Genomic DNA, 70916 nt, shown 5'->3' on the forward strand with positions numbered 1-70916 from the left:
GGGCATAGGACCCAAGCATCTGCACATAATTCTGATGTGTGTCCAGGTTTGAGAACCACTAGAGTACATCTGCCCGTCGCCGGGTTGGTTGCCGCTGATCAAGCAATTTCAAAAGAAGCACAAGCCCGGTCCCTGCTTCCAAGAAACCTACACTGAGATGGGAGAGATAAAACACAAAGTCGAATTTTATGAACAGCTGCAGTGCCTTGCTGGGTGTTATTGTTTTATTTACACAAAAACTCCAGAAATATGTGTTCTCAGTGGAGGTTGGAATGGGTGAAAAAATCTGCTGGGTCTTGAAAACTAAGTGGTGTTTGGAGAGGCAGTCAGAAATTGGCCAGTTAATCATGGAAAATTAACTTAGAGTCCATTTCCTTCAACTGTGGTGACAAACTGCACTACTAGTAGCGGTACGTGTGACTTTGTCACCAAAAGAATTCATAGATATTTTCATATCATACTTCAGTGGTTGTAGATATTTCAAAATATCTACAAGATATTACAGACATCACCACTTTGAAATTATAAGTTACAGATCTGCCTCTAGATCTTATATGAAGTACAAATATATTTGCTTCTTTTAGCAACACAGCTTTCAAAATATTTTGATAACTATTTCAGTATAACTTCAGTGTCAGTTTCTTTCGAAATTTTACGTATTTTACTGTATGCATTTAAAAACATTCTGAGAAGGGGTCTGTGGCATAAAAACAGGCGAAGACAGCATTAGCAAGGCTTGCTGGCTGTGAGAACAGAGTACACACAGGAGACAGGGAAGCAGGGTGTGGAGCTGGGGATAAAAGTAAACTAAGTTTGGACTGGTTGGGTGAGGGCTTAAAAGCCAAGGAGAGAATCCATAAGGTATGGCGGATTGGTTGTCATTAAGACACGTAATCGTCGGCCTCAGTTCTGACTGAACAGCTGCCCTGGGGCTTCTCAAACTTTAGTACAGATAAGAATCCAAGGAGAGTTTATGAAAATATAGATTCCTGGGCCCCACCTGCAGAGATTCTGATTCAGTAGGTCTCGGGTGGGGGGGGGGGCCCAAGTCTGCATTTCTAATTAGCTCCCAGGTGACTGACCACATACAGCGGTCTGTCCACACAGACTCCACTTTGATTACCTCTGATGTAATTAATGACATACACACAGAAAAATCAAGTTCAGGAACAGCTATGTGTTGTGTAAATACTTTCTGCCATTAGCAGTATGCTGCAAGTACAAAGTGGGAAAGAAAAAAGTCCCATAGCTAAATAAGTATATGAAAAACTTAGAACAATAAAGTCACACTTATGCTAAGAGCCTTCATCCATGCCAATGTGCAGTCACTCTTCAGGAGAAGGGCATGGAAGGCGGCGTGTCCCAAGCTTATGTGACCACAAAGTCCCTTTCTCTTCAGTCGTGCTGGACTCAGGACACATTTTGAGTAAAGCTGGTCTATGGCACCTTTGGAAGAACTTCCCCACGATACCAGAGATTGTTAAAAGCAGTCTGCAGATAAAGAATTTTTGTTCATAAGCCTTTGCCCACGGGTCCTGAGTAGCTCAACAAAAATCAGAAGATTCAATTGAAGACAGTTCCTAGAAGCTCAATTTCCTTATTTCACCTACATTATTGATTTTCCTGAATGCTAAGTTAGAATCATTTGTTCTAGTAAGACCTCAGGGTAGAAGGCCTATCTAACCACCCAGCTACCCTGTGATGAGTCTTGAACAGCTCTCATTCCTGCCTTTTTCCTGACTGCACAGGGCACTTTTTATTAAGCACATGCATGCGTGCTGGGTACATGTAAACACACAATACACCCACGTGTGTACACACACAGGCATCCAATCTTCAATCCATTCATATAATTTTTACTTTCAGGATTGTTCAAGATTGGCCAGCTAACACTTTCCATGAGGATATGATGTATCTTGGGGGTTTCAATGGTTATGTTTATTCTTATTGCTCAATGGGGAAAAATACAGGACATGAGGCTTCAGTCTCCCATGGGGCAATCAAAACAGAGCAAATGCCTGTGTTCATTGACAGTTTATAAAAGGGACAAAGAATGAGAAAATCCACTCAAACATCTGCCGTCAAGGTTTTCGGACAGGCCAGAAGAACAACTGGGTCTCCTCCACAGCACTTGGTCTCTCAATGCTTGGCCTTTCGCTGCATTCCTTTTGAAGTATGCTTCCCGAGTCCTGCCAAGTGCCAGCTTCTGCACAAGACTAGTGCTTTGGATGACATTATCATCCTTTCCTTCAAATAAAAAAATCTTCTACCTCGAGACCTAAAAATACTCCTTAGCCTTGGAGCTCAGCCTTGTTTTCATCAACGCCTGTCCACTGGACCAGCTGCTCAACTGGGACAAGCCAAGAGCAAACAAAAAGCAGCAGTTTTGAGGAAGCTGAATCACTTTAGGTTCTCCTCGAAATGTCCAGTTCACAGAAAGAGCAGGAATCTTTCCTCCACTGACCATGAGGATTCTGTTCCCACCCCAAACTCACACTCTTTTTTAAATTTTCTTTTTTTTTTTGAGGGGGATGATCTTGGTAGGACAGAGTAAAAATTATTTTGATTGAGCTTTTTTCCTTGCAACTGGTACAAAGGAAAACAAGATTGGGTTAATTGAATACGTTTTCCATTCCTAAAAACTGACTTTAAAAATCTTTTCACAGTCAAATAAAATAAAACTTTCTCAGAGAAACATTGGGTAGATTTTACTTTAAACCATGTGTGAGATGATTTTAGTACTCAATGGTACAGCATTCTAAATTCATGGAGTATTGTTTTGGTTAATAGCCCCATACTTGGGGGACTAAATATCTATTTTATTCAAGTCAAACTCTTGTGTCTAGCCTTCAAGGCCCCTTGCCGTCACATGCTGTGAGTGGGTTTGGGAAGACAGCGTAGGAGCTGAGTAGTAGTCACAGCTGTTTCCAGCTCTGAGAGGCCTCAGTGGGCGAAAGGGCCATCCCTAGTCAAGGGAGAGGGTGAGGAGTTAGGTGTCCTGACAGTATAAGCAAGCATGGTCCAGGGAGGAAGAGAGCAAGGCCAGAGCAAGGGCAGAAGAGGAGCCCAACAGTGAAAGGCGATTGTGGTGAGTATGGATATGGGGGATGGAAAACCAACCACAGTGCAGAACTGAATGAAAAATAAGGAAACGGGATGGCAGGGGGTCAGTGGTCTGGGGACAAAGGCAGAAAGCTCCTGCAGCAGGTGCTCTGGTCAGCCTCGTTTACAGTTTGGGATTAAAAGACATTTCATTCTGAATGGGTCAGTCGCAGAAACAGCTTCGGACAAATCTAGTCTCAGTTTGTCTCCCTCGACGTCTCCCTTACACATCTGTTCGGCTGGCATCAGACAAGTCTTCAGACAAGACTTCCTCAGACAGACTTCAGGCTTCCCCTCTTCCCGCCTCTGTTCTTTCTGTTTCTGTTCTGGCACCCAGAATTTCTTTCTTCCTGGATCTCCACCTGTCAAATCCTACCCACTCCTTCCTGGACCATCTCAGATGTCAATTCTATGAAGCCTTCCCTCATTCCTCTACCAGATCCCATCCCTGCACTAAAGAAATGTGTGTGTACTGTTACAGTCAGTGCAGCAACTTCCAGGTGACTGAGAGAACAGGGTAGCAAAGGGTTGGGGGCAAGGACTATTCCATCCCATCTCCTCTGGGGGTGCACACTTAAAACTGTCTGCATTCCAGAATAACTATTGGTAAATTTATATTAGTATATCCTCTTACCTTCCCCAGAACGTTGTAAGATGTCTGGTGAAGGCTAGCAGTTTACTGACTTACATCCTAATAGTCCACCTAAAGGAGTTAGAGCAGTTCTAGAATGAACAGCAATCAGAGTTACATATATTAGGCATTAAAAGCAATGGAAAGTGGAGCAGGAATCCTTGATCTGAGCTCCACTCTGCTTAGGCAAGCCATTTCATGCACCCTCTGAATCGTGGTTCTTCAAATATAAAATGAGGAGAGTTTATCTGCCCCATCCACATGCCAGAGCTTTGAAAGACAAAAGATAATGCCCATAAGATGTTTACAGGCTGTAAAATGCTATGAACATAGTGGCATTACGAAAATAATGTTCGTTTATTTTTAATCATTTGACTAACATGAATTGATGTCTACTATTTGATAAACAGGAGAATAATTGAGACCAAAACATACTTATTACACCTCTTAATTGCATAATTAAATTAACCTGATACAAGTTGGTAAGTGAATGTTGAGATGTGCAGAAGTGAATACATTTTTCTCTAATTCCACCATTAAGAAATTATCTTGACTTTCATTCTTTTGTTGTTCTTTTTCCAAACTTCTAGAATGTCCACATACCGATATTACTTTTGTCATTAGGAAAACAAACGAACATTGGTTTAGTCTTAAGGGAGTTAGTTATTCTTCTCTGAAATTTCTCCACGAAGGGTCACCAAACTCCCTCATCCACACACAGATTACATGCTCTGTGCTGGTGGAACTGCTGGGTGTCAGGCACCAAATACAGCCCACCTTCTTCTCTGCTAAGCGTTTAATAGGATGCTTTACATACAAGCCTTTGGATTCCTGCGTTTTAGCACAGCACAGTTCCCGCAACTTCCTGAACAATTCTACCCACCAACGCTCACAGACACAAACTTTCCCTCTCCCACACCTATTTTAAATTGGGACTAAGTAATGTATTATTTCAAAACTCAATCCGCAACTACTAAAAAGAGCCATGTAATACATGACAAAACCAAATTATAAACGGCTTTTGAATGACCCTCACCATCTCTCTCAATAACTATGAATTATGAGCACTCCCATAGGCCTCTTGATAGCCATTTTCTTTATAAAGCAAATTCTCAGGAAATTCTATGACTAGACACTTGGAAGTGCAGATTTCTACTGATGGGACTTTACACATGTGGGTTGCTAGTACAAAGGGACCAATCTGAACCAGAAAGCCAACACATTCCTAGAAAACAACCTCAACGTCCATAGTTTTCAACATGCTGACTGGTGGAGTCTAGTCTACACAAGAGAGAGAGAAGTGGCCACTGAACACTTACCTCTTGGATCTCGACTCCTCTGTCTCTTTAATTCTGTGGTTGCAATTCTTTCAATTACATCCGTTCTTTGTTACATTTTTTAGAGGGATCCTCTTTTGACAAATCATCACTTTTTATTTCTAAAGCAATTAAACATGCACCCAGCACAAAAATTCAAAAGGTATGAAAGGTATAGTGTGAAACCTCAGTCTCCCTTCGACACTGCTACCAAACGTTAATTTCTCCTCCCCCAGGAAAGCACCAGTTAACCAGTTTCTTGAGCATTCTTTCTTTGCATTTCTACCACCAACTCTCTAGACTGGACCGTCATTTCTTCACAACTATCTTAATGTAACAGCTTGTCTCTTTCCAGACCAAACTACCCTTCCTCTAGCAGGTAGGATAACTGCAAAAAATGTCTGGGTAAGTCCTGAGCTGGATTTTGATTATACATGAGATATGTGAATGATACAAAAGAGAGGCAGACATTCCATGGTGGCAGTGGGGAGCTTACCTAAGAGCCTGGCATATAGGAATGTTCTGAAAATGTTTACTGGGTAGCTGAAATAATCGGTGAAAGAAGCATGTCTTGTTTCATACATGAATCAGAAAGGAAACTACTTCACTGCAACGGAGAGTTCACAGTAAGAAGTAACAAAAGATGGGGGCATAGAAATCACAATTGTTAATATCTATGGAATTAATAATGGGCGCCAGACACTGCTCTAAGTTTTAAGGCATCGTATTATTTATCCTTCAAACACCTTTATGAGGTATCACTTCATTATCCATTTTATAGATCAGGAAATGGAGTCTACTGGGGAGGTTCAGTAAATACCCAAGGATACCCAGCTTGTGTGTATTCAAGTCAAATCCAGATTGCAATTTGTTGCTGGGAACAAGAATGATCAGGTTAAAGAAACTCGGAACATCGGGAATTTGTAAGCTGGAATGGGGGGGCACTTTCTATATGTTCGCACCATTCTAGGTGTTGATGAAGATCAAACAGATGCCTAAAATATGGCTCCTTCCCTGCAAAGAACTTGTACACTGTACTTTTAAACCTGCAATCACACTGTTTAGAAGGTGACCCAAGCCACTTCATTATGCTTTTTTAGTTTCCCAGCTAAATTATAACCTTCTGAAGACAGTCAGTGGCTGCCATTCCCTTGGGACCTTCTTTAAGTATTCACTCTTGAGTTCCTTCTATTCTCGAGTTGTCACTATTCCCAAGTGTGATACATATCCCAAGGGGTAAGCAACAAAGTCAAAAGCTCCTGACACATTAGAACAGTGGCCAAAATATTGGTGAAATCAAGAAAAATTCCAGAAGAATATGTGTCTTTGACTTGTTTGCGGAACGGAAAAGCAGATTATCCTGGCTGACATATTCCCTAAGCCCTAGTTCGCAGAGAACATCAACCAGGGACAAGTCATGAGCCACATAGCAAAGGGAACAATTAGAAGTATTTCTCAACCAATGGCAATGAGGCTTTGCATTTTCTTCTTTACATTAAAATATATATGTTAGGGCTTCCCTGGTGGCGCAGTGGTTGAGAGTCCGCCTGCCGATGCAGGGGACACGGGTTCGTGCCCCGGTCCGGGAGGATCCCACATGCCGCGGAGCGGCTGGGCCCGTGAGCCATGGCCGCTGGGCCTGCGCGTCCGGAGCCTGTGCTCCGCGACGGGAGAGGCCACAGCAGTGAGAGGCCCCAGCAGTGAGAGGCCCGCGTACCACACACACACACACACACACACAAAAAAAAAATATATATATATATATATATATATATATATATATATATGTTCGACACTTCTGTGAGTAAATACGGTATCTGCCAAAGGAGTTTACAAACCGAGGAAGCAGAATACATAACCATGACATGCCTTAAAAATGGAGGGCATTTTGTAAACAACATAAGACAGGAAATATTTAATAAAGCATAGAGAAAATGCCCACGGGCATCAGGAATAGAACAAGACATATCAAAATATTGGTCTGAGCAGTAAAAATGGCTGCTTAGTATGGGGTAATAGAATCACAGCTCACCTCAAAGCAGAGCTGCCAGCCAGTGAATCTTAGCATCAAAAAGGTTACCGAGGTGCCAGGCAATGTTGATCCCATCAGTCACAGGGTGGCTGATGGGCAGAGAGGCCAGTGCCTTGGGAGGTGCTCTCTAGCTGTGAGAAGTTAGCCAGGGGTTCCTCAGAGGGTAGCCTGGGCTGCGTTAGAGTGTGACATGACAGCGTACTCTACAATCCTCAAAGCAGGCAAGTACAGTGGTGGCATTAAGCGTGTGCTGAGTGGAACCAAGAAGGCATGTACGTCAGAAGCCAGCTGAGAGTGTGATGCCGCCAGCTGTAGGCAAGAGACCCCTGGAGTTTCTGGGAGGGCTGATGTTCCAGGATGCCTGGAACAAGGCGTGCAGCCAGAGCGCAGCCAGCCCGCGCAGGGGTATAGGAAGGCCAAGTGGGTTGTCTTAGTGGAAACAGCTCACAGTGGGAGCTCCAAATTTGGGCCTTTGACTCTATCAGACACTTCTGTGTATTTGTGGTCGATGTGCCCTTCCAGTAGTGACCAACCTAGATGCAGGATGAATCCTCTAACGCGTGGACGTTTTAAAGATTAGGGCTTCATCATCTTTTGAAATATTTGATATAAAACAGGAGTTCAAGTGGATTCAAAATTTATTCTCATTATCCTACAAATTTCAGCATTATATTTGTCAATGAAGGAAAAACTATAAATTTTTAAAATACAATTTCAACAGTTGTAAAAATATATATATATATGGTTTTACATTTTTATAGCCTTCTTGGGCAAAGTTTCTCCACAGTGAATTATTAAGAATGCACATACTCTATGCCCTCTTTAAAAATTTCTGATCAGGAAACGTGTCATTACTTCAAGTACAAAGTCAGATATAAATAAGTTTTGTTCATGGCACCTAGCTGAAATTTCTCCTTAAAAGATTAAAAAAAGAAAATTGGAAGTTTTAGACACATTCAGTATTTAATATATTCCTTAATGCTATGTATATTATATTTATGTTACATAAATAAAGACACGTTCTCACCACGGCCTTTATTTATATACATAACCAAATCACGCCCACGTTTTTCTAGCACGCTACATGAAGGTTATCATTTTTTTTCTCCAGTGTGCTCACATGAAAAATATTGAAAAGTACTCCCGAAAAGCACCTTTAAATATTCAGCCTTTCTTTTTGCAGGCAAGTCAAATGAGTAGGTGGACAGGAAATAGTGTGCTGTGTAAGGACTAGCTTGGGCAAAAGCAGAACAGTGAGAGAGTAAGGGTATCCCCAAAACTACAAGAATATTGGAAGAGAGGGCTTTCTTTTTAAATCGCTCAAGGCACATAGCTTAATTTTGCAGGGCTGGAAGAAAAAGATCGACAGGTAAAAATTAACCCTCACAAAATTAAAATAAATATTTGTCCTTTATTTCTATCATTTAATCTGTTAAGTATGTAAAGTGATACAACACAACCCCAAAAGGCATGCCCAGCAAGGCCAGGAGGAATTTATGAGAGAAGCCAGGTATTCTGGCTGCCCAGCCACTGCCTTTAACCACCAGCGTGAACCTTCCTTTCAGATCATCTTCTCAAATTATCCATAAGAGATTTATCCACATACTCAATAAGAAAAATATTTCTAATTATATCCAACCATTCTTAACATGAATGAGATTTATGTGGGGATACAAGACTGCCAAGACTTTTTTTGCCAAACAATTCCTTTTGACTTAAGAAAGAAGAAGCAGCTGCATTGTTTCCATAGCTATCCATATAAAGGAGCCCTTGGAATGAGGCTGACTCGTCCTGCTTTAAAAAGCTCCAAGGTAAGTGGGAACAGGACCGGCCTTTCAGGAGGAACACTGGCTAGCTACACCGCCCAGTGTCAGCTGCAGCTGCTGGCTGGGGTACTGCTCTTTCTGATACTGCACATTTTACGTCCATTACTTTTGTTGCCTTCTGTTTACAACAGCAAGTAATGCCACAAATGGGATTTTTGTTTTGCTTTGTTTTCTTTTTGGTTAACTAATCAAGTACTTTTTCCTTTTCTCTTATAGAACTGTCTCACTTCCAGGCTGCATCTTCTCACTTGCTAACAAGGTAAGATTTGGACTAACCAGTCCCTGGAGGAGAAGGCGAGAACCTCTAGAACAGATTTGTGTCATTTAGCAACCTTTGAGAAAGTGATTGTCTCAGGAAATATACCTTAACAACTGTATTTCAGGGAAGGTGTGGGAGAAGGAGACGGAGGACTTGCCTTTTAGAGCAATGCACCTAGTCTTAGGACTCAGGCACTGGTGGGACGATATTTTTGCAAGAGAATAGTTGTTAATAGAATATTATTTTGTTTCTGTAGGAAAAAAAATCTGTGCTAAGATTCCCTGGCTAAAAATCTCAAATTTGATAAAAATGTGTCCTGCTTTTAGAATTCATTTAGCAAACATGATATCTAACAAATAAGAAGTACCTAGGAAAATGCTTCTTTTACTTCTTTAAAGACTTTTTAAAAGTTACTTTATCCAGTGCTGAGTGCTGTATGAAACCAAAACACTATGAAATTTTGTCACATAGCTAGTAAAGATGTTAGTCTGCCCCACTACTGCACACTGCATTTCTAAAGAGAGAGACTGGTGGGGAGATGATTAAAATGAGTTTCAAGTAACTTGATCACGTAATGACTGAAGTAGCATCCTCTGCTAAACCTTTCATTCTACTGATGCCACCGGCAACCTGCTGACAACACAGAATGGGGCAGCCGCAGCCTGCCTCTTTCGGAAGGAAATGTGGAATAGCAGAGGGAGACTTTAATGTGGAAGAATGAGGATAATGTCTGCTGTGGCTTTCATCCTGAATTAGTTTAACTGGGTTAAACTGATTAACTGGATTTAATATGCAAAGAAATTATGTTAGAGAAACTCTACTAAGCACCCAGCTAAAAAAAAAAAAAAATAGTAAACAAAATTATAATCCGACCCCCCGCCAAATCCATTGAACTTGAGTACTTCTAGCTGAACATCTCACGGAGAACATAAAGTTCTCTTACACTATATGGCAGGAAATATAATTCTCTTGCATTACAATAAATGACATTTTACATCTAGTAGCCTCAACTATTTCAATTTGCTTTCTCAGTCATTATTTTAACTTTTCTTTTTCAAAGTGTCTTCACTCTATCTCAGGGGTTGTGGATTCAGAAAGGCAATATTATAATCCCTATTCTAAAGATGGAGACACTGAGGCTCAGAAAGATCAAGTGCAACCCAAGATCACAGGCTCCTTAGCAGCATGCGAGGCCACCACCCAGCCCTCTTATTAGAATGTCATTCTTGAAGGATGAAAGAAGAAAAAAGCCACTGTGTGCAATGCTGGGTACCAGTGACCCCTGATGCCTTTGAGTCCTTGTAACGTGTTTGTTTCAACAACTGTAGCATGGAGCACAGTGCACCTGCCTGATGGCATTTTCAACTGGGCCTATGCAATAGCATCAAGATAGAGATTTATGGATATCGATGACAATCCGGAATCTCTGGTATGAAATGTTTCATCTCCTTTAGGACCTCTGAGTTCAGCAGCCATGAGTTCAGACCAGGAAATGGCCGTTTTTGGGGAGGCCGCTCCTTACCTCCGAAAGTCTGAAAAGGAGCGCATTGAGGCCCAGAATAGGCCCTTTGACGCCAAGGTATCTGTCTTTGTGGTCGAGCCCAAGGAATCCTTTGTCAAAGGGACTATCCAGAGCAGAGAAGGCGGGAAAGTGACAGTGAAGACCGAAGGAGGAGCAGTGAGTAGAGTCCCAGGAGCCAACCACATTCTACTGATTATTTTGTGTGGTCACTCAGTTGACAAACAGTTACCCTTCCTGTTTACCAGACTCTGACAGTGAAAGATGACCAAGTCTTCCCCATGAACCCTCCCAAGTTTGACAAGATCGAGGACATGGCCATGATGACCCACCTGCACGAGCCAGGAGTGCTGTACAACCTCAAAGAGCGTTACACAGCCTGGATGATCTACGTGAGTGCCCCCCACCCCCAAAGTGGGCTTTATCACTGGACCCTGTCAGCCCATTATAGTATAAATGGGTTACAAGTAGTGACTCATTGCACTCTCAGTAGTAATGTCACTAGTTAAAAGGCTCACGGTTGCTGCTGTAAGGCTCAACCCAACAGCTGGCACGTAATCCTTTGTCTTCTCATCCAAAGCCGGGCAAGGCCATTGTCCACAAGGACTGGGTTTGCCAAAGAGCCCTTGAACAAACGCTAGAGCAGCTACTGTTTATATCTCAACCACGTGCTTACATCTCCCCTCATCCCCATTCCTGATGCAGAATCATTCAGATGGAAAATATAAACTCATGTATTAACACTTAAAAATAATGTTTCTAAAGACCAGTTTTCACTCCTCCAAAATAACCACAATTTGTATCTCTGTGTTCTGGTCCCTTCTGTGTGGAATGCCTCTTTGATGAAAACTTCCCAACTTCCCCAGGCAAAGCTGGATGTCGTGTCCTGTTGTTTCTGTCTCTGCAATAACACTGACAATGTTTTTCCACCATCAGTCATTTACGTGTCTGTCTCCTACATAGACTGAAAGTTCCTCAAGGAACAACATCTCATTTATGTTTCATTCTTAGGGCCTTGCAGAGGCTTTGCACATAATACAAACTCAGTAGTACTTTCTAATTGAATCTATTATGTTAGGCTGACATTTCTGTATAGGGTTTTTTTGTTTTTTGTTTTCTGGCCGTACCATACAGCTTGCACGATCTTAGTTCCCTGACCAGGGATTAAACCCGCGCCCCCTACAACGGGAGCTCAGAGTCCTAACCACTGGACCGTCAAGGAATTCCTGTCATTTCTGTATAGTTTAGCTGCTGCTACTAGTCAGCTGGACAACACCTACACAAGTGTACCTGGTGTTTAGAGTCAGCATCCATTCTGATTGGTTGGTACTTATCCTAGACCAGTTGTCAAAGATTTTGGAAATCCATCTGTTGTAATCATAATGTATTTACATCATTTTGTGTTCTGTATCTTTATAACTCAGTAGTATGTTACAAATATTTCCCCAGTATTGCTGCATACCTTCATGTGTGCCTTTTTAAATGACTGGATCACAGTATCTTAAGAAGATTTTCCATATTGTTGAGTACTTAGGTACCAAATTTATGTTTTTATGAATTTGAATATCTTAATGCTACAAAGGAAATATATGCCCATTTTCTAAACTACAGTAAAAGATGTCTCATACTACATTTAAAAAACCCCAAAACTTTGGAGCTCCTGCTATGTGAAAATCACTGTGACAAATCCCAAAAGGAATAATGAGAAGTCTAAGCTATAGTCCCTTCCCTCAAGGATTCTGCTGTCTTGTTGAACCTTTCAACTAGTTTTCATGCTGATGCCTTGAAGACATGTAGAGCACTTAATTAAAGTGTTCCTTTTAGTGAAAATTCATTTAATGAGTTAATTGCACAAATCACAGAAAAGGTGTTCGGCTAGTTATTCTTTCTTACTCCCTTGCATAGACCTACTCGGGCCTCTTCTGTGTCACCGTCAACCCCTACAAGTGGCTGCCGGTGTACAACCCTGAGGTGGTGGCTGCCTACCGAGGCAAAAAGCGCCAGGAGGCCCCGCCCCACATCTTCTCCATCTCTGACAACGCCTACCAGTTCATGCTGACTGGTGAGTTGGATGTTTTGTGCATCTTTTTAGAACAGAACCATAGGAGAAAGAGACTCTACCCGTCTCAGCACACTCTTTGAGGTGGTCCCCTAAATGCTATTGCCCTTTGCCCAGAACCAACCTAAACATACTCCAGATTTTAAGGTGTATCTGGTATTAAAACAGTTATACCATACATCTTTTTCCTAGAATATTGTCTCAGCTAGGTCAGTCTAAGGTACAAAGGTACCCTGGGGAAAGGGCTGAAAGATTTCCCCTTCAGAGAGAGTAAAACATCAAAATGAACTTTTCACTTTCCCTAAAAATATGACTAAGGCCATGATTATTTCCAAAGCTACCACCTTTACCATATTTACTCCTTCTCATGCACTAAAAATATCTCTAATGCCTATTTTTCATTACTTCTTGTACCTACAATAAACATGCTACTAACTTGTCATCTAAATCCACCTGAAAACCCCAAAGTCCACTTTCGGTGAGTATTTAGTGGTGGAGTATAAAAAGAGAAAGTCTACAGCTTCTTTGCAGCGCTCTGTTTCAATGCAGTCTGTACACTAACGTGCGGCAGGGGTGGGCACAGGGAGCAGGAGAGAGCGGTGCTGGCAAAGGTGCTAGGCCTAGGGCCGCCAAGTCCATGGGGCTTCCCTGGTGGCGCAGTGGTTGAGAGTCCGCCTGCCGATGCAGGGGACACGGGTTCGTGTCCCGGTCCGGGAAGATCCCACATGCTGCGGAGCGGGTGGGCCCGTGAGCCATGGCCGCTGGGCCTGCACGTCTGGAGCCTGTGCTCCGCAAAGGGAGAGGCCACAGCAGTGAGAGGCCCGCATACCGCAAAAAAAAAAAAATACTAAGTCCATGCCATTTTATGTACTCTCCATTTACAAATATTGGGTTGGCCAAAATGTTCGTTCAGGTTTTTACGTAAGATGTTAGGCAGTATTAACCTTCCTTAATTTCTCTTTTGTAGACCGTGAGAATCAGTCAATCCTGATCACGTAAGTAGATTTGATGCTTTCTTTTCATGACTGCAATAGCTACCAGCTTTGGGACCCCTACTGACTTGGTTTTTATTTGACAGCGGAGAATCTGGGGCTGGGAAGACTGTGAACACGAAGCGTGTCATCCAGTACTTTGCAACAATTGCAGTCACTGGGGAGAAGAGGAAGGAGGAAGGTTCTAGTGGCAAAATGCAGGTGGGTCTGAATGCCACGTCCGGATCCAAGCTGTCAAGTAAGAAACTCCCGAGCCCCACATGTGAGGACTGCTCTTGCCTTTGCAGGGGACTCTGGAAGATCAAATCATCAGTGCCAACCCCCTGCTCGAGGCCTTTGGCAACGCCAAGACCGTGAGGAATGACAACTCCTCTCGCTTTGTAAGTCTCTTGGACACTATTACAGACACTGCTCACTGGTCAAAATTTACGGGATGTTTGTGAATACATTCTCTGAGTCTTTTTCATTCCATTCCAATTTAATTATATTATACCATGGCTCTTTCCTTTTCCTCTGAGCATGTAATAACATGGATCCAAGTCCTGTCTAAAAAGATATATGACCCGGGCTTCCCCAGTGGTGCAGTGGTTGAGAGTCTGCCTGCCGATTCAGGGGACACGGGTTCATGCCCCGGTCCAGGAGGATCCCACATGCCGCAGAGCGGCTGGGCCCGTGAGCCATGGCCGCTGAGCCTGCACGTCCGGAGCCTGTGCTCCGCGACGGGAGAGGCCACAACAGTGAGAAGCCCGCGTACCGCAAAAAAAAAAAAAAAGATGTATGACCCTATATCTGAGTTCATCTTTCACTATTTACAATTATCCACAATTTTTAAAATTTAAAGATAAAATTATTTTACCTAAAAAATAGGAGATACATCTTTTTCTACCTGAAACAAATTGTCTCTGAATTGATTTAATATTAAAATGTTAGCACTTCAAGTGTTTCGAGTTTTTCAAAGATTTGATATGATTCAAAACCAAAGTAGTAATGTTAATTTTTCTTTCAAGGGTAAATTCATTAGAATCCACTTTGGCACTACAGGAAAACTGGCTTCTGCTGATATTGAAACATGTAAGTGCTTGCATATACCTTACAATAATTTCTGTTTCTTATGACCTATAATATTGACTAAAATTTGCATCTCATATGAATTTTTACATTTTTCCTCTTTGTTATTTATTTCCTTCCAGATCTGTTAGAGAAGTCTAGAGTTACTTTCCAGCTTAAGGCTGAAAGGAGCTATCATATTTTTTATCAGATCACATCAAACAAGAAACCAGAACTAATTGGTAAGAAACGTCGTAATTCCTTTCCAAAATTACTACACCCGCACCTAGCAATGCCTGGTCCAACTCAGTATTCCACGATGGAATTTTGTCAACTGTACATATTGTCTTGATTTTGAAAACAGCTTTGTAAATTTGGTAAAAATTTATGTGTGCTCATTATAAAAATTCAAAGGGAAAACTGAAAATAACACCTCCAAATCCTATCACTATGAAAATAATCACTATAAACACTTGGTATCATTCCAGTCATTTTCTGTAGATATATCTTTACAAATAGATACATACATACAGTAACTGGAATCACAGTTACATGCTCTTCCGTAATCTCTTTTTTTCATTGGGCAATAACATATCATGGCTTTTTCCATCCTAGTGCCTTAGAATTTGTCTAGAAATCTGTTATTTTAATGAAGAGGATATTTCTGCTTACCTTTTCTCTGTTCCATGTACTTAGAAATGCTTCTGATTACCACCAACCCATTTGATTTCCCATTCGTCAGTCAAGGGGAGATCAGTGTGCCCAGCATTGACGATCAGGAAGAACTGATGGCCACGGATGTAAGTAGAACACAAGAAAATTAGAATGATTATTTGGGGTCAGAGCAACGGTCCCGCTAGATAAATCCTCAGTTTCTCGTAGAAATCACAAAAGAAGATTCAAAGATGGACGTGGATGTGCCACCTGGAGTCAACTGAAAAGACCGGGATGTGCCCCTGCAACATCTCACTTTCTCATGATAGTCTGTTAAAGAGCTATCCTTTCTGAATTTCCCTAAACCATTTTTTTATAATCTACTTGCATTAAATCCATACCACCTCTCAAAATAATAAGTTTACTATCCTTGTTCTCTATTTTAAGTTTACTTTTTGCATCTTCAGAGGGTATGCACCTGTGATTCCAATGCTCTGTGCTGGCTTCCAGTTGACTAGCTCCCTAGACACCCAATCTAAGGAGTTCCTTGCTCCCATCAGTACTGGTAGTTTTCTCAGTCTGACCAACAAATCAGGAATTATCCAAATGTGAACTACTAATAGTGAGCATATTAACCTGACATAGGTTTACATAATAGTAAACATATTAACCTGATCCAGGTTATGGATCATAACCTGACAGTTATAGTTTACACAATAATATTAACTTGATCCAGGTTATGGATTAAACATATTAACCTGATCCAGGTCATGGATCATAACCTGACAGTTATTCTATTGGTTGTGTTGGCAGAGTGCTATTGATATTTTGGGCTTTACTAATGATGAGAAGATCTCTATCTACAAGCTCACGGGAGCTGTGATGCATTATGGAAATTTGAAATTTAAGCAAAAGCAGCGTGAGGAGCAAGCGGAGCCAGATGGCACTGAAGGTATCAACTGAGTCATCCACCTGACTTCACGTTTGTTTGAAAATCACACTCTTTTTTTAAAAATTTTATTTATTTAATTTATTTTTGGCTGCATTGGGTCTCCATTGCTGCGTGCGGGCTTTCTCTAGTTGCAGTGAGCAGGGGCTTCTCATTGCAGTGGCTTCCCTTGTTGCAGAGCACAGGCTCTAGGCACGCGGGCTTCAGTAGTTGTGGCACGCGGGCTCAGCAGTCGTGGTTCAAGGGCTTAGTTGCTCCGCGGCATGTGGGATCTTCCCGGACCAGGGATTGAACCTGTGTCCCCTGCATTGGCAGGTGGATTCTTAACTACTGCACCACCAGGGAAGCCTGAAAATCACATTCTTAACTTGTTACCCTTGAGCTTTCCTCGGAAGACAAATTCATTTCCAAGAATTGCATTTGAAAGTATATCTATGTAAGATATGTGCGGCATGGGTATTAGACATATGTCACTACAATTTCTGAAGTTCTTTAGGGAATACTACCCATAACCAAGGTCTTGAACTTAGTGAAAAAAATGGGCAAGAATACTCAAAAAGATATTCTGAAAACACTGCACAAAATGCCTGTAGCTTAAAAAAATTTTTTTTTATTTGAGGAAGCGGGTTGCTTTGGGCCATAATAACATCATTCTATCCTTTCTTCCTTTCAGTTGCTGACAAGGCAGCCTACCTCCAGAGTCTGAACTCTGCTGACCTGCTCAAAGCCCTCTGCAACCCCAGGGTCAAGGTCGGCAATGAGTACGTCACCAAAGGCCAGACTGTAGAGCAGGTAGGTACATAATTCAAATTCACAGCCAGGGATGCAAGCATTTTATGGTCCTCTATGAACCTCAAGGGATACACCTTTGTCTTTCAAGGTGTACAATGCAGTGGGCGCCCTGGCCAGATCTGTCTATGAAAAGATGTTCCTGTGGATGGTCACCCGCATCAACCAGCAGCTGGACACCAAGCAGCCCAGGCAGTACTTCATCGGGGTCTTGGACATCGCTGGCTTTGAGATCTTTGATGTGAGTTGGTAGTACGTTGCTAAGGGGTTTTTTACAGTAAAGCAATGGAAACATCAATAAGAAGAAATCTGTAAATATTATAACCTTTTATTACCAATGTCAAAAAGTTATGCTAACATTTAAAAGACAGTGATTGGGCAGCTAATCATTTATTGTAGTGGCAATCCCACTTCTATGAGAAATAAGCTACTTAATGAGGACTCTTTAACTTGCTACATGATCCAAAGGGAGTTGGGAATTAGGTTGTTGTAGTGAGGGGTTTAAAAATCCCACAATGCAAAGTGGAGTTAATATAAAAATATAAAAATAAACCTGTGTAGTGCATAATATGCTCTGAATATATGGTAGGGAAAGCATTCAGAAACACTTAGGCAGATAATAAGAACTGAGAAAAGGTCAGCAATTTAGAGTCAGCATTAATAAATTCAATGCAAGGAACTCTTAATTCTCATCAATGTGATATGGGATAAAAACTCATATTTGATTATAAGACACATTTTTCCTGCTTATAGTTTAAAGAAGTTTATCTTTTTCTAATTATAAATGCAAAACTTAGGCATGGGAGAAATTATGGAAAATGAAGGAAAAGGAGTCCATATTAATTCTACTATTTATATCTAGTTAATGTTAACATTTTGGCTTTTAAAAAATATGAGTGTGTGTTAATATACTGTACATAATATTTGGAATCTTGATTTTTTTCGCTTCACATCAAAGAGTAGGGGTGGCAATTATCGCTCCCTTGCAATGCTGACCATGATGGCTTCCACACAACAGACTCCTCCCAGTCAGCTTCTAATGGGTGTCAAATTAGCTGTTAAATGAGTCAACAGAAAATGCAGAAGATGATGGGAATAAACATGGAACGATTAAGTAGGAACTCAGAAAAACACCTGAGTCAGTTTAAGCAAGTGCAAGAAAGGAGAATTAATAATGATGATGATTTAGGATTCTGTATAAAATGGCAGCAGAGAAAACCAGTAGATTTCACAGCCCCCCAAGGACTTTGATACCCATAATCTAAAGGCCATTCTACATTTTTAAATCAAGAAGCCCTATATCTTAAACTGCTCAATTTGCTAAGAGAAAAGTAAACGCATCCGTACGCATCCGTTTATTTAGTTCAACAGCCTGGAGCAGCTGTGCATCAACTTCACCAACGAGAAGCTGCAGCAGTTCTTCAACCACCACATGTTCGTGCTGGAGCAGGAGGAGTACAAGAAGGAGGGCATCGAGTGGGAGTTCATCGACTTCGGGATGGACCTGGCCGCCTGCATTGAGCTCATCGAGAAGGTCCGTTTTAAGTTTTGGAAGCTATGTTTTGCGAGAACTAAATTATTCACTGCACCTTGTTTAATTCTATAGACAAAGAAAAATGCTTATATAGAATTGTAACTTTGTGTTGTGGTCTGCTTCCAGCCGATGGGCATCTTCTCCATCCTGGAAGAGGAGTGCATGTTCCCCAAGGCCACAGACACCTCCTTCAAGAACAAGCTGTATGAACAGCATCTTGGAAAGTCTGCCAACTTCCAAAAACCCAAGGTGGTTAAAGGCAAGGCCGAGGGCCACTTCTCACTGGTGCACTACGCTGGCATCGTGGACTACAACATTACTGGCTGGCTAGACAAGAACAAGGACCCCCTGAACGAGACGGTGGTTGGGCTGTACCAGAAGTCTGCAATGAAGACTCTAGCTTACCTCTTCTCTGGGGCTCAAAGTGCTGAAGCAGGTAATGATGAAAAAAATCCCAACATGTTCTCCTGATATTACAAAATGTGATGTTAGATTGAGGCTAGTGATATCATAGCCTAGGCTGAGGTATTGCAGGGCCAAATCTATTGTGCCTCCAAGTCCTGAGTAAGTAGGCTGCATTGTGATTATACATTCACTCCAGCACTGATGGAGGCCCTACTGCAAAGAGCCAGAAAGGAACTTTCAACATCTCAACCAATGAAAAGGCTTGGCTTCTATGATTCTCTCCTGCTTTTTCCTCCATATCTGCTGGTTATTGAGTACCACTGAAAAGTGGATGCACACTTAGTTGACACATAAGATTCATTCAGGCTCAAACAGAGAGGTCATCTGTGTTGGAAAAATGTTCCATGTGAGCACAGAAATCAACAAATAGGCAAGAAATAGCCCTGTCAATTCAAAACTATGTTTGAATGACACCTTTTCTTATTTTTTCTCCAGAGGCGGGTGGCGGTGGGTCTGCCAAGAGAGGTGGTAAGAAGAAGGGCTCTTCTTTCCAGACCGTGTCTGCCCTTTTCAGAGTAAGAAAGAAACTGTTTTTGACACTCTTGTTATTTTGGGAATTAGTTTTTAAAAGCACAAAGCCTTCTCTCCACAAGTCATTTAGGAAAGGACTGACCTTAACTAATGGCTTCTGTTCATCTAGCTTTGAAGAGAAGAGCTTTAAATGACTCAGAAATTATCAGGTCATCTTTCATGCTAAGCCAAATAATAAAAAATATTTTATAGGAAATGTTATAAAACGTAATGCTCTGCTATGCATAATCTAGTTGAGTCATGCAAATAAGCAATGGCATGCGCTCAGAGACTAAATCATCAGTAGGACTAACGAAAATCTAACAGCTAGGCCTTAAGGAACCTAATACGGTATCCATGTTCATAATCTAGTCAATTCTCAATTTAACCGGTAGGATTGTTCCCCTTATAGATAATCTTTATGCCCTAGAAGTTGACAGAGTTGGAAAGGGGAAGCTATATTTATGAGAATAAGTCCAAATGTAGTGTAGGCTTGTATTTCCTTCCTGGAGAACCACAGAGTTTAGTAGAAGGGTGACCATTCAGGATGGGGAGGCAATGGCTTTGTCAATGTATGTGGGTGGCCAGGGACAAGGGTAGGAAGGAGGACGGTGCTTGCATACACTGAGAAGAATCACTTGACAGCCTGCTTTATATGTGTAACTCCTGCCAACTCAAGTGGAGAAAGAGGTGTGGAGGAGGAAACTGCACCTCAGGAAAAGTTTACCAAGGTGGTACCTTAAGTTAAAATGGCCCAGAAGGATCGTTCAACTCAGCCATGGACATGGATTTTATAGACATCACCACATGCTCATAACCGTGTCTAAATCTCAGATAACAGGATTTTCCCTGATTTCACAGGAGAATCTGAACAAGCTGATGACCAACCTCAGGAGTACCCATCCTCACTTTGTGCGGTGCATCATCCCCAATGAAACAAAAACGCCTGGTAAGAAGTTCTGGAGTGGAAGCACAAAGCATGACTGCCATACCTCCTTTTAACGAAACTCTGTCGTGAAATAAATATGGGTTTATTTTAGGGGCCATGGAGCATGAGCTTGTCCTGCACCAGCTGCGCTGTAACGGTGTGCTGGAGGGCATCCGCATCTGTAGGAAGGGCTTCCCGAGCAGGATCCTGTATGCAGACTTCAAACAGAGGTCAGACTCTCCTAATTATGGTGTTTCCTGGAGTTTAGTGTAAATATATTTAGTGCAAGCAAAACGGTTTAGTGAAAAATATGCCTTTGTTATTTTTAATTTGCTACAAAAAGAGTAAAAAATTATAAGCCTCAAAACACCTTTAAAACACAGGTATACCACATACTAAGCACTCTAGAGACTTTTCACTGGATCTACCATGCTCCTGGCTTAGCTCATAGATGTCTACATTAACGTCAATAATTATGAGAACAACCATTTTTGAGTGCTTGATATGTTTGGATTATTTCATTTAATCCTTCCAAAACCTCAGTAGAGGGAAGCACTACCAACAGCAAATGCATCCAGCAAGGATAATATGTTACATTGTGTTGCTCACCTACACACTAATGGGAACAAAACTGTAGAATACTTTCCTGAGAACAGGGTCTGATGAGGCAGAAAGGAAAGTTGCAACTGTGCAGGAAGGTAAAATGGAATAAAAATAGACAGTAGATACTAGATTGACCATCTATGTATACAATGTCCTTCCTGCGAAGAAAGAATAATTGTTTTAAAGCTCTGGGTTTTTTTAATGGATCATTTAATGCTTAGCTACTACTAGTCTCACCAATAAACCAAGTTTTAAAAAACTATATTTACTTTACCAGATACAAGGTATTAAATGCAAGTGCAATCCCTGAAGGACAATTCATTGACAGCAAGAAGGCTTCTGAGAAGCTCCTTGGGTCCATCGACGTTGACCACACCCAGTATAAATTTGGTCACACCAAGGTAATAGTCTCTAAGGCCCACCAGACACTATGCCTGTCCCTTTGGAGTTTATGTAAAGTTTCTGATCTGCAACTCTGCCCACACACAGGTCTTTTTCAAAGCTGGCCTTCTGGGGCTCCTAGAGGAGATGCGAGATGACAAGCTGGCCCAGCTGATTACTCGAACCCAGGCCAGGTGCAAAGGGTTCTTGGCAAGAGTGGAGTACCAGAGGATGGTGGAGAGGAGGTATACAAACATATTGCTTGTCTACTCACACCCTTCAGAAGCATATTTGAGGTGGCTTACAGTTAAGGCTCAGATATGATAAGGCCACCAGAGCAAGAAGGGATGAATAAGAGTCTGATGCTGAAGTGGAGATAGATATACATGTACCAGAAAAGTTAAGGTAGGAATCATCACCACAGAATACATCGAATGCTCGGGTAAAAAATAAAAAAGAGAGGGAAGCATAATAAAAAAGAGAGAGATGTACGTCTTATCTAACAAGAGAAAACATACCATTGAGTAAGCAGAGACAAAGTGTTGCCCTAGCATTTGGTTCTAATGTGAATTTACTGGGTAGATCATTAAATAAGATACACTGAACTGCATAGCAGACAGTATTTTCAACAGTGGTTTTACTCAACATGCAGAAGCAACTTCTTCATCTGATCGTTTCTATTAGTGAACTATTATGATTTAAATTATTAAGGGCAAAATTGGTGAAAAATATTTTTTCAGTAAGTTAATACAATTTCACCGAGGTACCTGGCTTTTTAGTGATCTAATGTGATGCAGGGACAGAGTTCTAAGACTACGAGTCAGGTGTCTCAAACTGCAGGACGCATATGAACGGGATCCATAGGGAGAAATGCATTTTATATTGCCACCTGTATATCCATGCATACATGTATGTGTGTGTAAATATATAAATAATTTACATGGAACAGATCTTCTATCACCTGTAGTTCTGCTAATATCTTTTACTGTATTCTATTTCATTAAAAATAATAAGTTTGGTCATGAACCTATATATATATTTATAGAGAGAGATATATGTAGATACATATAGATATATATTGGGGCAATTAATTGCCCATATATGAAGGTAATTAATTTTTAAAAATAATTTAGATTAAAACAAATGTGATGAGATTAGAGTAGAATGCAAAAATCATACAACATTAAAATATAAAACCAGAGATTTTTCAAAGAAATTCTGAGTTTTTAATGAGTCCCTTTATCCCATGCCCCACATCCCCGAGGGGTCTGGTTCCCTCTTCACTGCTCTCAGTGGCATTCACGTAGGAAAGTTTGCAAAGCACTAAAGCAGAGCAGTACTTCTCAGAGGGTGGTCCTTGGACCTACACCATCAGCATCTCTTGCAAACTTGTTAAAAATGCAAATTTTAGGGCTTCCCCGGTGGCGCAGTGATTGAGAGTCCGCCTGCCGATGCAGGGGACACGGGTTCGTGCCCCGGTCCGGGAAGATCCCACATGCCGCGGAGCGGCTGGGCCCGTGAGCCACGGCCACTGAGCTTGCGCGTCGGGAGCCTGTGCTCCGCAACGGGAGAGGCCACAACGGTGGGAGGCCCGCGTACCGCAAAAAAAAAAAAAAAAAAAAAAAAAAAAAAAAAAAATGCAAATTTTAGACCCCACCTCATATCTGCAGAATCTGAATCTCTGGGGAAAGGGTCCAGGAACCAGTATTTGATGAGATGAGATCATCAAGACACTAGATGAGGGACTTCCCTGGTGGCGCAGTGGTTAAGAATCCGCCTGCCAATGCAGGGGACACGGGTTCGATCCCTGGTCTGGGAAGATCCCACATGCCGCGGAGCAACTAAGCCCGTGCACCACAACTACTGAGCCTGCGCTCTAGAGCCCGCGAGCCACAACTACTGAGCCTGCGTGCCACAACTACTGAAGCCCGTGCGCCTAGAGCCTGTGCTCCGCAACAAGAGAAGCCACCACAATGAGAAGACTGCGCACCGCAACGAAGAGTAGCCCCTGCTTGTCACAACTAGAGAAAGCCCACGCGCAGACACGAAGACCCAACACAGCCAAACAAATAAAATAAATTTTAAAAAAAGAGGTTAATGATTCTTATGCACACCAAAGTTTGAGAAGCACCAACGTAGAGAAAGGAATGATTAATGAGTCCTTGACCACCATCCTCAAATATAATTTCTTTCATCTGTGCTTTTGAAAGTAGGTGAGGAACATGGTGGAATGCAGAACCTCCAACTCTCACTGCCAAGATTTCATCTCATTTCATCATCCACACAATATCTAATTTGCATCAATTAAATTTCAGGGAGTCTCTCTTCTGCATCCAGTACAACATCCGAGCCTTCATGAATGTCAAGCACTGGCCCTGGATGAAACTCTTCTTCAAGATCAAGCCCCTGCTGAAGAGTGCGGAGACGGAGAAGGAGATGGCCAACATGAAGGAAGAGTTCGAGAGAACTAAAGAAGAACTCGCCAAGTCAGAGGCAAAAAGGAAGGAACTGGAAGAAAAGATGGTGTCACTGTTGAAAGAAAAAAATGACTTGCAGCTCCAAGTTCAGGCCGTAAGTAGTGGTATCATCCTGTGCACTGCTAATCAGGACGCAAGCGCTATGACTCTAGCCACAACTAGAGGCAGGGAGTTGGGTAGTCAGTGTGAGAGACACTCACTGGAGGGAGAAGGTTAAAGCACTCTGATGGTACTAATGAAGTCCTTATTCCTTCATCACCCAATAAGTGCCCCCAAACCAGAACCAGGGCAATGAGCTAGAACTGACCATTTTCTTCCATTCTGTACAATTTCATCAAACTACAGGGTTTACAACTTCTTTTCCCTATGAAGACAGTCCTTGAAAGTGATTTTAACATGAAGCTAGCCCAAATAAAATATTAAGGAGAGGATAGCATGGAGAGAGTGATTTGTTTTCTCTGAAACTTCCCTGAACTTCTAGATGTCTATATGTCTATGGGTCTTAAATCACAGCTGTATAGCTGACAAATGACAGTATTCTACATCAATTTTTATTGAATTCTTGTTTTTGATTTCCAAAACTGAGATTTGCTCTTTCCAACCCATCTCCACAGTCAGTGCCGTAGCACATCACACCCGGGTTGCTGCATCAGTACCTAACTTGCCCTGCCTACCCCCAGCTCTCTCCCTCCATCCAGCCTGCGGCTACTCCCAGACCAAGTATTTTAGAATTGCTCCCCTTAGCTCTGGAATGGAATTGATAAGACTGTCTTTCATTTGGAGTCTGGTATAATTCACTCATCACAAAATCGTATGTTTTTCCTGCTGATTAAGATTGGTCTCTTCTGTCAAGTTTGGGCAGTGTAATAATTCCTTCTTTTAGATTACAGAAGGGAAAAGAGCTGTTTTTCTGTCCCCACCCCTTTCAAATCTATCCTGAATTCTCTTCTCTTGTCCCTAGATAATCACTTAGACTCTGTCCTACACCACTATACTCACTACCTGGCTATATGCAGCACATTTTATTCTTTTCTGTATTCAGAGACTGATATGGAGTCTCACTGATGAATGTATCTATCAATTTCTCTCTCATTTCCTGTCCACCCCCAACCCTCTTAAGTAGAAACATAGGTTGGTAGGAATTTCTTGATCACTGTATGCCTCAAATAGAATTTAGAGCACCTTAACCAGGATCATCCGCCAAGACTACAAAGGGAAATAATTCAGCGGTGGCTCCATCCAGAATTTCTCCTGCTGGAACCCTTTCTCTCCTCCTGATCCTTCTCCCAATATATTCATTTCTACAAGACCAAATCCTACCCATTCTCAAAGCCCAACTCAAATGCCACTTCATTCATGAAACCGTATCTGATACAACTTCCCTGATCTCTTATGTCACTAATTGGTTTCTGAATTAATGGTAGCTTGTTGGGGTTAAGCTTTCTAATCTACTGTAGAATATACTCTTCTAAAGGAACAAGACAATATCTGATACATTTTGTTTTTCTCACAATGTGAAGTGTCCTGCATCACACACAGCAGGTGGTTCATAAAAGTTTAAGCCAAAGAACCAATAGTGGTGATTTACACTGTTATCATTGTGAAATACTTCATTCTTACTTCCCAATTTTGATTTTGTTGCCAATTCAAGGAAGCTGAAGGCTTGGCTGATGCAGAGGAAAGATGTGACCAGCTGATCAAAACCAAAATCCAGCTCGAGGCCAAAATCAAGGAGGTGACTGAGAGAGCTGAGGATGAGGAAGAGATCAATGCTGAGCTGACGGCCAAGAAGAGGAAACTGGAGGACGAATGTTCGGAACTGAAGAAAGACATAGATGACCTTGAGCTCACACTGGCCAAGGTTGAGAAGGAGAAACATGCCACAGAAAATAAGGTAGGAAACGTATACAAGGAAAGTTTACTTTTTTATTATTATTAGGGAATACAAGCATAAAACTGAAGCCACCGAAATGTAACATGTAATGCAAAGTGTTTTTACTTCCTAAGGTGAAAAACCTCACAGAAGAGATGGCAGGTCTGGATGAAAACATCGCAAAGCTGACCAAGGAGAAGAAGGCCCTCCAGGAGGCCCACCAGCAGACCCTGGATGACCTGCAGGCAGAAGAGGACAAAGTGAACACTCTGACCAAAGCTAAAACCAAGCTAGAGCAGCAAGTGGATGACGTAAGTCTAGGATTATCAAGGAACTTATTTTCTTTGAAAGGAAGCTAAGCAATCCTTTTGACTCAACATTATTTGTATTTAGCTTGAAGGGTCTTTGGAGCAAGAAAAGAAACTTCGCATGGACCTAGAAAGGGCTAAGAGGAAACTTGAAGGTGACCTCAAGTTGGCCCAAGAGTCCATAATGGACATTGAAAATGAAAAACAACAACTTGATGAAAAGCTCAAAAAGTAAGTATGAAAGAATTGATTATGAACTTGCTTCCAATGTTGCACATGAACTCAACTATCATCCTTTGCTACTTTGCAAAAAGGAAAGAGTTCGAAATCAGCAATTTGCAAAGCAAGATTGAAGATGAACAAGCACTTGGCATTCAACTGCAGAAGAAGATCAAAGAGCTGCAAGTAAGTTCACATTTCCATCCGTCTGGCCCAAAGAGGCACAGTTATGACATAAAAAGGCTAAAACTGAGCTCTTCCCCACTGCCAGGCCCGCATCGAGGAGCTGGAGGAGGAGATCGAGGCAGAGCGGGCCTCCCGCGCCAAAGCAGAGAAGCAGCGCTCGGACCTCTCCCGGGAGCTGGAGGAGATCAGCGAGCGGCTGGAAGAGGCCGGCGGGGCCACTTCAGTCCAGATTGAGATGAACAAGAAGCGGGAGGCCGAGTTCCAGAAAATGCGCAGGGACCTGGAGGAGGCCACTCTGCAGCACGAGGCCACGGCGGCCACGCTGAGGAAGAAGCACGCGGACAGTGTGGCCGAGCTGGGGGAGCAGATTGACAACCTGCAGAGGGTCAAGCAGAAGCTGGAGAAGGAGAAGAGCGAGATGAAGATGGAGATTGATGATCTTGCTAGCAATGTAGAAACGATCTCTAAAGCCAAGGTACCGCAGTCTGAGAAATAGTTATTAACAACAATGACCCTTTATGTGCATGTCACAGTTTGCACAGGGCCCTTTACACACAACATGTCATTTGTCCTTTGTAGTAATCCAGGAGGTAAGCAAGAAAGATGTTAGTATCTGTATTATTTCCACTTAATCATATGAAGAAACTAATATTCAAAGAAGTTAATAAGCACATTGGCCCCATGACACTACTAACAAATGACAGCACCAGCAGTGAGCATCGGTTGTGAGTGTTCTCTTGTTCTCCAACTGGAGAACACAGGTCTCCAAAATTCTCAATTATCTAATAAGCAAAGTTTCATGGTACATAAAAACAATCAATTATTTATAAACATGCTTTTAGAAAACGTGCCATTCAATTCTCACAAAATCTTAAATTTAGTATATGATCTTTAAATTTTTTATTATAGGCATACCTCAGAGATACTGTGGGTTTGGTTTCAGAACACCACAATAAAGCAACTATCAAAATAAAGCAAGTCACACAAATGTCTTGGTTTCCCAGTGCATATAAAAGTTATGTTTACACTATTCTGTAGCCTATTAAGTGTGCAGTAGCATTATGTCTAAAAAATATATACATCCCTTAATTTAAAAATACTTTATTGCTAAAAAAGTGCTAACCTTCATCTGAGCCTTCAACGAGTCACAGTAGTAACATCAGAGATCACTGATCACAGATCACTGTAACAAATACAATAATGAAAAAGTTTGAATATTGTGAGAATTACCAAAATGTGATGCAGAGACACGAAGTGGGCAAATGCTATTGGGAAAACGGCGCTGACAGACTTATTGGACACAGGGTTGCCACAAACCTTCAATTTGTAAACAAACAAAAAACAAAAAAAAACACACTACCTGTGAAGAGCAGCAAAATGAGGTATGCCTGGAATACTGAACAAACCTTCACAATTAGCTTTTTAAAAACCCCAATGTATAGTTTCAACTTAGGACAGCAATCATAAAATATATAGAAAAAATTCTAATATATCGTATTACATATAAGAAAATTTATTTTATATGTCAAAATAAATATTTTTCTGTTTTAGAAGAAATTGCAGCCATAGCAAAATATTATTAAAATGTCTTCATTGGCTTCTTCTACTTTTTCTCTCGCAGGGAAATCTAGAGAAGATGTGCCGCACCCTGGAAGACCAAGTGAGCGAGCTGAAATCGAAGGAGGAAGAGCAACAGCGGCTGATCAATGACCTGACAACTCAGAGGGGACGCCTGCAGACAGAATCTGGTAACTCTCTCCTCTATGAGGCCTAAAAGTGGAGATGATGTGGTCAAAAACAACTGATATCGTGATGTGAGAGCCTAATAAAAGCAACTGAGAATATGTGTGATTCACCAAACAGCTCAGGCTCTCATCCTACATGCAAGGTCACCTGGGGACAATGCTGGAGATGAAGACTTCCATAGGACTGGGTCAAGCTCTGCTCCACAAAGGCCTTGAGGATTTGGTCACATGGAGGGGATGCTTGGTATCAGGAGTCACTCCAGCATGGGTCCAGGGCTTCTGTTTTAGACTAAGCTTCTTTTTATCTAGATCAGAGTGAACCAAATTCCTGAATAGGGCAATGGATAACCCAGTCCCTCAAATGTCTTATGAAACAGGGACAATGTAGAATTAGACATTTTAGCTACTGTCTTTGACAGTTATCAACAGGTTTTGCACGATATTATATAACCCTGAAAGAATCAGTTATGGAGAGAACAAAGAGAATTTAAGCTGTATTTATTCATTCAGGTTAATATGTAAGTTTCACCATAAAAATGAGAAATTTGACGTTAGCATGAAGGTGTCAACAGAGAATTGAATCATCTGAGTACTCAACTGGAAGGCGGTGTTGAGAATTTAAACTTATTTCTAATATGGGCTTGCAAAACTTTTTCTTTGCTTTAAAAAGTGGTGCCATTTCTTTTGCTTATCAGGTGAACTTTCACGTCAGCTAGATGAAAAAGAATCTTTGGTGTCTCAGTTATCAAGGGGCAAGCAAGCATTTACTCAACAGACTGAGGAATTAAAGAGGCAACTTGAAGAGGAGATAAAGGTAACTATCGTTGCAAGACTCATTTTTTTCCCCTAACCTGACCCTAACTGGAGTCCATTACACCAACTTTAAAAAGGTTTTGAAACTTAATAATTAAACAATTAAATATACAGTAAAAAGAAGGTGTAACTACCTCCGCAGGCCAAGAGCGCCCTGGCCCACGCCCTGCAGTCCTCCCGCCACGACTGTGACCTGCTGCGGGAACAGTATGAGGAGGAGCAGGAAGCCAAGGCTGAGATGCAGAGGGCGCTGTCCAAGGCCAACAGCGAGGTGGCCCAGTGGAGGACCAAATACGAGACGGACGCCATCCAGCGCACGGAGGAGCTGGAGGAGGCCAAGTATGTGCACAGATAGGAGAGAATGTGCAGAGGACACTGGATGTTGAATCAGAAAGACACAACCTTTGAAGATTCAGTGAATTAGCCCACAAATGTTCATTAATTAGCTCCTACTTGCCAGGCACTATCAGGCCCTGAGAATAAGACATGAATAAAGCAAACACCATCACTACCCTCCTAGCCTCAACTCTAGGCTAGGAAACAAAGGAAACAAAGAATAACAAGTAATTATACAGATAATCAGCCTTATTGCTGGTTGCCAAGCACACCAAGCTCATTGCTGCTTCAGGTATTTGCAGTTGTTGGCCCCTCTGTGTCTGGAATACTCTCCCCCCAGATCTCCCTCTGGCTCACTCTGACTTCTTTTAGATCTTGACTCAAATGTTACCTCCTCGGAGAGGACTTCCCTGAGTATCCAGAATAGTTGGCCATGCCACACTCCATTTTATTTTCCTTCACTGCACTTATATCTGCAATATGTTGTTATGCATTTTCTCACTTGCTTATTGTTTCTCACTTGTTTGGAAGCTTCACGAGGCAGGGACCTTTTCTGTCCTGTTCACTGCTGTGTACTCAGCACCTGGTTCATAAAAGAAGCTCATCAATATCTGTTGAGTGAATGAATGGATATTTTTAATATGAAGTTCCCCATAGTTTTCAGCATGGTAATAGTTCATAATTCTTGGTTTGGTTCACTTCTTTCTACAAACATACATAATCTTCAAGGAAGAAGCTGGCCCAGCGGCTGCAGGCTGCTGAGGAACATGTAGAAGCCGTGAATGCCAAATGCGCTTCCCTTGAGAAGACGAAGCAGCGGTTACAGAATGAGGTCGAGGACCTCATGCTCGATGTGGAGAGGACAAACGCTGCCTGCGCAGCTCTGGACAAAAAGCAAAGGAACTTCGATAAGGTAGTTTCTACAGCAGCCTCTGCTCTCCACCATTGTCCTCTATCCTTTCCAGGAGGTAACCACTCTTGATGGGTGTTTCAGGTCCTGGCAGAATGGAAACAGAAGTATGAGGAAACTCATGTCGAGCTCGAGGCCGCTCAGAAGGAGGCCCGCTTTCTTGGCACTGAGCTGTTCAAGATGAAGAACGCCTACGAGGAGTCCTTGGATCAGCTAGAAACTTTGAAACGAGAGAACAAAAACTTGCAACGTGAGTCCCTTTCACTTTCAATAATTTTCATGCCTTGGAGGAACCTTCCTCTTATGTCCTCTGTCTCATCAAACCTCTACCTGTCTTTTACCCAAACAACAGAGGAGATTTCTGACCTCACTGAGCAGATTGCAGAAGGAGGGAAACATATACATGAACTGGAGAAAATAAAGAAACAAGTGGAACAAGAAAAGTCTGAAATTCAGGCTGCTTTAGAAGAGGCAGAGGTACATGTCAAAAATGTGCATTGTAAACAGATTCAAAAAAAATTAGGACTAGCCACATATATTGAACAGAAAAAGAAATAACACAAAATTAGTGGAAGGAACATGTGCAGAAAAACTTCTGAATGCTTCCGTTCCCTGCTAAAGTCACCCCTTGCTGTCATTAAGGCATCCCTTGAACACGAGGAGGGAAAGATCCTGCGCATCCAGCTGGAGTTGAACCAAGTCAAGTCTGAAGTTGACAGGAAAATTGCTGAAAAGGATGAGGAAATTGACCAGCTGAAGAGGAACCACATTAGAGTCGTGGAGTCCATGCAGAGCACGCTGGATGCTGAGATCCGGAGCAGGAATGATGCCATCAGGCTCAAGAAGAAGATGGAGGGAGACCTCAACGAAATGGAAATCCAGCTGAACCACGCCAACCGCACGGCTGCTGAGGCCCTGAAGAACTACAGGAACACCCAAGCCATCCTCAAGGTAAATGGGCTCAGGAGATGGTCCCAGGGCAGTTGGGGTGACTGCAGCCCTGAGAACAAGGTGTCTCAATGATCGTTCATTCCACAGGATACCCAGCTCCACCTGGATGATGCTCTCCGGGGCCAGGAGGACCTGAAGGAGCAGCTGGCGATCGTGGAGCGCAGAGCCAACCTGCTGCAGGCCGAGATCGAGGAGCTGCGGGCCACCCTGGAGCAGACGGAGAGGAGCAGGAAGATGGCGGAGCAGGAGCTCCTGGACGCCAGCGAGCGCGTCCAGCTCCTGCACACCCAGGTGAGTATAACATAAAAGTAAAAAATACAGTGGACTGAAAATGAAATTCTTGCTCAAATCTTAGTACTATCTAAAAATGTATTCATAATGTTTTATGGAGGTTAAAGTTTAAAATATCTTTGGATTAACAATATTTTTGTTTATATGAACTGTGACATTCAGAGTTGACTGTCTTATAAAAGTATATTGTCAACTCAGATAATTTATGGAACAAGAAGGGATACTAATTAGTTACCTTAATTAATTAGTTTGTGGGTTCATTAGAACATTGGACATTGTAATTTTGCTCTCATGTACTCAGTATTCCTAAATTTGATATTTTAACCAGAACACCAGCCTGATCAACACGAAAAAGAAGCTGGAGACAGACATCTCCCAGATCCAGGGAGAGATGGAGGACATTATCCAAGAAGCTCGCAATGCAGAAGAGAAGGCCAAGAAGGCCATCACTGACGTGAGCAGAGGGCCACACGGGGGTGGTCAAGTTAGAATCTTGATGGGCTGTCTCAGCTCTCTCTACTGGTTTTGTTTTACTGCTAATTAGGCGGCCATGATGGCCGAGGAGCTGAAGAAGGAGCAGGACACCAGCGCCCACCTGGAGCGCATGAAGAAGAACCTGGAGCAGACGGTGAAGGACCTGCAGCACCGCCTGGACGAGGCTGAGCAGCTGGCCCTGAAGGGTGGGAAGAAGCAGATCCAGAAGCTGGAGGCCAGGGTGGGTCTCTCAATATCTATCTATTTCCATTTGTTCCCAATGCCATACTGGATCAAAGTTCTTAAGAGCCTACTCATTCGCAGGTGCGTGAGCTGGAAGGAGAGGTTGAGAGTGAGCAAAAGCGTAGTGCGGAAGCTGTCAAGGGCCTGCGCAAACATGAGAGGAGAGTGAAGGAACTCACGTACCAGGTACAGCAACCGTTTTTATCAGCTAAACACTCCTTGCATATACAGGAAACACTCACATGAGATGATACAACAGTCATGTGCTTTTGAAGTAAGGCCCTGTGGTTTTTATCATCTTTCAGACGGAAGAAGATCGGAAAAATATACTCAGGCTTCAGGACTTGGTAGATAAACTTCAGGCCAAAGTGAAATCTTACAAGAGACAAGCTGAGGAGGCTGTAAGTATCCTTAAGACAGAGGGAAGGGAGAAGTCCTCTCTTAAGAAAAACTAATAAATAAATAATTAGATTTACTATTTACTTCTTATAGTAAATAAGCTGTTTGCTTCATAGAAGACTGTGTACTTCTTAAAAACGTTTGCGTATTTTTAACTCATTGCTTACTATCTGTAATATTAATAGATTGATTTTTAAAGTTAACATTCAACCCACAAAGAAACCTCAAAAAATTTCAAAGCAGAAATAATACAGGCCACATTCTCTAGCCACAGTGTGATAAAGTTGTAAAGTAATGAGAACATATAAACAAAAATTTTCGAGCACTTAAATGTTAAAAAACTAACTTTCCTAAAAAACGTTTGGATTAAATTAAATAAAAACATAATTACTGAATGATTTTTAACTGTAAATAAAATTTCAAGGAAGAAATCTAGAATTTATAAGTCTAGAATGTAACCAAAGCTGTCCTTGAAGGACAATTCATTGCTTTATATGCTTTCATTATGAATCAAGAATTTTAAAAAATGAAGAAAACTGACAGTCCAATAAAGAAATCATAAATAATAATAAAATAACAAAAGTAAGAGGTGTTGATAAAGATAAAGGTAGAAATTAATAGATTAGAGTATTCTATTTTCTAATTTGATAATCTCACTAACATCTAGGGAATTAATAAAATAAATACACTTATAACTAGATTAATCAAGGAAAAAATGAGAGAAAATACAAACTCACAACATTACAAATGAGAAATGGGACAAACCATACAGGTAGAAAAGTTATTTTTAAATGTAAAATATAAATCTGTTAAGACAGTTAAAATCTTAAAGAAATAAGAGAATATAAATTACTAAGTTGGCTGAATAAGTTATTTCAGAAATACTTCTGAAACTAGACTCAGGTCCAGATATGTCTTTCAAAATTTCAAGGAACAGATAATCCCTGATTCCAGAGCATGGGAAAAGATGAAAAGATTTCCAAATCATTTTAAGAAGCTTGCATAACCTGCATACCAAAACCTGTCCAAAAGAGAATAGGGGGGAAGATACTAAAGGCAGTTTTATTCATGAGTATAGTTATAGCAACCCTTACTTTTATTAAGGAGACTGTCGGGACTTCTCTGGCAGTCTACTGGTTAAGACTCTGTGCTCCCAATGCAGGAGGCCTGGGTTCGATCCCTGGTCAGGGAACTAGATCCCACATGCATGCCGCAACTAAGAGTTCACATGCCACAACTCAGGAGCTCGCCTGCTGCAACTAAGACCCGGTGCAACCAAATAAGAATAACTAAATAAATATTAAGGAGACTGTCCATCAGTGATTAAATAGGCTTAATTCCTACAAAGTAAGGATTACTTAATATTAAGGAGTCTGTCAATAGAATCATTACATCCAAAGTAGGAGAAAAAAAGTGATTGTCTTGAAATGTGCCGAAATGCTATATGATAAAATTCCACATTTATTTCAACATAAAGAAGGTATTAAGAAATTCATCCTAATGATAAAGAATATCTAACTCAAGCGAATAGTCATCTTCCAGCAAGCATTAACAAGCATGATTTTATCCTTGCCCTCTGCTCTTATATTTTTCTTACTCTAATTGTAGTACATATTTTTTTTCCACCTTTTGGTTGCAAAAGTAGAGTTGCGATTATTTATGAGACATGAAGCCCCAAATAAATCATAAAGTTAATTTTAATGATAAGCAAAATTCAGAAGGTGGTAAGACAATAAGGTTTCCCACTGGGTATTTTAACTTTTCTGCAGATGGCAAGTCCTTTCTTCCCTTAGGCCTACAGAGTCTAGAAAGATGCCCGGTATGGGTGCCTTACAATTCCATTTTTATTCTCAGGAGGAACAATCCAATACAAATCTATCTAAATTCCGCAAGCTCCAGCATGAACTGGAGGAGGCTGAGGAAAGAGCTGACATTGCTGAGTCCCAGGTCAACAAGCTGCGGGTGAAGAGCCGGGAGGTTCACACGAAAGTCATAAGTGAAGAGTGATCATGTCCTGACGCTATGGAATGACTGGAGAGAAGCACAAAATGTGAAGTCTTTGGTCATTTCTCTCTGTAATTATTGTCTATCCTGCCCTACTGCAAAAGAAATAAAGAGCGTAGGGCACTGTGCAAGCAATATCCTTAGACTGGTCTTTTCTTTTCTCTCTCTCTTCCTGAAGCGATGTCAAAACTTGAATAATGAGGGCTTCCCTGCTGGCGCAGTGGTTGAGAGTCTGTCTGCCGATGCAGGGGACATGGGTTCGTGCCCCGGTCTGGGAAGATCCCACGTGGCGCTGAGCGGCTGGGCCCATGAGCCATGGCCGCTGAGCCTGTGCGTCTGGAGCCTGTGCTCCGCAACGGGAGAGGCCACGACAGTGAGAGGCCCACGTACCGCAAAAAAAAACAAAAAAAAAAAAACTTGAATAATCACAAGACTATCACACAATCACATCTGAGCTGCCACTAAGAAGGAATTATGTACTTGCTTTTATTTTAGGTCTACAGTAATACTTTAAGACCATAAAGTTGTCACTGATCAGGGAAGCCTGTCCTGATGCACAGGAATACGGAAGTTATTTTTATTTCTAACCTTTCCCTAATAGTGGGGTATAGCAGGATCTTAGAAAGCTCCTGCTTCCCCTAACATGAACCTATTTTCCAGGTCTATACAAAGGATGGCACTAGTTACATTTTCACACAGGGGACGCCTCCTGAACTATATCATTAATTCTAGTTGCTTAATAACTAATACAAATTCAATGTAGTATTATTAGCACAGGAAGATTTTCATCATTAATGCATGTAATATATACAATATATTCATAGTATATGCACTGGATAATAGGTACCACATGAAACAGTGAGATGTGACCTTTCTCCATATGAAAGCTACAAAGTGGCTGTAAAGTCTGGAGACAAAGGAACTATTATTCTATATATTATTATCAATAGGCAAGTATGTTTTCAGACTTCATGGCCCCCTGTAATCAGGTAAAGAGCCAAAATAAATGAATAAAAGTATCGATAGGGCTTCCCTGGTGGCGCAGTGGTTGAGAGTCCACCTGCCGATGCAGGGGACACGGGTTCGTGCCCCGGTCCGGGAAGATCCCACATGCCATGGAGCTGCTGGGCCCGTGAGCCATGGCCGCTGAGCCTGCACGTCCGGAGCCTGTGCTCCGCAACAGGAGAGGCCACAACAGTGAGAGGCCCACATACCGCAAAAAAAAAAAAAAAAAAAGTATTGATAAAATATGATCCCCAAATAAATTATTCAAATGTATATTAAACCCACATAATGATACGTATGATATGAATTTGGTGCAAAAACTAGCTATGGTAGCAATCTGAGTTACTCAGAGGAGCTTCCTGAGAGAATCAAGATTTTTTTTTTTAATAAAATTTTATTTTATTTATTTATTTTTGGCTGCGTTGGGTCTTTGTTGCTGCGCGCAGGCTTTCTCTACTTGTAGCGAGTGGGGGCTACTCTTCGTTGCAGTGCATGGGCTTCTCATCGTGGTGGCTTCTCTTGTTGCAAAGCACAGGCTCTAGGCGTGTGGGCTTCAGTAGTTGTGGCGCATGGGCTCAGTAGCTGTGGCTCACAGGCTCTAGAGCACAGTCTCAGTAGTTGTGGTGCACGGGCTGAGTTGCTCCGCGGCATGTGGGATCTTCCTGGACCAGGGCCCGAACCCGTGTCCCCTGCATTGGCAGGCGGATTCTTAACCACTGCGCCACCAGGGAAGCCTGAGAATCAAGATTTTTTAAGCTGGATTTAGTTGCGATGCATAGCCAAAAATATAGCCTTCCTGGACAGCGTAAAGGAAAAACTGAATGGTGACTTCCCTTCTGAATAGAAAGCAAGAGTATATTGGTTTAAATGGTCCTACAAGAGAATGACTTAATTAGATGTGTGGAAGTAGGTTCACAGATAATTTGGATTCACATTGGCCTTAGGAAGGGACTGGAATTGCTCCTCGCTGCACTGGCCCCCTTCACTGCGTTCCCATGTCACCCGTAAATGCTTAAGTTCCTCAGAACTTGGCAGTAATAACCAAAGCCAACATCTATTCTCTACTTATTGGAGAATCTATCCAGAGCAGTCAAAAGGCTGTCTTAAAATTCCCATCAAATCCTAGTGAGAGCATTATTAAAATGTTCTCTCTTTCTGAGAACACTGTGACATTTTGCAGATGCCTGATAAAGAAAGTGTCTAAGAAAATAAAATGATGTTCCTGTGGTCACAAAGCAGGTTAAGAGTTGGCTAGGAAAGCCCCTCTCAGACGCATGTTTTCTGGAAGACCCTTCCTGATAGCTTTAACCTACTGAGGTAGAAGAGTGTTACCAGCAAGCACACTGCACTGCAAATCAGGCAACCAGGGTCTCCACTGCTGTGTGATTTGTGAACTCTCTTCTGTTCTTTGAATCTCAGTTACTTTATTAGTGAACTGAGAAATATGGATTAGATAGTCCCTTACAGCAATAAAATCCTGTGACCATTACAAACAGTGTCTCCAGATATCTGCTTTCAGAAGGCAGCCTCTTTCCATTAAATCAACTGAAATATAAGTACAATAATACATGAATGGTTGCAATACAGGGTATATTAAGCAAATTTTGTCTCAGTCCCAGATAGACAATGCTGACATAAGAGAGCAAGACACAGAGGACAATAAAACAAATATTTTTTTTTAATTAAACATCAGATAGAAAATAACGTGCAGGTATTGTTTATAAGCAAAATGTGAAATATATACCATGGATAACTGATGGAGAAGTCACAGATGCTGCATAATTAGACAGAGAAATACCCTGTTTTCTAGTTTGTTCCTATGTTGAGTTTCACAGAGGAAAAGAGATTTCACAAGCAACTTACATTTAAAAAACAAAAGTGCAAGAAGTAGGACCACCCAGCTTGGCGAAGCCGTGGAATGATCTGACAATGAATCAGAGGCGACTGACTGAAGGAAACAAAGAAGCTGTCTATCTTTAGCTGCTCTTCATGAAGCAAGTTTTAAAATTAAATTTCCAAGCATCCTTGAAAAAGTACAATAAATGGGGGGAAAAAAATCATGGTTTCTTGGGAGAAACTAACAATCTTTTTCTGACTCTCTGGTAAAGAGCAGAAACTTTCCTCCCTAGTATAATATCTGCAGTTGTGTGGGCAGTTGAAAAGACTACACGTGGGCAATTCAGCGAAACACAAGAGCAGCAAGCAGCGAAGTTCAGGGAATACAGGTCACAGCTGGCTTTGAACAACACCTTACATTATTCCAAAGGCAGTCACTTCCAGGTTGCCAACAACTCAAATTATTTATAGTAGATTGATTTATACCACTCAACCCAATGTGAGAAGAAATATTTCTATTTATATCCAAACATCCTTTAATATGAGGGGAATTATACTTGGGAGACCTTCATCGTCAAAAACACGTTTTGCCAAATATGATTTAAGAAAGAGGAGGAAGCTACGTGTTTTCCTGACCCTGGAAAAGTCTGACCCTATATCTGATCCTATAAAAGTACCCCTTGGAATGAGTATGGTTTGTCTTTCCTCATAAAGCTTCGAGGTAAGTGTGTGTGAGGACAGGGCTCTGTCTGAAGGGCCAACAGGGATGCCTGGCTGCCTGCACGCATGCCACACAATCCTGGCCCGCACTGCCCATGGCAGCCCTTCCAGGGAATTACCAACTTACTACGCGGCAATTTTAATTAGATGTTTTGCTGTTCCCAGTCATTTCCTGCTTAATTTCAGAATCCTTCATGCTATTATTGGGAATTGTTAGCATTAATGAGAAGAAATTTGCTCTTTTTCTTACAGTTCTGACCCACTTCAAGGTTGCACCTCTAAGGTAAGATACTGATTTTTCTCATTCCTCGCAGGGAGCAAGAAATCCTGCAGTGGCTTGGAGAGTGGTCGGGGGCTGGGGTAGGGGTGGAGGTTATAAAATAAAAGCATTTCAATTTCAGGGCTGTTCATGCTTCCCTTGAAAAACTCTGAGGGAGGACTTTATAAACTGGTTTCTCATTAATTTATATCTTTTGCAATAAATAAAATGCTTTCTCAGAATCTTTAGGAGTTTTTAGATACAATTTTTTCCATTTCCAGCATTACAGACTGTATTTTTAAATAACTGAATTACAACATGCAATACAACATTTCACAGTGTTACTGTTCATTTACGGAGAAAAATGTATGGGTTGGCCAAAAAGTTTCGTTTCGGGTTTTTTCCATAAACATCTTTTTTTTAATTTATTTATTTTTGGCTGTGTTGGGTCTTCGTTTTCTGTGCGAGGGCTTTCTCTAGTTGCGGCAAGAGGGGGCCACTCTTCATCGTGGTGTGCGGGCCTCTCACTATCGCAGCCTTCTCTTGTTATGGAGCACAGGCTCCAGACGCACAGGCTCAGTAGTTGTGGCTCACAGGCCCAGTTGCTCTGGGCATGTAGGATCTTCCCAGACCAGGGCTCGAAACCTGTGTCCCCTGCACTGGCAGGCAGATTCTCAACCACAGCGCCACCAGGGAAGCCCCCATAACATCTTAATGGAAAAGCCTGAACAAAACTTTTCGGCCCAAATCAATAAATTTCCTATACACAGCTTTTACTCACCGCTGTATATATATAAAAAACCTTGAGATGCTGTCTAAATGGATTAATAGAATGGATTGAATCCTTGCCTTGGAAAAGTGGCTGAAAACTGCATATTGTTTCACACTCTGTAAAATGGACATTTTAAAAAATATAATATGAAAAATGTGAGCATTTTTAGCAAAATAAAGGATTTTACTTATGCTATCCAAATCACTGTAGTTTGAATAGAAAAATGTTGAGAAGATAAGCAAGTGCTTTTGAGTTTTCCTGGAAAAGATATCTTTTAAACAGTATGTAGGTTTCTTAAAAACTAAAAATAGAACTACCATACGACCCAGCAATCCCACTACTGGGCATATACCCTGAGCAAACCATAATTCAAAAGAGTCATGTACCAAAATGTTCATTTGCAGCTCTATTTACAATAGCCAGGACATGGAAGCAACCTAAGTGTCCATCGACAAATGAATGGATAAAGAAGATGTGGTACATATATACAATGGAATATTACTCAGCCATAAAAAGAAACGAAGTTGAGTTATTTGTAGTGAGGTGGATGGACCTAGAGTTTGTCATACAGAGTGAAGTAAGTCAGAAAGAGGAAAACAAATACCGTATGCTAACACACATATATGGAATGTAAAAAAACAAAAATACAATGGTTCTGAAGAACCTAGGGGCAGGACAGGAATAAAGACGCAGATGTAGAGAATGGACTTGAGGACACGGGGAGGGGGAGGGGGAAGGGTAAGCTGGGATGAAGTGAGAGAGTGCAGAAAGCACATTTCTGCTTTCCTTTATTAGGTAGTCCTTGTAAATCCCAAATCTATAATGAAAAGGTTTTCACCAGGTACTAAATAGTTCCTATAACTTTAGCAACATATTTCTGTTGATGTTTTAATTTATAAAGCCAACTTTGGTCCTTCCCCACACCCAACATGTGTTCTAAGAGGTGAGAAGGTGCCGTAGAAGGAAAACACTCCTGTCTGCAAGGTGCTTATAATCCCACTGGAAGACATAACTACAAGTGAAAGAGCTGGAGAAATCCCGCAGTCCTCTTAGCATGGTGTTCTGTATAAGCTGATGACAGGAGGCTTCTTAAGATTAATATGCAAACGAAACAGAGAAAGGAGCTACAATATCACACAGTAGATGAGCCAGAAACAACTGTCTCTTTCCAAATGCAAGAATAAGTATCTATCACCACTGGCACAGAACACAGACTGACATTTCACCTCCAGCCAAGCCAGGGAGTTGACCATACCCAAAAAGATGCTAGTGCTCAACTTGTCAAGGAATAATGTCGTGGGTTTTTTTAACGTGAATCGAATGGCTCAGTTGCTGATTTTCTATAATATCTTTACTTCCTCTGCCAGGCAGTGTCTTTGATTTGGCTGCCATCAATAACCCACAGCCATGAGTTCTGACGCTGAGATGGCCATTTTTGGGGAGGCTGTTCCTTACCTCCGAATGCCTGAAAAGGAGCGCGTGGAGGCCCAAAATAGGCCTTTTGATGCCAAGTCCTCAACCTTCATGGTAGGCTCTAAGGAGTCCTTTGTGAAAGCAACCGTGCAGAGTAGAGAAGGAGGGAAGGTGACAGCCAAGACCGAAGCTGGAGCTGTGGGTAAAACAACTGGAGGGGATTAGACTGGGCCCCACTGCCAGTTAGGGGAGCTGACACTCCTTTGTTGACCTGGCCTCTCTTACTTGACTTGACAGACAGTAACTGTGAAAGACGACCAAGTTTTCCCCATGAACCCTCCCAAGTTTGACAAGATCGAGGACATGGTCATGATGACCCACCTGCACGAGCCAGCAGTGCTGTACAACCTCAAAGAGCGTTACGCAGCCTGGATGATCTACGTGAGTTTGTTCTCACGGCCTCTGCTCATGCAGGTGGTTAATATTTTGAAAAATAGTATGTTATGAAGGTCCCCATGAAATAATTATATTCCTTTTTTTCCTTTACGATGCAGACCTATTGAGGCCTCTTCTGTATCACCGTCAACCCCTACAAGTGGCTGCCGGTGTACAACCCAGAGGTGGTGGCTGCCTACAGAGGCAAAAAACAGGAGGCCCCGCCCCACCTCTTCTCCATTTCTGACAACGCCTATCAGTTCATGCTGACTGGTGAGTGGCCTGACTGTTTTTCATACAAATTATTTCACCACCTATAATCACAACATGGAAAAGTTAAAAAGACCTTTAGAAATACTCAAATCCAGCCCCTTAGTTGCACACAAGAGGTGACTAAAGCACAGAGAGGTACACATTGTCAAGTGGGGATTAAAACTCAGTTCTCCTGATTCTATCTCCACGATTTTACCAGACTATGCTACTACTCCAACCCTAATATGTTTGTTTACATTCTCCTTGCTTAGACAGATATGATTTTATATATTTAAGTAACAAAAAGGTTAAATTAACAGCTGAATAGTATTGTCTGAATAGAATGAAAAATATACGCTCAATCATTTTAGTACCTAAGTTTCTTGTTGATTTTGAATTAGATACTTTAAGAAGTATTGTTACATCTTTAAAGTCATCAGAATCCATTTCAGAGATAATAGCCTCTCTCTGAATGAAAATGGTATTCGGGGACTACTTCATTCAAAAGGAAGTTGTCACTGTCCCCCTTAAAAGGACTTTATTCTGATTGAGGCACTCTCTCTTACCTGATCTTTCTTTGACCCAACAGCATGCTTTTGGGAAGCTGATCAGAATTAGGGCTGCAGTCTGGGACCTTGAGACAGAGATGTGTGTGTGTGTGTGCGTGTGCGTGTTTGTGTGTGTGTAATTGATCCATTTAGAAACTAAATCTCAATCTTGGCCTGATTAACACTATTTTGAACTATGAAATACAGTCCAAATCCTTAGAATATTGTGCATTTTTCAGTTATATGCATTCATTAGCAAAGAGCAGGCCACTGGAACCTATAGATGACAATTAGGGAATGTGTCTATGGAAAGGATTGCTCTGTCTTTTTTTTTTTTTTTTGTGGTACGCGGGCCTCTCACTGCTGTGGCCTCTCCCGTTGCGGAGCACAGGCTCCGGACACACAGGCTCAGCGGCCATGGCTCACGGGCCCAGCTGCTCCACGGCATGTGGGACCCTCCCGGACCGGGGCACGAACCCGTGTCCCCTGCATCGGCAGGCGGACTCCCAACCACTGCGCCACCAGGGAAGCCTGCTCTGTCTTTTAAACCAGAAGGACACACTTCCTGTGGGGCATAAGGAGTTTAAAACACTACACATTTTAATGTTTCTCTTCCCCAACGTAAGAGACATAATAACAACACCACATGTAACTTTACAATAATATACGGAAAAACCCCACTGAGTGTGACACTTACGCTCAATGCCCTCAGTGCTTCCCTATAGAAAGTTTTGTTTGTGTAACTAGTAGATATGCTGACTGTCCACTGTCTTTCTTCTAGATTGAGAGAATCAGTCTATCTTAATCACATATGTATTATTATTCTGAGACTTATTCCTATTTTATTTTCACTGGGAAAATCACAATCCAAAAGAAGAAATTAGTTCATGCCCCATAGTAAAGCAATGGCATAATCAGCCTGGAACTAAATATTGCTAATATCACTTATTACAGGGCTTGGATTGCATCCAAATATAAAATAACAATGTCGCAAATTACATCATTTGCTAGCCCATTCTTAAAAGTTCCAGAGCTTGCCAGGGATTAGGAGATATAAAACACCATGTCCACACATGGCCAGAACCCAGTACCGGACCGTGAGCACACACACCTTCTGAAGTTTGGGCAGTTTGCGAACGTTACCAGTGGTTCATTTTCAAGGCCTACTTGAGGAATGTCTATTCCTTCAAAGACCTAACTTGGGAATATCTTTAGTCTAAGGAAGCTGAAGAACACATGCATTGCTTCAGAGAGTTTTTTACTAATTGTTTCATTTACTACATAGTGCTTGAGGAGCTGCTTCTTAGACCCTTGAAGCCCGGCCTCAGCACCTAGAAGAGAGCCTAACACATTTTAAGCACTCAAGAAGTAAGTGCTACATGATTAATGATCGACTGTCTCAGATGCTTATCAGTGCAAAGCAACAGAAATATGGGCTAAATGTGGCCTGAAGAGAAAGATCTAGGGGACTCTGACAAAGACATATAAAGACAGGCACATAAGAGTAAATGCTAATGGAGGAAGTAGTTTCCTTTGTCACAGAGCTTAATTTCTCACACATATTTGATCACTGCTTGACAGTGGAGAATCCGGGGCTGGGAAGACTGTGAACATGAAGTGTGTCATCCAGTACTTTGCAACAATTGCAGTCACTGGGGAGAAGAGGAAGGAGGAAGCTACTACTGGCAAAATGCAGGCGGGTCTGATTGCCACGTCAGAATCCAAGCTGTCAAGTAAGAAACTCCCGAGCCCCACATGTGAGGACTGCTCTTGCCTTTGCAGGGGACTCTGGAAAATCAAATCATCAGTGCCAACCTCCTGCTGGAGGCCTTTGGCAATGCCAAGACCGTGAGGAATGACAACTCCTCTCGCTTTGTAAGTCTGTGGGTCACCGAAGGGTTTTCTCAGGTGTCCTCTCAAATGCCAGAGAAGGCTGTCTGAGTTATTAATTCAATCTGTTTTTACTCGTGTGCTAACAGTCTTGTATATAACATCATCTTTTTCACTTGCAAGGGGAAATTCATCAGGATCCACTCCGGTACCATGGGGAGACTGGCTTCTGCTGATACTGAAACATGTGAGTAACAGGACCTCCTAAATAGAATCCAGGAATGACAAATGATGGTTGGGAGGAACATCTTACAGCTCCTGCTGAGCCTGGAGCCTGTGAAACACCAGTCACTGCCAAACATGCCTGTGGGTAATGCCGGTCTTAACCAGAGCCCACAGTGTGCTTCATCCACTTCAGTCAGGAGCCAACGGTGCTCTAGAAACTGCCAGGAGTTGCTGGGCTTATCTGAAGGATGCCAGCCTCAGAAGAAATTTCAATTTTTTCTAAGAAAAAACTAAGACTGGGGGTATATAACTTGGGTTTAGTGTATGTGATTTCTTCCTAGCGTGAGCCTTGATAAATGTTGCTCTTAGTAACCCCTGTTATAAAGCGAGGAGAGACCCTGAGGAGGAACAGGTTATCAAGAATCAATTATATTTGAAATGTCAAGAATCTTCCGTATGAGAAATGAATATGTCTTGAGCCGGGCAACTTCAGTTTCCTTCTAGAGGCGGCAAGAGCAACCACAGTGGTGGAGACGTAATATGCGATGTCCCACGGGACCATTCAGCTGACATCTCCTGGGGCCAGTGAGATTTATGAACCCAAGTTCCAAAATCATTCCAGGAACTTTATCATTTTTCCCACTAATCCAATGTCTACTTTCCATTGCAGATCTTCTGGAGAAGTCTAGAGTCACTTTCCAGCTAAAGGCAGAAAGAGGCTACCATATTTTTTATCAGATCATGTCTAACAAGAAGCCAGAACTAATTGGTATGAAAGAGCTTAAATTTATTAAGTTAGAAGCCAATGTTTTTATTAGCACACCTTCTAACGTAAACCATACACCCTGAATTCTGTGCACCCAGAAATGCTCCTGATCACCACCACCCATATGACTATGCCTTCGTCAGTCAAGGGGAGGTCACAGTCCCTAGCACTGATGACCGAGAAGAGCTGATGGCCACAGACGTCAGTTACACATGCAGTTTTTTAAAAATAAGTCATTGTGTATGGAAATGACAACGACAACCTGCTGTAGGTGTGAATAAGGACACAGTATAAGTTCTTCTAAATAAGTTAGTGTCTTGTGCCCTAATTCTGCCCTCTCATCTCTCCTGGTAGAGTGCCACTGACATCCTAGGCTTCTCTTCTGATGAAAAAGTGTCCAACTACAATCTCACGGGGGCAGTAATGAATTATGGGAACTTGAAATCTAAGCAAAAGCAGCGTGAGGAGCAAGCAGAGCCAGATGGCACCGAAGGTACCAAATGAACCTCCACCTGGGTTAAATGAGAGAATAGAGGCAAATGAGCCCACTCCAAACTCATGGCTCCTTTGCACCTGAGCATATGATGGCCACATACAAATATAACCCCACACAGGAATGATTCATTCCTTACTCTGCCTCTAGGAACGGTGGGGTCATAGTGGGTCATGTTGGATGTCTGAATTGTGTCTCTGCAGTTGCTGACAAGGTTGCCTCTCTCTAGGGTCTGAACTCTGTTGACCTGCTCCAAGCCCTCTGCTACCCCAGGGTCAAGGTCGGCAATGAGTATGTCACCAAAGGCCAGAATGTGCAGCAGGTAATGGCACAACCTCTGTGAATCTCACACTTCCCAGGCCTTCAGGACACGTCTTTAATAACAGCAACGATCATTACTCTGTCTATGAAGGTGTACAATGCAGTGGGCGCTCTGGCCAAAGCCGTCTACTGAGAAGATGTTCCTGTGGATGGTCACCCGCATCAACCAGCAGCTGGACACCAAGCAGCCCAGGCAGTACTTCATCGGGGTCTTGGACATCGCTGGCTTTGACGTCTTTGACGTGAGTTGTTTGCATCAATGACAAGCCTCAAAGCACCCTTCCGCTTTGTGTCTGCTTTGCTGAGTCTCCACTGGATTTTCCAAACTCACTCAGACTCTTTGGTATTCGAAATACCCAGTTCAACAGCCTGGAGCAGCTGTGCATCAACGTCACCAACGAGAAGCTGCAGCAGTTCTTCAACCACCACATGTTCGTGCTGGAGCAGGAGGAGTACAAGAAGGAGGGCATCGAGTGGGAGTTCATTGACTTCGGGATGGACCTGGCCGCCTGCATGGAGCTCATCGAGAAGGTCCGTTTCAAGTTTTGGAAACTATGTTTTTTGAGAACTAAATTATTCACTGCACCTTGTTTAATTCTATAGACAAAGAAAAATGCTTATATAAAATTGTAACTTTGTGTTGTGGTCTGCTTCCAGCCGATGGGCATCTTCTCCATCCTGGAAGAGGAGTGCATGTTCCCCAAGGCCACAGACACCTCCTTCAAGAGCAAGCTGTATGACCAGCATCTTGGAAAGTCTGTCTAGTTCCAGAAGCCCAAGGTGGTTAAAGGCAGGGCTGAGGCCCACTTCTCCCTGGTGTGCTACGTCAGCACTGTGGACTACAACATTGCCGGCTGGCTGGAGAACAAGGACCCCCTGAACGAGATGGTGGTTGGGCTGTACCAGAATTCCACAGTGAAGATTCTGGCTTTCCTTTTCTCTGAGGAAACATCTGAAGCAGGTAATTATCAACAGAATTAATCTTTTACTTCATGTATAAAACTGAGGCAGAGAAAGCCTGTACTATGAGTGCTTGTGATTTCTCTTCCCCTTAGAGGGTGGCGGTACAAAGACAGGCGGCAAGAAGAAGGGTTCTTCTTGCCAGACCATGTCAGTTGTCTTCAGGGTACAAACTTCACTTTCTCTCTCTAATTAGGTTCAGGAAGTTAAATTTTACTTTACTATGTGGGGAAGGGTAAATAATCTTGCAAGGATTCTAGAACTAAATGTGGCTCCAGGAGACAGGTCAGCAGGTAGTGGTAGCATTGACTCTCACAGGAAGGTGTGGGGTAGCTTGGAAGAGATAGCTCAGTATATAGGAGACACAGGTGCCAGGTCAGAGTCAGTATGAGATGGTAAAATTCAATATTGGGGCTGGGAAATAAGGTCATTTGACACTTAAAAGCTTCTTCTGGGAGAAGATTAAGCAAAACATGAGATTTTCTTTGGGAGCGTCCAAATGGGATAGGTGCTTAGGTGTATATTGGCGTAAAACTGAAATGAGTAGACTGTGAAAGGTGAGGATAGAAAAACAGTGGTAGGATTTGGAGGCTGATCTAAAGAAGAAAATAAGAAATCAGGTGTGATAAGAAATAGCTTTTTAAGGAAAATTTACTTATCTTTTGACAATCCTATCTGTAATAACTGAAGTTCTAGTTATTCTGAAAGATCAGGATTTCCATAGGGTGGAAAACCTCTCACATTGGCAAGATGGCTGTCCGTTTTCTGCCAATTCGCAGAACAAGGCATTAAAAGGCCCCTTTCTATGAAACCAGCAGGAAGACACAGCTACGTAATTATAAGGAGTAAGCATGTGCTAGAGAAGCAGATACAACTGAAAGTTGGGTAAAGAAAGAAATGGGAGAGCTGGAAGAAGACTGTGAGTTTTTTGTAAATTGGACCATATTATCTGGGCAAAAGATTATGGGTAGAGTATTTCCATATGTTAAAATGCCGTAACTTTAACATATGCTAGGAAATTCAACAGGAATGAATAACCACTTCAACAGCGAGTTTATAATGCACAAAGATAGGGAAAATAGAGATATTTCCAGAGATATCTGCAAATTCAATCTGGATACTAATCATTGAAATTAAAACAGTATCATGGACCATGATAATTATGTCTATAAATATGAATGTACAAAAATAGTGTATTTTTAACCAAATATTCACATGGTTCCACAGGAGAATGTGAGTAAGCTGATGACCAGCCTGAGGAGCACTCACCCCCACTTTGTACAGTACATCGTCCCCAGTGAAACCAAAGCCCCTGGTAAGACACTTCTGATATCCAAACAAGCTCCAGTGTAACTTCTCATCAGACTATTATATGGAAAATGTATCTCTTTTTAGGGGCCATGGAGCATGAGCTTGTCCTGCAACAGCTGAGGTGTAACGGTGTGCTGGAGGGCATCCTCGTCTGCAGGAAGGGCTTCCCAAGCAGAATCCTGTATGCAGACTTCAAACACAGGTCAGACTTTCTCACTGTGAATTATTTTACAAGGTTCCTGTTATTTCATTTTTCAATGAAATAATCCTATCCTTTATAACTTCTATTAAAATTGAAGAGGAACGAATTTAACAGACTCCATATTATACCAAAAGTTTGACACCCTTTGAATATACAAAGACTAGATAAAGAGATAGCTATGATCGCTTGTTCATCTGTGTTAGACTACCCAACAGTTGTTTCTATAATAAGGCAGGAAGATTTCCTGTTGGTGACAACAGCTCTATCATTTATTTGTTTGGCTCAAACAGACACAAGATATTAAATGCAAGTGCAATCCCTGAAGGACAATTCATTGACAGCAAGAAGGCTTCTGAGAAGCTCCTTGGGTCCATCGACATTGACCACACCCAGTATAAATTTGGTCACACCAAGGTAATAGTCTCTAAGGCCCACCAGACACTATGCCTGTCCCTTTGGAGTCTATGTAAAGTTTCTGATCTGCAACTCTGCCCATGCACAGGTCTTTTTCAAAGCTGGCCTTCTGGGGCTGCTAGAGGAGATGCGAGATGACAAGCTGGCCCATCTGATTACTCGAACCCAGGCCAGGTGCAGAGGGTTCTTGGCAAGAGTGGAGTACCAGAAGATGGTGGAGGAGAGGTAAAATAGGAAATGTTACTAAACCCCATCAGCCTAGGCCTTTTAATTCTGTTTCCTGTTATACCTGACTTTGAACATTTCTGTTCCTATCACAGAGAGTCCATCTTCTATATCCAGTACAATATTCGTGTTTTCATGAATGTGAAAGACTGGCCCTGGATGAAGCAATATTTCAAAATCAAGCCCCTCCTCAAGAGTGCAGAGACAGGGAAGGAGACGGCCACCATGAACGAAGGATTTTAGAAGACCAAGGAAGAGGTAGCTAAGTCAGAGGCAAAATGGAAAGAACTTGAAGAGAAAATAGTAACTCTGATGCAAGAGAAAAATGACCTGCAGCTCCAGGTTCAATCTGTGAGTATCAGAAGCCATTGCTTGCAATCTGACGCTAAAATTTCAATTCAGCAGTTGCTAGGGGAGAGTCTAAATTCCACCTTATTAAGGGACTGATTATCAATCTTTCTTAATTCACAACTCCTCAGAATGTTCCATAAAATTTCATATACAATATTACTGAAAAGCTCTGTGGTAGGATTCCTGTCTGTTGAGAAGGGAAAAATAAAAGCATTTTTCCTTTCCCCCTGTTGTTTCTCCTAGCAAAATATGGGCAGTAAAGAAAGTGATCTTTGTTCCCTAAAATTCTCCCTGCTGAAAAATGCAAATAAGAGCAGTGAAGAAAGAACGATGTTGACAGTGAAGAGCGAGGAGACTTTATGATGAGAATGTATCAACTCAAAACCCATATTCTGAATTTTAAAATCTATGGTCCCCTGGCAATTTCCCTCTCAACTATATCTTTAGAAAGTCTCTAGGACCTGAAAGAATAAGATCATCGCAAAGATAATGGCAATACTTTCTATAAATAGTGTCAATTAAGCAAAGCATGAGAAATAGTACTGATGTTCTTGTTTTGATGTCCCAAGAAATATCCAAAGGCTTAAGAAGAAATATTCGATCAACACCACTATCTAACCCATTTCTGTGACCCAAATGACAAGAAAATTTCAGCTGCCACCATTGAAATCAACAACAGAAACATTGAAAGCTACTCTCTAGTTCTCTGAATTTAGAAGGGAATCTGCACTGGTTCCAGTGGGCGCACAGGTTTTAGACACGTAACTAGAAAAATTAAAGAAAAATGAATTATAAATACCTAGGCTGGCACTGTGACTTTCCTTGTGGTTTTTTTTTTTTTTTTTGCGGTACGCGGGCCTCTCACTGCTGTGGCCTCTCCCGTTGCGGAGCACAGGCTCCGGACGCACAGGCTCAGCGGCCATGGCTCACGGGCCCAGCCGCTCCGCGGCATGTGGGATCTTCCCAGACGGGGGCACGAACTCGTGTCCCCTGCATCGGCAGGCGGACTCTCAACCACTGCGCCACTAGGGAAGCCCTCCTTGTGGTTTATGGAGACAATGGTTTTCCAAATTGAGGAGGGGTTCATCACACCGTCAAGAATCAAGAGACAACTGTATGGAAGTTAATTTCTCTCAGTATAATATGATCCAAGTATAATCAGTATAACTGATCTAAGTATACTCTTCTCAGAATAATATGACTTCTTTTCAACATTATTCTATCAACTACCCATTTAATAAATATTTCATGAAGTTCCAAGCATTAGGGATACAACCTTGAGCGAGAGACACAGTCCCTGCCCTCAGAGGGTTTATATTCCAACTCCTATTTCTTCTCCTGAGAAACACGCTTGCTACTTCTCTAGCACCACCTTCTAAAATGTTCCGTTCCCCTTAGCTCTTCCGCATGCTCCCATTAATTCCACCCACTCTGTCACTGTAGCATGTGTCTTCCCTTTAATTCACTTTTCTGCTAAATACCCAACCATTTTCTTTGCTTTCCATATACTAAACTTTTCTGGAAAATAATATTAAATAAAGAAAACTAACCGAAGTTATATACCAACACATTAAACACAGGTTATCATGCAGGGGAGTAAAAAAATTTCCTTGGCCCTCTTAGGGTTCCTTGGCTGGATCTGAAAATTAAACTGACAAGGACAGATTGACAGGAGAAAAACAAACAAATTTTATTTAATTTTTATGTGCACATGGGAGCCTTCACAAGAGAATAAAGACCTAAAGAAGTGGCCAGAGCATGGAGCTTTTATACCCTTTAGACAAAGAAATGATAAATAAGTGAAGAATTGACAAGACAAAGGGGTCTGGACTGGGGTAGTAAGTGCTGAAGAAATAACTAGGAAGATAAGGCTTAGTTTAACAAGGTTTGTTTATACAGCCTTCTCAGTCCTAAATTCCCCACCTCTTGTGATAAGAATGTCTTCTTTCCTCCCAGTACAGGGAGGGGACCTTCCACATGGAAGTTTTATGACCTGTTTCAGGGAAGAAGGGTGAGGGGAATGGGTCAGGGTGGGCTTCCTATTTCTGCTCTTTTCTCAAACTCCTTTAGCTTAAGATATTCATTATGCCAAGGTACCATACTTTGTGATAGTGTATCCTGAACCCCATCATTAATAAGTATAATTTTATTATAAATTCATCAGGAATTATGACAAATTCCTTTTTTAAAAATCTCCAGTGCCGTAAGTGGAGTGCCCAATAAATATTTCCTAAATGATGGAAAGCTAATAAAAATTAACCAAAAGCTTTAAAGCACCATTTATTTGTTTGGTTTCAAAATCTTAATAAAATCTGAAAATGTCCACAGAACAAGATCTAAAGTGTCTACTGTCCCTTCTCAGGAAACAGCTAGCTTGGCTGATGCAGAAGATAGATGTCACCAGGTGATCAAAACCAAAATCCAGCTTGAGGCAAAGGTCAAGGAGGTGACTAAGAGAGCTGACGATGAGGAAGAGATCAATGCTGAGCTGACGGCCAAGAAGAGGAAACTGGAGGACGAATGTTCGCAACTGAAGAAAGACACAGATGACCTTGAGCTGACACTGGCCAAGGCTGAGAAGGAGAAACATGCCATAGAGAACAAGGTATGAAATATATTTGTATACAGCATATAGAGACTCTGCCATCTAACTAAGCTGCTTTAGAGATAATCTCTTCCTTAATCTTTCTAGGTGAAAAACCTCACAGAAGAGATGGCAGGTCTGGACGAAGTCATAGCTAAGCTGACCAGGGAAAAGAAGGCCCTCCAGGAGGCCCACCAGCAGACCCTGGATGACCTGCAGGCAGAAGAGGACAAAGTGAACACCCTGAACAAAGCTAAAGCCAAGCTAGAGCAGCAAGTGGATGACGTACGTCTAGGATTATCAAGGAAATTATTTTCTTCAAAGGGAAGCTAAGCAATCCTTATGACTCAACATTATTTACATTTAGCTTGAAGGATCTCTGGAACAAGAAAAGAAACTGCGCATGGACTTTGAGCCAAGAGGAAGCTGGAGGGTGACCTAAAATTGGCCCAAGAATCCACAATGGATATAGAAAATGATAAGCAGCAACTTGATGAAAAACTCCAAAAGTGAGTATGAGAGAATTCAGTTGTAACCTGCTCGTTGTCTGGATCTCAAAAATATTACTTCGCAGCACACAGAAAAAAACAAATAATGACATCTTTAACTTTTGTGTTTAATGAAAATGGTATAGTACTGACTTGTAAAACATGCACTTAGCACTTCCTCAACACCAGCAGTACAAAAACGTTCAGTTACACATAGAGAAGAAGACTGGCAAGAGGACAGAGTATGAGCTAATGTGTTGCTCTCCTAACAGGAAAGAGCTTGAAATGAGCAGCCTGCAGAGCAAAACTGAAGCTGAACAAACACTTGGCATTCAACTGCAGAGGAAGATCGAGGAGTTACAGGTAAGTCCATGATTTCCATCAGTTTCATTCAACATGACAAAATACTAACACAAAGGAGCTAACGTTGAGCTTTTCCCAGGCCCGCATCGAGGAGCTGGAGGAGGAGATCGAGGCAGAGCGGGCCTCCCACGCCAAAGCAGAGAAGCAGCGCTCAGACCTCTCCCGGGAGCTGGAGGAGATCAGCGAGCGGCTGGAGGAGGCGGGCGGCGTCACATCCACGCAGATAGAGCTCAACAAGAAGCGTGAGGCCGAGTTCCTGAAGCTGCGCCGGGACCTGGAGGAGGCCACCCTGCAGCACGAGGCCACGGCGGCCACGCTGAGGAAGAAGCACGCGGACAGTGTGGCCGAGCTGGGGGAGCAGATTGACAACCTGCAGAGGGTCAAGCAGAAGCTGGAGAAGGAGAAGAGTGAGATGAAGATGGAGATTGATGACCTTGCTAGCAACATGGAGACTGTCTCCAAAGCCAAGGTACAATCATGATTTAAGTCTTAAAGAGATTTCTGTAGGACAGGTGTGAGTGAGCCTTTCAAGAATCACTAGTAACTGGCAGGAGGAGACTATGGCAGGAGGCTGGTCGCAGGAAGGGCAGCTCCCATGTGATGGGGCCAAGTGCTCCGTCTTTACAGGAGAATAGCTGTCCCCAAAGAATATGCATCCTGAAAACTCAAGTTCTTTCCAATAAAAAATACAATTCAATGATGTATTTTGAAATTTCTAAAACACCTCACCTTGATTAGGCTTTTTGTTTTTCCCTTAAGCACAAACATATAACCTGCTTCTCAAAGAAGTTTCATGAGCTGAGTCATCAAGTATCACTATTCTCATATCACAGATAAGCCAACTGAGTAAAGGCTTAGTTTCACAAAGCAATTTCGTGGCAGTAGGTTTAGACTATGTGTCTTGTTACTCTTTCCATCACAAACTAAGGCCTCAGTTGTTTTTTTTTTGTAAAGGTAGTTTATTCTCAAAATAAATGAGTACTGCAGCGCCTATGGAATGCTTAGATTATTGCAAATTTCTATGGTCCAAATACTTGCTTAAGATGCCGTTTACCACTTTTTGAATGCAGGGAAACCTTGAAAAGATGTGCCGTGCTCTAGAAGACCAAGTGAGTGAACTCACGACGAAGGAGGAAGAGCAGCAGCGGCTGCTCAGTGACCTGACGGCTCAGAGAGCGCGCCTGCAGACGGAATCAGGTGGGCCATCTACCAGTGTTGACCTTGAATGATAAACTTATCTTGGCTATCCAGTTGCTGAAAAACTCTACACTGAGTTATCTGAGCTCACATATGACCTCCCTGGGAGGTGCCGCTCATATGAACACCTTATTGACCACCAGCATGGACTACTTTCTTCCTTTCTGTCTTTTTGGTTTTGCGTTTGTTTTCTTTTAAATGGAGACCCAGGCTCTCTTATTTTTTAACACTTTAAAGCAGATTTCACTCTAGTCTAAAAGTTATCTAATAAAAAAGTGTATCCTGACAGTATTTACTTTTGCTTTTCAAAGTGCTTCCACAAGTTAATTACTTTTTTACCCTCATTAGTCTGTGTAATGTTATCCCCATTTTAAAGATTTCGGATTATGGTAGTGATGAAATGACCTGTCCAAGAACGCTTACTCCAGTCTTTTCCCTGAAGTCTTGCCAATTGCCGGTAGCACCACAGTTAAGTAGGGAAATATTCAGGACCACAACCCAGCCAGGAGCATTCAAGTGAGGTACACAGAGTTTTGATTATCCAAATAGGAGGGTCTCTGCATTTACTCCTCCCCCTATCAACTTGTCCAACTTGCTACCAAAGTTCTCCTCCCCAAGTGAGAGGTAACAAGATGGAAATTGTTTTGTGGGTCATTTGGACCATTAACGTAATAGGTAGATCAAATTGTTGGAGAACCACTTTACTCTTTCATATTCAAATATTGTTCTTTCTAGAACAAGGCTCAAGTAAAGCTTTTATGATTGTTATACAGTTGATAAGTACACTTTATGAAAAAGAAAAACTGTATTCACAAATAAACAGAATGCTCCCTGTAGTTTCTTTTCCTCATTACATGTTTACTCCTAGTAATTTAGGGGTACGGAAAAAAAAATGGAAGCTGTGATTCTTATTAAATGTTAAAGAGATAAGGCTTACAGGTAACCAGTTCAAAAATGGTGCTGAAAGTGTTTTCTCTCTTTTTAACATAATACAGTTGACCCTTGAACAACATAGGTTTGAACAGCTTGGTCCACTTATACGTGATTTTTTTTCTATAAAAACATACCACAGTACTAGATGATCCAGTTGGTTGAATCCATGGATGTGAAAAAAGAGGACTGACTGTAAAGTTATAAGCGGATTTGCAACCATGCAGAGGATCGAAACCCCTAACCCCAATTGTTCGAGGGTCAACTATATAGTATATTTTCTGAATTATGGTGCTTAAAGAATGGGAGACAAATTTAAATGCCACTTAGTTTAAGAACTGATTAGTTATCCACAAACCAACTCGTTCTTGGGGTGGAAAGACACTTGATTGTTTCTTAATATAAAAATTCTTCCAGGATTTTCCTTCAAACATCGTTTCAGAGGTAACTGCTCAAAGTCTCCCATTTTCCAAAGAATAAATTCTGTTTCAATCAAGTTTCAGTGAAAGGTAAACTAGTACAACACTGTTGCCTTACACAAAAAACACTGGAATGTTTTTTGGTGGTTTGCTTTACATTTTTTTTCCACATATTTCTTCACCAATTTCTACTGGGATCAAATAATTTGAAATATCTCCCCAAATCTTTTGTGTTGTTCAGAAGTGTGTAATCTGCCTCAAAGTCTTCCCTACTTCTCATTTTCACATAGATGTCCTCACCAGGGTTGAAGTGGAAATTGGTGGTTTGCTAAAATCCACACTCTCCATCACGTTTCAGACCCAGCTCCCTTTCCCCGCTCCAGTTTGTAATTTAGAGCTTTAATTTCCAAAGTAAGGTTGAGTTTTCTGGTTCTTGATCTTTATAGGTGAATACTCACGCCAGCTATATGAAAAGGACTCATTAGTTTCTCAGCTCTTGAGGGGCAAACAGGCTTTCACACAACAGACAGAACTGAAAAGGCAGCTTGAAGAGGAGATAAAGGTTAGCCCTACTTACAGCTGTTGTTGTTTCTGTCATTATCCTTGCTTTTGAGATTGTTTTCTGCTTACTTCTACAGATTTTCTTCTGGTGGCCTACAGGGGCTTAGGGACTAAACATCACTTTAAAGATATAAAATTAAGTCACCAATCTCTATGTTCTCAGGCCAAGAGCGTCCTGGCCCATGCCCTGCAGTCAGCCCGCCACGACTGTGACCTGCTGCGGGAACAGTATGAGGAAGAGCAGGAAGCCAAGGCTGAGCTGCAGAGGTCAATGTCCAAGGCCAACAGTGAAGTTGCCCAGTTGAGGACCAAATACAAGACGGACGCCATCCAGCACACAGAGGAGCTGGAGGAGGCCAAGTATGTTCTAGAATTACCTAAAATGAAAATAGCTCTGTTAACAAAGTGCACTTGGTATTAAATACCACATGGGCAAATGTCCATTGCTCCCCAAATAAAAACCTACGAAAAATCATGCATGACATAAACCTAAGCAAGAAAAACAAATACTCTAGGTTGTCTAGGGAAAGAAATTAATTTAGAGGGTAGAAGGAAAAAGGACATAGGGCAAGAGGAAGCTGAATGATTATTTTTTAAAAGGGGAACTTCTGACATCATCCTATCCATACAGGTGTAGATAAAATAAGAGTCAATTGTACTCTCCTGTGCTGCTCCTCCCTCTTAGCCATTAATGGAAAAATCGGTCCAGGGTGACAGATATGTAAGAGAAAAATAATCAGACTTTAAAGCACAGCTCCTCCTTTTGAGATGTAAAAACATGGTTATTTGTAGAGGAAAAAAGAATACAGTGTTAAAGACTATAAAAAGTAGACACTAAGCTCTGTAATAAGAAATAACACATATTGTTGTTAAAGGTCTAAATATTCAATGCAATCAAAAGTTCAAGACTGAACTTAAGAGGCAGAATCTTATTCAACAGAAAGTTTAAGGAAGGGACCTCATTCAAGAGAAAGTTTCAGGAGAGATCTAGTCATTTATTCTGTGAATAATGTAGAGCCAGATAGGAATTATAATGTTTTGGTGGATGCCTTAGAAGAGTTTCTGAGTGACCATTCACTTCTATTGTCCTTATTTCACTTTTTAGGAAGAAGCTGGCCCAGCGTCTGAAAGATGCCAAGGAACACGTAGAAGCTGTGAATGCCAAATGCGCTTCCCTTGAGAAGACCAAGCAGCGGCTCCAGAATGAGGTCGAGGACCTCACGATTGATGTGGAGAGGACAAATGCCGCCTGTGCAGCCCTGGACAAAAAGCAAAGGAACTTCGATAAGGTAAGTTCTGCACCAGTTTCTGTCTCAGCATTCAACATGTGATTAAGGAGAGCCTCCCACCTTCCATGTGCCTATTCAAACCATCCGAGGGCTGTTCTCAGCAGCTCCAGCTCCATGAGTAGGTGGGGAGGAGGGGGTACTCCTGTGCTTTCTACTCTTCTCATTCATAATTATTTTTCAGTCCCCGATCATCTCAACTCTGTTTGAAAGTTGCCAGAATAAATGGTTTTCATCCCATCAAACTTTCTCCACTCAATTTCTTGACCATTCCTTGCCCCTCAGGTCCTATCAGAATGGAAACAGAAGTATGAAGAAACTAATGCTGAACTTGAAGCTTCCCAGAAGGCCTCCCGCGCCCTCAGCACAGAGCTGTTCAAGGTTAAGAATGCTTATGAGGAATCCTTAGACCAACGTGAAACCTTGAAGCGGGAAAACAAGAATTTGCAACGTGAGTACATTTTACCTTTTCTTCAACAAAAGATTTGAAAGAATGTTTTCCCTCACTGAATGAATTAAAAAAAATTTTTTTTCATGAACAGAGGAGATTTCTGACCTCACTGAGCAGACTGCAGAAGGAGGGAAACACATAAATGAACTGGAGAAAAAAAAGAAAAAAGTGGAACAAGAAAAGTCTGAAATTCAGGCTGCTTTAGAAGAGGCAGAGGTAGACTCTAAAACCATTTTGAGAGGAATTAAGATCTAATACATGCAAGAATAGGTGAATCAAGAGAAAAGAAAAATAATTTTTACTCTGGGTAATAAATATGAGGATGGAAAATTGACCATGCATACAACTAACATAACTGGACATCAGGAATGGTATGCTAGACACCGAGAAAGCAAAGATGAATAAGTTAAGGGCCCTGCCCCCATGGGTATTAGCTAGCTGGGGAGACAGAATTATACAAAACCAACACCACCACAATGCAGAAATTTCTGTAACAATGGAATAAAGATGCGTTATAGTAGCACAAAGGTAGGAACTAATTCCTATCTCTAGAACACTATGCATTTCCGTTCCCTGCTAATGTCACCCCTTGCTGTCATTAAGGCATCCCTTGAACACGAGGAGGGAAAGATCCTGCGCATCCAGCTGGAGTTGAACCAAGTCAAGTCTGAAGTTGACAGGAAAATTGCTGAAAAAGATGAGGAAATTGACCAGCTGAAGAAGAACCACATTAGAGTTGTGGAGTCCATGCAGAGCACGCTGGATGCTGAGATCCGGAGCAGGAATGATGCCATCAGGCTCAAGAAGAAGATGGAGGGAGACCTCAACGAAATGGAAATCCAGCTGAACCACGCCAACCGCACGGCTGCTGAGGCCCTGAAGAACTACAGGAACACCCAAGCCATCCTCAAGGTAAATGGGCTCAGGAGATGGTCCCAGGGCAGTTGGGGTGACTGCAGCCCTGAGAACAAGGTGTCTCAATGATCGTTCATTCCACAGGATACCCAGCTCCACCTGGATGATGCTCTCCGGGGCCAGGAGGACCTGAAGGAGCAGCTGGCGATCGTGGAGCGCAGAGCCAACCTGCTGCAGGCCGAGATCGAGGAGCTGCGGGCCACCCTGGAGCAGACGGAGAGGAGCAGGAAGATGGCGGAGCAGGAGCTCCTGGACGCCAGCGAGCGCGTCCAGCTCCTGCACACCCAGGTGAGTATAACATAAAAGTAAAAAATACAGTGGACTGAAAATGAAATTCTTGCTCAAATCTTAGTACTATCTAAAAATGTATTCATAATGTTTTATGGAGGTTAAAGTTTAAAATATCTTTGGATTAACAATATTTTTGTTTATATGAACTGTGACATTGAGTTGACTGTCTTATAGAAGTATATTGTCAACTCAGATAATTTATGGAACAAGAAGGGATACTAATTAGTTACCTTAATTAATTAGTTTGTGGGTTCATTAGAACATTGGACATTGTAATTTTGCTCTCATGTACTTAGTATTTCTAAATTTGATATTTTAACCAGAACACCAGCCTGATCAACACGAAAAAGAAGCTGGAGACAGACATCTCCCAAATCCAGGGAGAGATGGAGGACATTATCCAAGAAGCTCGCAATGCAGAAGAGAAGGCCAAGAAGGCCATCACTGACGTGAGCAGAGGGCCACACGGGGGTGGTCAAGCTAGAATCTTGATGGGCTGTCTCAGCTCTCTCTACTGGTTTTGTTTTACTGCTAATTAGGCGGCCATGATGGCCGAGGAGCTGAAGAAGGAGCAGGACACCAGCGCCCACCTGGAGCACATGAAGAAGAACCTGGAGCAGACGGTGAAGGACCTGCAGCACCACCTGGACGAGGCTGAGCAGCTGGCCCTGAAGGGCGGGAAGAAGCAGATCCAGAAGCTGGAGGCCAGGGTGGGTCTCTCAACCTGTTCAATTCCCAGCCTGTTCATGCTGCTAGTTACAGCCAAGTGGCTAAACACCTTTGTCCTCTTCCAGGTGAGGGAGCTTGAAAATGAGGTTGAAAATGAACAGAAGCGCAATGTTGAGGCTGTCAAGGGTCTTCGGAAACATGAGAGAAGAGTGAAGGAACTTACTTACTAGGTGACCAGCCTTACCATATAATTCAAGCCTACTGCTTTCAAGAAAATAAAAATGAGTTGTTTTCAAACAATGACACTATTTTCTACCTCTTTCATTCCAGACTGAGGAGGACCGCAAGAATGTCCTCAGGCTACAGGACTTGGTGAACAAATTACAAACCAAAGTTAAAGCTTATAAGAGACAAGCTGAAGAGGCTGTAAGTACCTCCCCGGTGAGAGAGAAAGGTTCAGGAGCAGGGCCAGGATTTGTGGAGACTAAAGCTCATAGAATTTAAGAGGCTTTCATTAAGGCAAAGCACACAAAATTGGGAACACAAAATTAGGTTTGAAAATGAGTATTTATTTAGAATGAAAAAAATCTTACCACTAATTATTGGATCCTTAGAGATGCAGGTTCATTTCTTCTGAGACCTCTAGCAGTTTTCCAGACAAAGCAGTGTAGAGATGCTTCTTGATTACAACCCACCTCCCTCCCTAACCAGAACACTCTACTCCCAGCAATTCCCAGCACCCACAGGGGCTGTGCAAATGAGCACTCTGAATCTAAGCCTTATTTAAGTTCATGGTGAATCGACCTCAGAACATTTCTTTTCCATTTGGCTGCAGTTATCTTTCTCATCCAGTTAATTCTAAAACCTTCCTTAAGGTTCTCCACACCCAATACTACCACAGTGCCTACTTTTTAAAGTCTGTTCCACAGAAACAAGGCTGATTCAAATTCCTGCTACTTTGATATCCCTGTTGTCACTGTAGCATCTTAAGTTTGTCAGGAAGAGAGTCAAGTGAGAGAGAATGAACAGGGGGTTGTAAGCCCACCAACACAGAGGTGAATATGTGGGATGCCCTACCCCAAATAGGTACATCACCAAAGAACAGAACCTTTTGCTTTCTCACTCATGAAGCAAATCCTATAGCTGCTCCTAGTAACAAAGGCAGTAAGAATCAGAAAATGTCAAATTTTCTTGTTCTCTCAAATGCATTTCTTTTCTCAGGAGGAACAAGCCAATGTCAACCTCGCCAAATTCCACAAGATCCAGCACAAGCTGGAAGAGGCCGAGGAAAGGGCCGACGCTGCCGAGTCGCAGGTCAACAAGCAGCGGGTGAAGAGCCGGGAGGTTCACATAAAAGTCATAAGTGAAGAGTAATTCATTCAAATGCTGAAAGGTGACCAAAGGAATGCACAAAATGTGAAGTTCTTTGTCACTGTCATGTCATTGTAATGTCAAGGAAATAAATCTGCAGAGAATTTTGCAATCTAAAAATACATGTGTCTCTTAATTACAAGCTCAATAGTGCTACTAGAACTAATTCATTTATTCAACATTTGTTATGCTCCTACTGTGTGCAGTCAGAGGCAATGACAAAAAACAAATGTGGTCAGGGAACCAACTTTAATAGAAGGCAAATGAAATGAAGTGCTCTAAGAGGATGCCAAGGTAGTTAATGGATACTCAATTCCATTCAACCAATTTTATTGAGTATCAAGAACGTGTCTGTACAGAAATTGGTACCAAGGATATGACAACCATCCCTGCTTTGAAGAGCTCAAGCCAGCAAGTGATAGCAATTCAAACAGATGCTGGTACAATATGCGTACTCTGAGAGAAGCATGAAAACAAAGTGTGGTAATAACATAGCGTGAGATGTGAACCTGGGGAATCCAGAAAGGTTTCTCAAGGGAGATGGAATTAGCTCCCAAAAGAGGAGTAAATAGTTATCATGTGAAAGAGAAAAGGAAATGGTCATTCTAAGAAGAGAAAACAAGCATGAGATTTCAGAGTAGTTGACGCAGAGGCTCCATGAACAAAGGGCATCCAAGAAGGCCAGAGATAGAAGCTGAGACCTGACTACAAGGGGTTCAGCCTCACATGCAGGGCTAAGGAATTAGGACACGTATCTAACCGGTCAAATTTCACAAGAAGGAGAGGTGATGCAATTCTGGCAGTAGTGTGGAGGATGAAGGAGGATAGGAAAGACCAGAGCCTATAAATACTATAGAGGCTTTTTAAATGAGATACACCAGAGATGACAGTGACAGAAATGAACAAGAACGCAGAATGAAAGCATGGTTCCAACACTGGTATAAAGAAAGGCCCAGGGGAGCACTGGGGAGGTTAGACAGTTTGACAGCATTCCCAGTTACTTTGTGGTTATAGATTTTTATTTCCATCTGGGGGGAAATTTTTTTCCTCTGAACTACATACCTCTCCAAGAAAAAGGACAGAACTTTTTAGATAAATCTTCCTGTTGACCTAATTTCTACATACAATTCTGCTTACCAAGGAACCTGAATTTTCTCAGTACCATACATATTTTAAGCAGGAACCAGAAAAATAATTTCTTAATATCAAAAAGAATGTGACTGAAATTTTATCATAGCTATTGCCAAAGTGGGGGATGGGGAGCAGTGATACTTGTTTAAAGCTTACAATTTGGCTTCATTGCGTAGACATTTTAAAAATAAGATAGTTGAATACCAATTTATTCTTTTACAGTGGTGGATGTCCCTTTCTAATGAGGAGGCTGCTTTGGGGAATCTCTTTCCCCGGTGTGAGAATTCCAATTAGCAGTAAGAAGCCTGCTTCATGAGAAGAGAATTTAAAAGGGGTAGAAAATAATTATAAGGAATATTTTACCCAGGCCACAATGAAGACTAATGAAATATCCTGCCTAGAGTAGGCATTTATTATCAAATTTTAATTAAACTCTGTAGAGTTAACCTATTGACCTCAAAAGCAATGGGCAACTGCTTTATTATTCTGTCTCCTAACTATTTAAATAATTGCTTATGTAGAGAGTTGAGAGTGGATTTCATTATCTAGGGGTCAATTACTCTGGGGTCCCTGATTAAAGCAGCAAGGATTTGGAGTCACAACTATGCTAGTTAATGTTCTTCTTCATCTTCCTTACAGATTAAGTGATTCATAGACCTATTTCCTTATATCTTACAAGAAAACCACACATGATCATCTATAAATACTTATTACACTCTTTGTATTTTCTTTAATTGATATGAGGGATCATTGAGATTTGGGAACTGTTTCTAAACTATTGATACTGGGTAAGAGAATCTAAACAGGATACAAGCAAGGAGAGAGCAGAAGGCTGTCTCCAAAACCAACTTTAAATCAGGAAAAATAGAGGTAGTTTAAGTGATTCCTCCCTGATAAGTAGCACTTAGACTAACTGTATCGGAAAGAAATTGAGACTGGGAGAAGACTGTGAAAAGTTACAAAGGGCAAGGGACATTTTCCCTAACTTATTGATGAACCTATTTAAAATATACACATAGGGAACTAGGCAGAGACAACCATGCCCTAGTGCTTTTGGTATCCAGCCAGGTATCATTAAACTAATAAAATCTCCTAAGAATTTATACTAAGGCCAGTTTCTTTACCACTCTATGTTCTGAGGCCTTAAAGGCCATGGTCACTGAAAGCAAAATCTGGGACCACTGACATACTGATACTTGGAAATACCATGAATCTTCTTCCCTTGACTCAATTCATAACTGTTCACATAACCAAGAGATACCAAGAACAGAAGAAATCTCAAAACATTACCTCCAAACACTACTCCAAAACATTACCTCCCTGTCTATCAATCTTATATCTAAATAGCTTCCTATTAGAGACTGAATACTTGGCATCTTGGAGGATGTTCACTTTAATCTCTTATTAAATTGAAAATATACTAATTTCAGCTAATACCCTAGCTAGAACTATTGGCTATTCAACTAAGAAAGTATCTAAAAGAAAGAGGTCTCTTGAGATGTGCCTGAAGGAAGGCAACCCTGAGAGAGGGCAAGGGGGAGATAAGAAAATGTGTCCACAAAGGTCATTTATTAACAATTTTGTTGAGGGGTGACTCTGAGCATTAAGACTTCCAGCATCCTTCCTCATGAGCCAAGGGATTATGCGAACCTCCACATCAGTGGTGTTCAAATGTAGCATGCATCAGAACCATCTGGAGGACTTGGTAAAACACAGATTTTGGGGTCCCACTTCCAGAGTTCCTAATTCAGTAGGTCCATGTTGGAGCCAAGAATTTGCATTTCTAACAAGTTCCAGGTGATGCTGATGCTGCTGGTCCAGGGACTACATTCTGAAAACCACAGCTCTATATCATGACCAAGTATTTCACAAAGGAATTACATATGATGTACTATAGCCCCACATTAGAGATGACAATGACAGAAATTAATAAGAACGCAGAATGAAAGCAGGGTTCCAACAGTGGTATAAAGAAAGGCCCAGAAGAGCACTGAGGAAGTTAGACAGTTTCACAGCATTCAAGGAAGATGAGACTTTCATGCTTGCTAGCCAGTAATGGGACCCCACAAATGGTGCCAGTAAAGCTGACATGGGGAAGAGGAAAACAAATACCGTGTGCTAACACATATATATGGAATCTAAAAAAAAAAAAAGAAAAAAAGAAAATGGTCAGAAGAACCTATGGGCAAGACAGGAATAAAGACGCAGACCTACTAGAGAATGGACTTGAGGATACGGGGAGGGGGAAGGATAATAAGCTGGGACAAAGTGAGAGAGTGGCATGGACATATATACACTACCAAACATAAAATAGCTAGCTGGTGGGAAGCAGCCACATAGCACAGGGAGATCAGCTCGGTGCTTTGTGACCACCTAGAGGGGTGGGGTAAGGAGGGTGAGAGGGAGGGAGATGCAAAAGGGAAGAGATGTGGGGATATATGTATATGTATAGCTGATTCACTTTGTTATAAAGCAGAAACGGACACACCATTGTAAAGCAATTATACCCCAATAAAGATGTTAAAAAAACAAAACAAAACAAAAAATACCTGGTTAACTCAGGTATGGCTTCACTCAGTGTTTTTTTAATGTTCTATATAGATAATTTGGAAAATACAGAAAAATAAAAAAATATTTCCTCATCCAATTTCTCAGAAATAACTTGGATTCCATCCAAGTTACTTATAGATTTTAAAAGTACTGGATTCCATACAGTACTGGATTCCACCCAGTACTTTTAAAATCTATAAATAGATTAATAAAATTAAAAACATATTGTATATATGTATATAATTGTGTATATGTTTATATAAGCATGAAGTAAGGTGTGAAGGAAACTGACCAAATTGTTAACACTGACTATATTAATTGGGTCATGGGGTGATACTGACTTACTACAACATGTGATGTGACTTACTACAGTGAGCAGGCATTATAGTAGGAAGAAAAAAGAAAATAATGTTATATGCTGTGTTTTTCAGTTACGATTGTGTTGTGAACATGTATCCATGCTACCAAATATTTTTCAAAAAAAAAAAAAATGACATGGGGATCCCTGACTCTCAACCACCAGACAACAACAAGGCACCTCTTGTCCTTCTCACTGTCAGAGGAGGCCTAGTAGAAAGTCAGCATTTTCACCATTGCCCAGTGGTAATGAGGCCACCACCTCCCAACTGTGGTGTCAGAGGAGAACACATGGGAGCTACCCATCCCCACTCAGGAATAATAAGGAGACTTCCCTCTCAGGTGTCAACAGAAGGAAACCTGGACTTGTACCTGGAAGTACTGAAGTGCCACCACCCCCCTTACCTTGACAGAACAATGTCACAGGAAACCAGATAAAAGGTTTAAATAGGATCCAAAATCTCAGAACATAATACAAAAATGTGCAGGCTTCAGCTGAATATCACTCACCATTTAAGAAGATCTCGCACTGAATGAAAAAGGATAAATGAATGAAAAAAGCCAAAATCAAGATGATAGAGATATCAGAATTATCTGACAAAGATTTTAAAGCATCTACAATAAAAATGCTTCAAGGAGCAATTATGAACCTGCTTAAAACAAATGTAAAAATATAAAGTCTCAGCAAAGAAACAGAAGATCTAAAAATAACAAATGGAAATTTTAGAAATGAAAAATAAATAACAATGACAAATAACAAATTTTTAAAACTCAATAAATGGGCTCAATGGAAAAGTGGAGGGGACAGAGGAAAGAATCAGTGAACTGGAATATAGAGCAGAAATAACCCAATCTAAAGAACTGAAAGAAAATGGAAAGGAAAAATGTACAGACCCTAAGGGCTCTGTGGCTCCATAACAAAAAAATATAACATTCATGTTATCAGAGTCCTAGATAAAGAGAAGGAAGAGAGTGAAAAAGTACTCAAAGAAATAATGGCTGAAAAGTTCTAAATGTGGCAAGAGACATGACCTACAGATTTAGTAAGGAGTTTATCCAAATAGGATAAACTCAGAGAATCCACAGCAAGACATATCATAAACTTCTGAATACTAAAAGCAAAGAAAAATACCCTGGAAGCAGCCAGAGGTACCATTTATTCAAATAATCGAGAATTTCTCACCAGAAACTGGGGAGGCCAGAAAGAAGTGATAGGATATTTTTCAGGTGCTAAAAGAAAAGAACTGTCAACCCAGAATTTTGTGCCCAGGAAAAAAAATATGCTTCAGGAATGAAAGGAAAATCAAGGCATTCTCAGAAGAGTGAAAACTAAGAAAATTGTCATCAGCATACCTACCCTAAAAGAATGGCTAAAGAAAGTCCTCTAAATAGAAGGGAAACAATAAAGGAAGAAACCCTGGAACATCAAAAAGGAAAGAACACAGGAATCAAAAATAGTAGTAGATACAACAGGCTTTCTCTTCTTAAGTTCTCTAAGTTATGTTTAATGATTGAAGCAAAAATATACCACTGTCTGATGTGGCTATAAATGTATGTGAGAGGAAATATTTAAGACAATTGTATCAATAAATAAGGGAGAGTAAAGGGACTTATAGGGAGGTAAAGTTTCTATATTTCACTTGAACTGATAACATGACAACAAAAGAAGACAATGGTAAGTTTTCTATATACATAGCTAAAGCAACTACAAAAATGACACGCAAAGAAATACACACCTACACTCACACACACACACACACACCAATACTATAGGAAGGACCAATTTCTGGCAAGACAGCCTGAGGAGTCCCACTGACCCTTTGCCCAGTGAAACTGGTGAAAACTACTTTAAAAACAACAATATTGAAAGCCTTCGGAAATGGTCCTAAGGGAAAACAGCAAATGAAGAAATGTCTATCAAGAAAATCTATAAAAATTCTGTAAGAAAGGTAAGGGTCTGTGACTTTTTTTTTTTTTTTTTTTGCCACGCAGCATGTGGGATCTTAGTTCCCCAACCCCTGCATTGGAGGTGTGGAGTCTTAACCACTGGACCACCAGGGAAGTCCCTAAGGGTCTGCAGTATCTGAATCAAGGTCACTTCCTCTCTTCCACCCTCCCAGCTCAGAGAAAAAGGGACTCCACTCCCAATTACTAAAGCCAAGAAGAACACAGGCTGCTCCCAGACAGAGCACTTTCTTCCCAGGAAGGACAAGACATCAGTATTTCTCATTCTCCCTCCAGCTACATGTTTCTGAGGCTAACTCCTTGGAAAGTGCAGTCATGAGGTGGGGGCTCTCTCCTTCCCAGCCATCCCTCATGGAATAAAGGCTCTTTCACGGATCCAGTGTGCTTAGAGCACTGAGGCCCTGATTAAACCTACATCTGCTTTCTAAGGTGTTGGTTCCACTCCAAGAGGGATAAGCCAAGAGGACCTCAGGCACCAGCAAGTGCTCAGCTCCTAGAGTAGGAGTGTCACTAGGAGAGACGTTAACAGTTGTGCCTACCACCAGCTCCAAAGCCTTGGCTCAGAGACTCTGCCTGAGGGGAGAAGCAGGTCATAAAACAGAGAGCTCCTAATATTTGCCCAAAGGAACTGATTTCATTTGCAAAAGAGGGCAGAGAAGTTCAAGCCTAACTTCACTCTCAAGGACAGCAGAAGTTGTGAAAGGAAATTGGGAAAGATGCATGATACAGGTTAACCTGTAGGCCAGCTAGCATTCAGGAGACACTATGGAATACTAGTTAGGAGGAATCCTACAGGTGTAAGAATAAATATCAAACACTGACCTCAGAAACTATTTTTTTAAAGGAGCCAGAATTTTATTGGATTAATCTGTAGAACAATCTATGCCAAGGGCATTATTAAAAACAATAAAGTAACCAGCCAGAAATTAGTGGAGTTTAACAGCCAGATGTGGTCAGGAAAAGACAGAAAAAGAGCTTTATCAAAACCACTGCCATCCTAAGGTGACTGTAGGCATACCAAAAGTGCACTTCTAAGGGGAGTAACATCAGAGGTTTAAGACTATCGGTAGGAAATAAACTTCATTAAAATAAGTCATCCAGTTAAAAAAAATAAATAAGCAAATAAAACTAACAAGCCCTGAGAATGGTGGCAGTACCCAGAGTTGCTACAACATATTATCTAAAATGTCTAGTTTCCAACAAAAAATTATGAGGCATACAAAGAAACAATTATGACCTGTACACTGAAAAAAGAAGGCGACACGAGCTGCCTGTGACAGTAACCAGATGTTGGATTTAACAGAAAAGACATCAAAATAGCAATTATAAATATGTTCACAGAGATAAATCATGATAAAAGGAAGTAAAGGAAGGCATGATGACAATTTCACATCAAATAGAAACTATCGATAAACAGAAATTATTGGGACTTCCCTGATGGTCCAGTGGATAAGACTCCACGTTCTCAATGCAGGGGGCCCAGGTTCGATCCCTGGTCTGGGAACTAGATCCCACATGCACGCCGCAACTAAGATTCCCTTGCTGCAACTAAGCAGCTTGCATGCCGCAACTAAAACCCAGTGCAGGGGCTTCCCTGTGGCGCAGTGGTTAAGAATCCGCCTGCCAATGCAGGGGACATGGGTTTAAGCCCTGGTCTGGGAAGATCCCACATGCCATGGAGCAACTAAGCCCATGCGCCACAACTACTGAGCCTGTGCTCCAGAACTGGCAAGCCACAACTCCTTAAGCCCGGGCACCTAGAGTCCGAGCTCTGCAACAAGAGAAGCCACCGCAGTGAGAAGCCCATGCATTGCAACAAAGAGTAGCCCACGCACTGCAACAAAGAGTAGCCCCCGCTCACTGCAACTAGAGGAAGCCCACGCACAGCAACAAAGATCCAATGCAACCAAAAATAAATAAATAAAATAAATAAATTAAAAAGAAAAACCCAGTGCAGTCAAAATATAAATAAATTAATATATATTTTTTAAAGACAGAAATTATTTTAAAGGAACCAAATGGAATTCTGGAATTGAAAAGCACAATAACAAATAAAAATTCATTAGAGGGGGGCTTCCCTGGTGGGGCAGTGGTTGAGAGTCCACCTGCCAATGCAGGGGACACAGGTTCGTGCCCTGGTCTGGGAAGATCCCACATGACGTGCAGCAGCTAGCCCTGTGAGCCATGGCCTCTGAGCCTGCGCGTCTGGAGCCTGTGCTCCGCAACAGGAGAGGCCACAACAGTGAGAGGTCCACGCACCGCAAAAAAAAAAAAAAAAATTCATTAGAGGGGCTTAACAGTATATTTGAACAGAAAGAAAGAATAAGCAAGCTTGAAGGCAGAGTGATGGAGACTATACAAACCAAAGAACAGAGGAGAAAAAAATGGAAAAAAAATCAGAGAAACATGAAAAACCATTAAACACACCAGTATATGTGTAATGGGAGTACCAGAAAGAGAGGAGAGAGAAAAAGACAACCTACCAAATGAAAGAAGATATGTGCAAATCATATGTCCATTAATGGGTTAATATCCAAAATACATAAAGAATTCATACAACTCAACAACCAAAAAATAAACAACCTGATTAAAAAATAGGCAGAGGAGTTCACTAGACATTTTTTCCACAGATGATATGCAGATGGCCAACAGGCACATGAAAAGATTTTCAACATCACTAATTATCAAGGAAATGCAAATCAAAATGACAGTGAGACATCACCTTAAGCCTGTTAGAACGGCTATTATCAAAAAGGCAAGAAGTAACAAGTGTTGGTGAAGATGTAAAGAAAAGGGAACCCTCATGCACTGCTGATGGGAATGTAAACTAGTGTAGCCACTAAGGAAAACAGTACGGAGATTGCTCAAAAAGTTAAGAATAGAACTACCATATGATCCAGCTATCCCACTTCTGGGTATTTATCCACAGATTATGAAAACATTAATTTAAAAAGATATATGCAGGGCTTCCCTGGTGGCGCAGTGGTTGAGAGTCCACCTGCCGATGCAGGGGACACGGGTTCGTGCCCCCGTCTGGGAGGATCCCACGTGCCGTGGAGCAGCTGGACCTGTGAGCCATGGCCGCTGAGCCTGCGCGTCCGGAGCCTGTGCTCCGCAACGGGAGAGGCCACAACAGTGAGAGGCCTGCATACCGCAAAAAAAAAAAATATATATATATATGCACTCCTATGTTCATCACAGCATTATTGACAACAGCCAAGATATGAAAATGACCTAAGTGTCCACTAATGGATGAATGGATAAAGAAGATGTGGTAATATATAGAATACTACTCAGCCATAAAAAAGGTGAAATCTGGTCATATACAACAACATGGATGGGCCTTGAGGGTATTACGCTAAATGAAATAAATCAGATGGAAAAAGACGAATACTGTATGATTTCACTACTATGTGGACTAAACAAACAAAAACAACCGAAACAAAATAAACAAAAGCAAACACAGATACAGAGAACAGAGTAGAGTAGTGGTTACCAGAGGAGAAGGGGGTTAGGGGAGGGAAAAATGGGTAAAGGGGGTCAACTATATGGTGACTAGATAGAAACTAAACCTTTGGTGCTAAGCACACCATAGTGCATACAGAAGTTGAAATGTAATACTGTACACATAAAAGTTATATAATGTTATAAACCAATAAAAAAGCAAACAGTCCAATAAAAATGGGCAAAAGACTTTCACAGACACTTTCAAAAAAAAGATATGTGAAGGTCCAATAACCAAATTAAAAGATGCTCAGTATCACTGGTCTAGAGGATACAGATTAAAACCACAAGGAGCAGGCTCCGCCCCCAGCCCGAGACGTGGAGGCGTCCGACCCCCGAGCGAGCGCCCTTTTCCACCCGTCTCCAAGGAGGGCCCGCGGGGTTCTGCAGGGGCGAATTTCGGTGTCTAAAGCCCTCCTTTTCCCATGATGTGCGCATAGCTGTGTGGATGAAAGGCTCTTGGTGCTGCAGCCAGGAGTCAGTGTTGTGCCTCTGAGGTGGGAGAGCCAACTTCAGGATGCTGGTCCACAAGAGACCTCCAAGCTCCACATAATATCAAACGGCGAAAATCTCCCAGAGATCTCCATCTAAACACCAGCACCCAGCTTCACTCAACAACAAGCAAGCTACAGTGCTGGACACCCTATGCTAAACAACTAGCAAGACAGGAACACAACCCCACCCATTAGCAGAGAGGCTGCCTAAAATCATAATAAGTCCA

General features: G+C 41.7%; 2 protein-coding genes across 2 annotated transcripts; both read left to right on the plus strand.

Moving 5' to 3' along the window:
* The first annotated feature begins 8904 nt into the window (after positions 1-8904).
* On the plus strand, positions 8905-34958 carry LOC116744983 (myosin-2). The gene is made up of 40 exons (XM_032615131.1): positions 8905-8973; positions 9124-9166; positions 10621-10844; positions 10934-11077; positions 12591-12747; positions 13712-13739; positions 13823-13937; positions 14024-14116; positions 14744-14807; positions 14927-15025; positions 15480-15583; positions 16251-16389; positions 17060-17178; positions 17267-17416; positions 18539-18709; positions 18836-19145; positions 19610-19689; positions 20546-20633; positions 20725-20842; positions 21493-21616; positions 21705-21841; positions 23912-24167; positions 25725-25967; positions 26081-26257; positions 26340-26485; positions 26569-26659; positions 26745-27134; positions 28281-28407; positions 29100-29218; positions 29360-29556; positions 30283-30466; positions 30548-30713; positions 30816-30940; positions 31106-31414; positions 31502-31705; positions 32034-32159; positions 32250-32420; positions 32504-32608; positions 32728-32823; positions 34676-34958. Exons 3-40 carry the CDS (start codon positions 10641-10643, stop codon positions 34826-34828), a joined length of 5829 nt encoding a protein of 1942 aa, XP_032471022.1. The 5' UTR covers positions 8905-8973; positions 9124-9166; positions 10621-10640; the 3' UTR covers positions 34829-34958.
* Positions 34959-40824: 5866 nt separating this feature from the next.
* Positions 40825-60691, plus strand: LOC116744985 (myosin-1-like). Its single transcript, XM_032615134.1, is given in 41 exon segments — positions 40825-41028; positions 41128-41271; positions 41385-41538; positions 42847-42874; positions 43647-43761; positions 43848-43940; positions 44079-44142; positions 44791-44889; positions 44985-45002; positions 45005-45087; positions 45241-45379; positions 45583-45701; positions 45792-45830; positions 45832-45942; positions 46061-46231; positions 46358-46661; positions 46756-46826; positions 47888-47975; positions 48056-48173; positions 48464-48587; positions 48676-48812; positions 48908-49163; positions 51526-51768; positions 51856-52032; positions 52115-52160; positions 52163-52256; positions 52508-52598; positions 52678-53067; positions 53669-53795; positions 55591-55706; positions 55869-56065; positions 56811-56994; positions 57277-57442; positions 57534-57658; positions 58046-58354; positions 58442-58645; positions 58972-59097; positions 59188-59358; positions 59443-59547; positions 59648-59743; positions 60539-60691. Coding segments are annotated over 41 exon segments (5799 nt in total).
* The last annotated feature ends 10225 nt before the right edge of the window (positions 60692-70916 follow it).

Source organism: Phocoena sinus, chromosome 20 (genome assembly GCF_008692025.1).
Source record: "Phocoena sinus isolate mPhoSin1 chromosome 20, mPhoSin1.pri, whole genome shotgun sequence".
NCBI lineage: Eukaryota > Metazoa > Chordata > Mammalia > Artiodactyla > Phocoenidae > Phocoena > Phocoena sinus.

Coding starts and splice junctions, on each gene's coding strand:
- LOC116744983 (XM_032615131.1), top strand. CDS start 10,641: ATGAGTTCAGACCAGGAAATGGCCGTTTTTGGGGAGGCCGCTCCTTAC. Junction 15,584..16,250: donor AAGAACTGATGGCCACGGAT/GTAAGTAGAACA, acceptor TTGTGTTGGCAG/AGTGCTATTGATATTTTGGG. Junction 20,634..20,724: donor CAATGAAACAAAAACGCCTG/GTAAGAAGTTCT, acceptor GGTTTATTTTAG/GGGCCATGGAGCATGAGCTT.